Source organism: Podarcis gaigeae (assembly GCF_964106915.1).
Source record: "Podarcis gaigeae genome assembly, chromosome: 9".
Classification (NCBI taxonomy): Eukaryota; Metazoa; Chordata; class Lepidosauria; order Squamata; family Lacertidae; genus Podarcis; species Podarcis gaigeae.
Genome location: NC_139685.1, coordinates 45,811,532 through 45,883,620, shown reverse-complemented (window position 1 = coordinate 45,883,620; position 72,089 = coordinate 45,811,532). Strand labels below are relative to the sequence as shown.

The window sequence follows — 72,089 nt, the reverse complement described above, 5'->3', positions numbered from 1 at the left end:
ACAGAAAGAAGGAAAGACAGACAAGTTCTGGGAACCTTCTTATAAATGTTACGATCAGAGTCACTTTGGGGTTTAAGATAAAACAGGCTGGCAGATAGAACTTCATGGGTGCTTATTTCTCCTTTGCAGTCTTTTTGCATCCGTCCTACTACAGTCTTTCTGCTTTTATTTTTGGCATTTGACCTACTTTGTACCAGTTGCCTTAAACATAAGAAATGCAAACAAACAAATGCACTTCTCTTCACTCCCAACAAGCCCTTAGAAACCTCTTGGAAGACAACAATAACACTCCCTTCAGAGACAGCTTGCACCAAACCCTCCTCATAGCTGATTTGCATATTTCTATGTAAAGGGATTTCTCAGTGTAACAACAGTTCTACTCAGTCAGAACAGTACACTGAGAAGAGTCTGCACTGTGGAGTGCCCTCATTTCAGAAAAAAACCTTAAAACTACCAGTATCCTTATAAAATATGAGCCTATAATATGAAGAGACTGAGCTTATTTTAACTCTTTCAAATCCATTTACTAAAGTAGTGTTCTGCAATGTATCTGAATCCCAGCAGATTCTTTTCAGTTTCCAGATTATTGCATTACCAGTGGCTGGTATATAATCATCACATAAGGAGTGAAGGTGAATGCTGCTACAAGGAGACAGTGTCCCAGCAGGTGTTATCACAGAATCATAGCCTCAGAAAACCATGCTATTATGAAATAAAATGTATACCTTATGAGAAATCCTAATCTTCTCATAACTGGATGGATCCTCACTTAAGTGTCAAGATTTGCTTTGGCCTATTAATATATCAGTGGAATACCAGATAGATATTATGGTGACATATTCAAGTATTGACTCTGACACATGCAACCTCCAAAATTGCAGAAGCAATTTCAACATCAATAATCCTAGAGGGGTAACCTTCTGAGATCTAAAGCACTGAAATAATGATGACAGAATCACCCATGCATCCTAAGAGAGTAAACAGCATGGAGTTTTATCACGATCACCATTCATGTGTATTGAAAGTTTTTACTTTTAATAAGATAGTCATAGAAAAGAGTGCTCATGCTGTTGTGCATAGACCTGATAGTGTGTTAATAGGCTTCTGTGTAAGCTTGTGTGTGTCATCAGGCCTATTTTAGAGATTATTCTTGTACAACCTTCCCATGTCTAGCATCAGAGCTGGGGGGATGGTAGCAGCCAAGCAACATGTCATGTGGGCAAGCAGGTGAGTCTCAGTCTGAGATGGAACAGCTTAGACTCTTGCCTGAGCAACAACTGCTCAGGCTGAGAAGTAAGACTAGGATCAGCAGCTTTATAGGGTCATATGCAACTGCCTTGTCCCCAGTGTCTCCTTGTCCCTGATGAGCTAGTAGTTCCAATTCTGCTCTTTGGATATCTGAAATGATGCTGTTGCAGCACTTCCTTCATTGGCAAGTTCCAATAGAAGTACAGTGAAGCATCACTCCTGGAGCTCCTACTTCAACCCCCTGACAACTTTCTTCATGTAGTATCTGCATGCTGACGAGTGCCAATCGCAACCTCCATAGGGGATCTTAGTCTATCTTAGTGCAGTAGTGCATAGTATAGTGTGCAGTAGTGCATAGTACAGCTAGAAAGCTTCACAAGCAAAGGGAATTGGCTGAGCTCAGAACTGAATTTGCACCAACAGCAGAATTACAAAGTGTAACTCTTGCTAGTACTCTGTATTTTAGACTGCTGCTGGAGAGGGTAGCGAAGCTGAATTCAAGCCATGTTAAGTCCCGAAAAGCCAAAACGAAAAGCCTGACATTTTGGAAAGGAGGGCTAAGCCATCTGCCTGGAATGGTATGTTCAGATAGATATTGATACTGACTCCATGGTATAATGTCCCACTATAATTCAAAGTCCAGCAAGCATTTCATAACATTATACCACACTACATGACTAGTTGCAGACCCAAGCACAGCATGCTCCCCACAGTTGGAAGGTTAATGTATTGACAAGATAACAAATTGACACAACAACTTCATGGGATTGAAAATTGGCCACAACTTTATTGAATACAGACGTAGGTAGGCTTTGGCTCAGGCATTGGGTGTGTATCCTAAATTAGCCTTCTGACTGAAGGTATAATTTTAGCCAAGAGAGTGAATACAGTGGTACCTCAGTTTACGTACTTAATCCGTTCCGGAAGTCCGTTCTTAAACCAAAACCGTTCTTAAACTGAGGTGTGCTTTCCCTAATGCGGCCTCCTGCCACCAGTGTCCTTCCACCATTCGGTTTCCATTTGTAGACCGAGGTAAAGTTCGCCAACCGGGACACTACTTCCGGTTTTGCGGAGTTCGTAAACCAAATTGTTCTTAAACTGGACTGTTCTTAAACCAAGATACCACTGTATAAGAATTTACCCTTTGACTGTTTCAGGGCTGATTATGATAGAGGGTATCTGTAATTCTCAGCCTTTTGGCTAAGGCTATGTACATATCAGCATCTTAGAACCCAGCAATGTCATTTCCCCCCACCCCCACTGTGTTCCAAGCTGCATTTGTACATTGTTGTACACACCAGAGGGGACAGGGAAGTATTTACACGATGTTAAGCCTGAAAACTCCTATTCATGAAGCTGTCATATGAGCTGTCATTTGGTTTTGTGCAAAAGCTGTCTCAAATGTACACACCTCAGTTTAACTGCAAAATGAATGTGGTTTATGTTTTCAAATCAGATGGAATATGGTTTAAGGGGAAGTGCATCAAGCAGCATCTCAAGAAAGTGTAGGATAGATATGGGTTGTGGGTAATGCCATGTGTACATGGCTTCAAACACCAGTGGTGGGAACACACTGGAACCAGAGTAAATGGCAATGTGTGCATGGCTTAAGATCAAGTATAATAGAAAGGAATGTCTTCATGTATGCTTCTTCCTACTGTTTCCTGCTAAAAGCTCTTCTGCATGTGCTTGAATTCCCCAAGAACATTGTAAGTTGCTTTACTGCCTGTACTTTGGAATCAAACATTTTGTAATAAAAAGATTGATCTATAATTTTATTTGTGAAAGAGTGAGTAGATGGGACATGGACACAAAAGTGATAATGGATAGGAACCAAAGAAGGGTAGGATTCCTATCAAGAGAGATTGAGTGATAGAATAATGGATTTAAAAAATAATTCTGGATATGCTTGCCCCCCCCATTCCTGCTGGTCCATTGCCAACACATGCTATAACCATGCCCAAATTCAATTGGCATTTGCTCACCTGTCTTCTTCTCCACCTGGCTATAAATCCTGAGCCTTAGATGACAAGATATTATCTAGTTCACTAAAAGATGCCACACCCTTTCAGCATTTGCTGTAGTGTCCTCTGCATACTCTGCCAATGCAGTATACAAATATTTATTTAGCACCGCAGATCTTAAACATCTGGAAGGTAGTCTACTTTATCTATCATTCCATGATGCAGAGGCTACACTCTATTTTGGTACATTTCACATTTCTGTACACATGAGAGAGGTTTGCAGAATCTGTTCTGTATCTGTTTTCCCAAGTTGGAACCTCTCTGGCTCCAAGTTGCCTCAACAATGCCTATCATTTCTTATTTAATGCAATCTAATCCATGCACAGCAAGCATCTCTGGAAAAAAAAGCCCACACCACATATTGCATACACATTCTCTAGAGAGAAATGATAGTGGAACAATATTCTCATAAGCAGTTCACCAGGGTGACATTCCTCTTCCATTGCAGATTTGAACCCAATGTGACCTATCAAACAGATCCTCCTACACTCAGATTTGTTTGTGTTTGCCTCCCACTGGTACTTGTTTGTACTGCTTCTGAGAACCATGTCAGGCTGCATTTAGTTCTGGCACAGATGCTTGTGTTTGACCAGGTTTCACAGGGGAGATATACAATGCCACTGGAGCCTCCAGATTCAAAACTGACAGAATCTGCTTTCATTCCTAAGTCTGGCGGACTTTTACCTGTGGAGAGATAATAATAATGGTCTGTATTCAGTTGTGTGTTTAGCATTATGAGGACGATGTAGTCAGTGAAAATACATCTTAGAGCCCATTCTTTTTGGAGATGTGAGATGGGCTCTGTGCAGAAGCAGTTTGCCTTCTTTTCATCTGGTTTTGAGCTCCAAAGGGTTTGGGGTCAGGAATGCTAGCTTGGCCCCACGACTGTGGGTGCTTGGAGCTGTGGCCCTGGCACCAAAATTTGTGGATGCCTAGCCCCTTCATGGGGAATTTTGTGGGTGCTTGGGCACCCAGGACCCCAGGAAGTTGGCACCTATGTTTGATAAAAGAAATGGAATGTGATTACATGTTGAGGGAGGAGTGGGAAAAGAGAAAGAGTTCAGACATCATTCTTTCCTGAAATTCAACCACAGAAATGGACAAATGAGCTGGCTAGGTTAGCAATCATTCCCCCTCCTCCCGCCAGTCTGAGGAGTTCTCCCTACAAATTTTGGCTTCCAACCAAGCAGTCAACAGTCTTGAGGATGATACCCTGAATTCAAACAGATTCCTCTCTCAAGAGTTTACCGAAATGGTGTGTTCCCAGTTGTTTGCCAGCTTCTTTGAGATACAATTGTTGGTTTCTGCTTCCTTCACTGAGCAGCGAAGTGCTTGTCACAAGACAATGTTTACATTCCACAGTCAAGTGCTGTTGGGTTTTCTCACGGGAAAGGAGACTGGATGTGACGTACACTGGTTTCCTGTTTTTCACTGTTCTTTGCAGTTCAGTGTCTGATTCTCTCCGTGCTTTAGAGGAGAGAGGATGCCTTTCTCTGCTCCGGCAGAGGGAAAATGTTTTTCTGTAAATTACCAGCTTTGAAGTGTAAATAAAGTAATATAGAGCATGTTGGCACGTACTTTTCATCATTCCGCTGTGCACTGGACACTGCTTATCTCCAACATTTGGTTCCGGGCCCAGAAAAACGCAGTGTTTTGAGAATGGACTCCAGAAGTCGGGCTCCTGGCAAAGGAACAAAGGAGCAAAGAATTGGAGTGCCGGCAAAGGATCGGAATGCAGAGGGCCGGATCGGACGATATCTCTGCGCGTCAAGATGATTTGATGAGGTATGTGCTACAGCTCCGGGCAGCCTGCCAGCTTCTAATTAATGGCTTTATGGCTGGACTTTAAACTTTTATAGCCGGTTTTGCCGTGGCACAGGCAAAAGGCTAGAAGGATAAATTTTTCCTATGCTGGGGGAAATCGAAAGTAAAGCAGCTGCAGCAGTGTCGCAGCATGAATTTAAGACAGCAGAGAGAACTTTCACTTTTGAACTTGCCTTTGGAATGCGGTTTGAAGCAGCTGCAGATAAGCAAAGCAGTTAAGCAGAAAGGCACAGGTTCACAAAGCAGAGGCTGGAAATCGAAAGTACTTTTGAACTTGCTTTTGGAATGAAGCAGCTGCAGCTGTACACAGACGCAGCTTGTATAAAGCAGCTTGATTTAAAGCAGCAGAGATGACGCAGAAGGCTAATGCCAAAGTCATGATGGCTAGCTGCAGAAGGCTGGATGAGGCAAGTGGGGAAATTGATGCCAATCAGCCAAATGCTCAACTCACAGTAGCCAGTGATACTGCCATGATTCAGAATGAAGCAGACCGCCAGGGTGATAGCTGCATGGGCAAGGGGGAGACTTCACAGACGTCATCCCATAGTGCAGTGGAACCACCAGATGGCGCCAAAGCTTTGAAGGCAGTGAAATGCTACACGTGTGGACGTCTAGGCCATATGAAGAGGGAATGCAGATATCCCAGGGCCAAGACAGAGCAGCGCAGCGAAAGCTCATCGCGTGGAAAAGGCCGAGGCAAAGGCAAAGGTCCGGTGTCCAGGACAACGCAGCACAAGGCAATGGTCTCACGCTTCACTCCAAAGGTTGCAGAGGTCCAGAAGACGTCTAGATCTTTCTTCGTTGTTGATTCGGCTGCAACGCACCACATGTGCAACGATAAGCGACTGTTCGTGTCTTTTACACCGCAGGAAGGTGCGATTCACCAGGCGGATGACCACACAATTCCCAGTAAAGGCTACGGAACTGTTGTTCTTCACAGTTTGGACTTATCGATACAGGATGTGCTTTATGTGCCAGATGCCAAGCATAATCTGCTCAGCGTTGGACAGCTGAATGAGCGGAAAATTGACGTTTCCTTTAAGAACAAAAGGTGCATCATCACAAAGAAAAATGATTATGTATTGCATGCTGAATATGTTGATCGTTTGTATGTTTTGTATTTTGATGATGTTGTGCAGGATGACACTTGTTGCATTGCAGGTTCTAACAAAAGTTTGCATGCAGAATGTATTCACGATTTTCATCGAAAATTTGGTCATTTGCATTTTGAGGCAGTATCTAAAATGCCTGCCTTGGTTGAAGGTATGACTATTAAACCCTGCAGGTACCACATGAAGTGCAAGGCATGCGCAGCAAACAAGGTAAAAATGGCTGCGAAAGGTAAGGTGTCTAGTAGGCAAGCTACAGAACCATACCAGGTTGTTCATGCTGATTTGGTTGGACCACTAGCGCCCTCTTTGGGTGGAAACAGGTACTTCATGGTTCTCATTGATGCATTTTCCAGGTATATTTATGTGTACAATCTCAAGCAGAAATCAGAGGCTTTTCCAAGGTTCAAGGAATTCTGTGCTTGGTTGGGAAATGTGCATGGTAAGAAGGTAAAGACTCTTTTCACTGATCGCGGGGGAGAATTCACTTCTCAGCAGTTTGAAGCTTTTCTGACTGAGAAAGGAATTCAACACGATTTGTCTAGTCCTCGCTCGCCATGGCAGAATGGACTTGCGGAACGAGCAAATCAGACATTGCTTCAAGGGTTAAAAACCTTGCTGCATGATGCCAATCTTCCAGAGAGTTATTGGGCCGAAGCTCTCTCATGTTTCACTTACAGTTATAATCGCAGGTTATCTTCAGCGATTGGTTGTACCCCCTATGAGAAGATGTTTGGCAAGAAGCCATACATCAAACACATGAAAATTTTTGGTTCTGACATGTGGGTTCACTCACCACAAAGCTCCAAGTTAGACAAGCGTGGATTGCATGGTATCTTTCTAGGTTATCAGAAAGGGTCTTACAGAATAATGATGACTGACTCTAAGGAAATTAAGCTCACAAGAAGTGTTGAGTACAATGCCAAGTGGGGGGAGAATGTGGGAATTTTCCAATGTTATCCTGATGACAGTGATGAAACTGAGGATAGTCAAAAGCAACCGCAACAACCCACACCCACTGATGAAGGTTCTGATTCTGAGTCTGAAACTGAATCGGGTGATTCAGAGGATTTCAAGAGTGCGAAAGCCTCTATGCGACCCTCTGAAAGCTCTGATCAAGAATTGGAGGAACCATTGTTCACAATAGGTCACTTTTCTCCTAAGAAGGAAGAGGAGAGTGTTGAAGACTTAAGGCTAATTCGCAGGTCACAGAGAGCAACAAAAGGCAGACCTCCAAAGAGATTTGCTGATGAGTTTGCTAAGATAGCAGTAACAGCTGTTAAAAGCTCCAAGAAGGTGTTTGAACCTTCAAGTTTCCAAGAAATCCAGGATTTGGATTCAAAGGAAGCTGAGCCATGGTTAAATGCCATGAAGGCTGAGCTTGATTCCTTGGAAAGGAACAAAACATGGGACCTTGTTCCAGTAGTTCCAGGAATGAAACTGCTTGGAAGCAAATGGGTCTTCAAAGCGAAGACTGATCAAAATGGCAAGATAGTCAGACACAAAGCCAGATTGGTAGCCAGAGGTTTTGCACAGGTACCAGGTGAAGACTATCACGAGACCTACTCACCCACCGTGAGGTATGAGAGCATTAGGCTTATGCTCAAGCTAGCTGCAGAAGAGAATCTACACATTAGTCACCATGATGTGAATACAGCTTTTCTGTACGGATCTCTAGATGAATCACTTTATATGCTTCCACCTGATGGCGTACAGGTAAAACAGGGATTTGTTTGTGCTCTGAAGAAGTCCCTTTATGGTCTCAAACAAAGTGCACGGTGTTGGCACACAAAACTCACTGAAGTATTGTTTTCTCTAGGTTTTAAACAAGGGAAAGCTGATCCATGTGTATTTGTCAAAGAGGAGGGGCAAAAGAAACTGTATTGTTTGTTTTATGTTGATGATCTTTTATTCTTTTGGGAAGATGTCACAATGTACAATAATGCCCTAGCTCAATTGAAAGAGCACTTTGACATGAAAGATCTTGGTGAGGTAAACAACTTCCTATCTCTGGAAATAGAGAGAGATCAAGATGGTAACATTCTAGTACACCAGTCACGTAAAATTGCTGATGTGTTAAGCAAACTAAACCTGATGGATGCTAACCCTGTAGACACACCGATGACAACAGGTTATCAGGTAGATGACACTGGAGAAGCATTTTCTGATACTACACTGTACAGAAGTGTGCTAGGCAAGCTAAACTTCATTGCCAGATGTTCAAGACCTGACATTGCTGTTAGCTGTAATTTGCTAAGCAGACAAGTCAACAATCCTACTGTTAAGGATTGGAAAGCTCTGAAACGCATAGCGCGGTATTTGAAAGGCACTATGCATTACAGACTGAGATTTAACAATCAGAAGTCTGGTGGTCTTGAGATATTTGCAGATGCAAGTTTTGGAAGTGACACTACAGACAGGAAAAGTACGTCTGGAGTTTGCTATAAGTACAATCAGGGTCTATTTGATTGGTCATGCAAGAAGCAAACAACAGTTAGCTTAAGTACTTGTGAAGCTGAACTGAATGCACTGTCTTATTCACTTAAGGATTGTGAATGGTTGTTACAATTGTGCAAAGACATAAAAATTCCTGTCAAATGTCCAATCCAGGTTTACCAGGACAACAAAGCATGTTTGGCTTTGCTGAATTCTGAAGGTTGTAAGCAAAGCACAAAGCACTTGCAATTGAAGTTGCAACATGCTAGGGAACGTATTCAAAAGGGACTCGTAACGGTGTCCTATATGCCAGGTAATGAAATTCCTGCTGATGTATTGTCCAAGATTGTATCAAGGGATCAACACTGTACCTATGTGCAGAAGTTGGGTTTGTACTAATATTGTACGAACACGCTGCCCAGTGATGTTCACAGAAAGGGGGAGGATGTTGGTTTCTGCTTCCTTCACTGAGCAGCGAAGTGCTTGTCACAAGACAATGTTTACATTCCACAGTCAAGTGCTGTTGGGTTTTCTCACGGGAAAGGAGACTGGATGTGACGTACACTGGTTTCCTGTTTTTCACTGTTCTTTGCAGTTCAGTGTCTGATTCTCTCCGTGCTTTAGAGGAGAGAGGATGCCTTTCTCTGCTCCGGCAGAGGGAAAATGTTTTTCTGTAAATTACCAGCTTTGAAGTGTAAATAAAGTAATATAGAGCATGTTGGCACGTACTTTTCATCATTCCGCTGTGCACTGGACACTGCTTATCTCCAACAACAATGGTGGTCATGTTTGGTACAGTCTGTGCTTGCCAGAATAGGCACATGCATAATAAAGAAGCAATTAACACTGAATGATTTACTAATAAAATGAGTGGAACACACTGATGAGTGGACTGAAAGAATGCTGCTGTTTATCTTCAGGTTGCTGTAAATGCCAACGCCTAAAGGGGCTGTCCTCTAACCCCATTCATTTGCCATACATTTTCAGAGCTAGTTTCATGTCAGTATTTTGCCCAGCCCACTCACCCACTTAGGGCCATGCCCTGAGGGATTACAGCTCCCTAACAGAACACTTAATTATCTTCATGAAGACCCAGATTCTGTCCCCAATTAAACTGGACATCAGGTGGTAGAGTTTGCATTTTAGAGAGCTGTTGGGCACAGCACAGCATCAATTAGTGAATAAAGAAATTACATTCAAAAATTACCAAAAGAGAGAGAAAATTTCAGTGAAATTCCCTTAGCTGGGATGCAGTTTTTGTCATGCTCACATTTGTGGTGAGTGAACAAGGGTTGTTTGTGAGTGTCCTTTCTATCATTATACAAATTTTCTCAACACTGGTCTATACTTGGTAGCCTCCTCAGGTGCCCAGTCAAGAAGCATGGGCAGCCGAGGAGGCTGCAGACGGCAGCAGAAATGTGTATTGGGAGGAAAATTATATCACCTGTGGGCACATTACAATGATAAAGTAAGCTCAAAAGTCCACACACTGAAATTCTAAATAAATTCTAAAATGCCTTGAGAACAAGGCAGAAAAATGGAAGCCTCTTTCAGAATGAAATAAAACTTTAGAAAAATTGAAGGACAGGTTTTTGCACAACACTACTATCCATAGTGGTCCCCTTATTATATGCAGATCTTGCATTCTACCTTTCTAATGTTGTCCTTGCTGAGTTGATCCCAGGCACAAAGAGAGCTCAGGATCATATTCATAATGAAATGAAGAGTTATCTCTTTTTATTTTCTTTTGAAAGATACACGCTGTGGAAATAATAAGTGTGCCTGCAGGGAACTTCAATTTCTATAGTATAAGCACACCATTTTAAATCAAAGGATATTAATTAGAATTTACTGATTTCTAATATCTTTTCATCCTTTTTTGTGTATAAAGACAGTTAAAGCTTGGCTTTCAAATATTGCATTTTATCACAAAGGTCAGGGAAGAAATATTCCAGAGTAGAGAGGTAGATAGAACAAATAAAGTTATAGCAACTGTACGTGATTATCTCTGTCTTTTTGGGTTTCATCCGAATACTGTTTTTATACAGCCCCTCAAGCAACACACGACTAGATTTATGCATGAATTCCTTCCCTGTCTATCTGTCTCTCTGTTTATACCCAAAAGTACTAACGTTGCTCATGATTTGTTCGTTCCGTGCCATGGAAGCAGTGAAATGTGAAATTATGGGTCACTTCACACACAAAGGTTTTCTTATATGGACATAAGAATGTAGGGAGAAAGTCCACCATATGTACATCATCATGTGTGATGAACTAATACATATATGCATATGATTATGTGCATGTCATACATTATTTAAGGCTGCCATATTTCAAAACGTGAAAACCAGGACACCCCAAAATTGTTCACCTTTTTTTAGGGAAACCCAGAAATGGCTGAGGTTTTTTTAGACAGACCCAAAGTTGGGGTCCCATCAGACATAAATTCCACCTTTGAAATTCCAGGAAAATCTCCATGTATGTGTTTTTCAGACTTTTAACAGGGTCAACTTCTCATCCCACAGATGCAAAGCCTAACCTGTACTTCAGTCTCAGCTCTATAGCCATGTTAGCTGTTATACCATCAGGGGTCAGCAAACTTTTTTAGCAGGGGGCCTGTCCACTGTCCCTCAGACCTTGTGGGGGGCTGGGTTATATTTTTTTTGGGGGGGGATGAACAAATTCCTATGCCCCACAAATAACCCAGAGATGCATTTTAAATAAAAGCACACATTCTACTCATGTAAAAACACCAGGCAGGCCCCACAAATAACCCAGAGATGCATTTTAAATAAAAAAACACATTCTACTCATGTAAAAACATGCTGATTCCCCGACCGTCCATGGGCTGGATTTAGAAGGCGATTGGGCCGGATCCAGCCCCTGGGCCTTAGCTTGCCTACCCATGCAACTGATACCACTTATGTGGTCACAAAGAGATCTGTGAAATGCTCTTATGTGTGAGTTGCCAGAACATCAATACCAAATCGTGACTTTTAAATGTTTGTGTGTGTGTGTAACACAGTTATGCATTCCTATTCAATCTTTTCTGCAAAGTACTCAAAGTGTCATATGTTTTATCCTCACAACAAGCTTGTGACATAGATTAGACTGAGAGGCAGTGACTGGCTCAAGGTCACTCAGTGAATTTCATTATGATGGGTTGCCATATGTCCTCTTTTTCCAGTACACGTCCTCTGTTTCATGGATTGAGTCGTCATAGCAATCCATACATAAAAGTAGAAGTTGACAAATGTGTGCTGTTTTTTGCTGTTCAAAATATGGCAACCCTAGAACTTTCATGGCTGGGTGAGGATTTGAACCCTGCTCTCTGAGGTCCTAGTCCAACACCAACCACTGTACAATGCTGCCTCTCTTAAGGCTGCTTTCTTACACAGTTCTCTTGCTTTTAAATAATCTGCTTTTCTGTTTTAGTATAAATTCCATGGTTGGCTTGGTTTGGCTTTTAAAAGTCTGTGGAAACTTTACTAGAAAAGTGTAATAGACAGATGGATGGATAAATAAAAGCAGCAATTTCCTATTGTTGCCAACAGAAAGAGAAATTATTGGATTAGAAAAAATAGTGATAATTACTTAATTATTTAATAGTATTTTTATCCATGCTCTTAGTCCAAAAGCAATATGTTCTTTTCAGCTAACAGCAAAAACATTTAAAAATATTACAGTGCTCAAAATTCCACAAGAAGGAGCAGCACATAAAACAGTTTATAGAAACCAAGAGGGAAATAAATATCCCATAATTAGTCATGCCATAGGCACACAAATATAAAACTTTTTAAGTTGGTAATTTACATTGAAAAAAGTGTCTGCTGCAGTTCCTGGGATAAGGCATTCCACAGTCTGAGCAACTTGACAAAGGTGTGTATCTCCTGGGTACTCACCAGCTACATCCCTGGCAGTGGTGGGATGTGTAGCAAGACCTTTACCAACAAATGAGTGTGGAAGAACTCTCCTCTACAACACAATCTTGCCCACCTGCTCAGGCTGTCAGTAGAAGATACTGATAGATCCTGGACCCAAAGCATTTAGCCCTTTAAAATTCATAGCCATCAGTCTGAGCTGCACTGGAAATGGGCCAGAAACCACTACAATTTGTATAATAAAGGTGTCACAGGATATGAGAAATTGGCTCAGACCTCTGCATTTCCTGGAATACATTTCAAAGGAAGACCCACAAAAAGTGTTACAGTAATCCAATGTTAATGTAGCTAAGCCTTTGGTATTATGACCAGGTCCACTTTCTCAAGGTATAGCCAGATCTGATGCACCAGCCAAAGCTGTGCAAAAGCCTTCCTACCCAACACCCTCACCTTTGTGTTCGTCCAGGACAAGAATTATACCAGCACAGAGGTATAACTCTGTGATTTTAAAACACTATTTAGGGGATATTGGACCAACCATGTTAATAAGTTATGATAGGATGCTTGCCAGCATAGCTCACCCAATAAACATTGGAATCTGAACCATTGCATGTCTGTAACTACAGTAGATGGGGGAATCACTCTTACAACCACTTGTTTTCATTGGTTCATCCACATCCCATGTCAGCTCATGAGCAGCCACCCAATAAATCCATTCTTTTCCTGGAGATTATATTTCATACCTGGCAGAGAAAGGTTTAATTTTAGCAATACCACATCCTCTGCAATTCCCAGAAAAGTCTAGGATATGGTGTGTGTGCGTGTGCATGTGATATTCCTGTCATAACTGCTTCAAGTCAGTGCAGTTTTACACTTAAAGATACCTCTCTGTTTCTGTGGCAAACATTATGCAAACTGAATAGCTAGCCACATTATCTGGCAGGATGATAGGAAATAGGTAGGGTAAAGGGACCCCTGACCATTAGGTCCAGTTGTGACCGACTCTGGGGTTGTGGCACTCATATCACTTTATTGGCCGAGGGAGCCGACGTACAGCTTCCGGGGCATATGGCCAGCATGACTAAGCAGCTTCTGGCGAAGCAGAGCAGCGCACAGAAACACTGTTTTTCTTCCCACCAGAGCAGTACCTATTTATCTACTTGCACTTTGACGTGCTTTCGAACTGCTAGGTTGGCAGGAGCAGGGACTGAGCAATTGGAGCTCACCCCGTCACGGGGATTTGAACCGCCGACCTTCTGATCAGCAAGTCCTAGGCTCTGTGGTTTAACCCAAAGTGCTACCCACATCCCTATGATAGGAAATAGTCAAACTAATTCAGACCACTGGTCTGTCTAACTCCATATTGTCTATTCCTGGTTTCCTCAACCTCGGCCCTCCAGATGTTTTGAGACTACAATTCCCATCATCCCTGACCACTGGTCCTGCTAACTAGGTATCATGGGAGTTGTAGGCCAAAAACATCTGGAGGGCCGAGGCTGAGGAAGCCTGGTCTATCCTACTGAGAGGGGTTTGCCAGGGTTCAGGCAGGGGTTTTTCCCAACCTTACTTAAAGCCTCTCTGCTACTTAATTATGGCCCTTCTTCCTCCTAATACCCCCAAGAGTGCCACATGCCACAATTGCTGCTAGCGGCAGAATATTTATTGTGGTCACCTGTGTACCTGACAGTTCTGGGGGATTTTGCCTTTTTTCCCCCACCACAGAGTTTCTTTTCATAACAATGACTTTTAACTAGTTTAGACTATCCATACAAAATGGCCAGCAGGCACAAGCTGATTTAAGGATTTAAAATTTCAAGCAGGTTGTTAAATCCCCTGTGGACTGTGAAAAGTGTATTTATCTAATACAGTTTTTAAGGTTTGAAGGCATTTGTAGTATTTTCTCTTCTGGGGAAAGCAAGGTTTATTGGGGAAGGGGGAGCATCCATCGCAGGCTTCACAAATTAAGTTTAGACTTCACTTCAGTGACACTACTTGAGGGCAGTTGGTCAGGATGCTAAGTAATTCATCACTTCTACCAGTGCATAGTATTTAAGCCTCCTTGAATTTTTGGGTATGGGTGCATTGTTATACTCAAGGCATAGCCTAGAGAATTCTGCTTTTCTCAGTAAAGCAATGACAATTCCCACATTGCTTGCTTGGAGAAGGCTCTCTGTGAGAGAATGGGACCACATGTGTTTGAACCTCAGAAACTTCCAAATCCCCAATCAGCCTACTGGTTTCATGTGCACATTGAGTAACTTCTTAAAGAACAAAATGGGATTAAAGACCAATGTCAAAGGCAGCGTTGTGTGGTTTTTCCAGAAGTAGATGGGTTTATAACTACGAGACTTGTTGTGGTGTATAACAAAGTTAATGGCCACAAGGAATGCTTTTGTGGCTTCCTTTTTCCTAGAGGAAGATCGGAAAAGAGGAACCACTAAAGAAACAGTGAGGAAAATAAGGGTCAAGCTACATGTGAACGTAAGAGGAGCCCTGCTGAGTCAGGCCAAAGATCTACTTGGTCCAGCATCCTGTTCTCAAAGTGGCTATCGAGATGTCAAATATGTAATGCATTTGCTTTTAACATGTATTTGTTTTCGTTTTTAATGGAAAAAACAGCCCAAGCAGGGGGACTGATACTCATCAGGTTTGCAAAAGACAGGGCTTAACATGCACACCCATACACCCCAATGCACACACACGCGCACCCACCCACCCACCCACACACAAAACTACTATTTGCATGGGGGCAAGGTACATATCAAATGCAAAGATAAATTTAGGAATGATATCTCCTTCGGCCCTGAAGGGTAACATTTTCTGAAATTACTACCCCCCACCGAAACTGCTTCAGATATACAACAACAACAACATTCTGGAGTTTGAAGGCTGTAAAACAATCCTTTGGGCCTCCAGATAACACAAGCTTCAAGGGTTAGTCTGATATTGCCTCAAGGCAGTCCCCATATATTTTGCTGCCTGAGCAAAATATGGCAACCCCTCCTTATTTCATGTACAGAAGCCAACTGAATCGGTAGTTGCTGTGAACTGCTCTGGGATCTACAGATGAAAGGTGGTATACAAATTTAATAAGTAATAATAAAAAAACCTAGTAAAAATAATCTTACTTTGGTACTGGGGATATGACACTGTCCTTCAGCAGAGAGGAATTGCCCCAGGGATTAGGAGGAGAAGCCATGGGCCTGATGTCAGTGGCAATTACCTCACTTTGATAGTTCCAGCCTTGCGTCATCTGAGCATACTTAAGTTGCTGTCATTGATATTTTCCTGCTTGAACCTCCAGATGTTTTCTTTACCTACCTACCTACCTACCTACATGTAGTGTGCAGAGAGATTATTGCTCCTATACTGTGTTTAAATACAGGGAAGTATGTATATGAAAAATGCTGCCGTTTCCTCATTCACTGGATTATTCCTTGCCTACCTCACAAGAGCTGTTTAAAAGTTACTTAAATATATATTGAAAATCATTCACATGTAATTTGCTCTGTCACAACCACAGCTCCTGAATCTCATATTGAGCCTCCTGCAACCTATATAATTTGCAGAAATGTTTTTCACATCCCCTTTTGGTGGCTGGATAACTCTTCCAATCCCATTTAGCTCCCAATAAGGGTTTGGTTATCCTTTGCCTCCTACAACTCAGCAGCATTCATGTGCTTATCTCTACACTGATACTGGGTTTAGAAAATTGCTTTAAAGCCCCAAATGAAAAACCTTTTTTTGGTCTTGATATTTTTCCCCTATCGTCTCTTTGCAGAGGATGAATTCTTACATACCTGGTTCTGCTGAGAAGCACATCATTGGTTTCACTGAGTCTGGTATTGAGTCAGGCCGTATTGCACAAGGATAAGAATATCAAAGTCTGGCACCCTGAATTCCACTGTATAACTCAGCACCACACAGCAGATTGCAGACTGGGGGAAAAAACAAAAACAGCATGCTTCCTAAGAATTGGAAAATAATTTCTTTTGTTGGCGATTCCCTGTTTTACTCTCAGTTGTATTACTGACTTTCCATTTGGACTTACATTCTGTTCAATTTAACCAGCTTAGTTAGACACTTTGGCAACAGTCAGCTTTAGACGATGCAGCCAAATGGTTCTTAAGTGGGAAAGGAGACCGCTTGTGTTCCTGTATATAACTCTAGCTGAATTATAATTGTCCCAAGAATCCCTTAAGGTTCATAACACCAAGACTGACAAGTAAAACATAAACCATGTTCAGGGTCCAGAATTAGGCAGAAATCTTACTCATACCAACAACTGACAGGCTAGGCCAAACATTTGTGTGTGTGTGAGAGAGAATAAACTATCCATATTCAAAAGGCACTCTCAGAGAGTTAGGTGATTAAAATAGTCCCCCTTATTCACTCAGGAATATACCATTAATGGTGATACATACATCTTTGAAAAAGTGAAGATGAAAAGAAAGGTGTATATTTGCATGAAATTCTCATATGCTAATGTAAATTTACAGATGCAAATGTAGAAATAGTTATAGTAATCTAAATAGAAATGCAATGCATCTCACAATAGCAGGGAAGACTGACCAGGTGCCCCTTCTCAGCCTGCTGTTCAGGTGCTAACTCCTGATGGGCAACTTCAGGGCTCCTTACCCCTTGTGTTATTTGGACCAGACAGCATTTTAAATAGAGCACATCTGCAAACAGAGCACTATACTATGCAAAACAGGACACATGGCTGCCCTATACATATGTGTGGAATATCATTAGCAGGTTGAAATTGGCTTTTTGTCCTAGGCTTCCATTTCTGCCTCAGTGTTATCTGCATCTATAAAACATCATCACCTGTAATGTACAGCATATCTTTAAAAGACTGAGCAAACAATAACATGGCTTTTATTTTAAAAATGGGTGACATGACATGGGTTGTGTGAAAAGGAGAAATAGGCTCAATACGTGAAAAGGTATTTCTACAATTTTCCAACAGAGTTCAGCTGACCTATTACAATCTGAATCCTCTGCAAAGGGTCTTCAAGAGATATTTTGAAAGTTGTGCTCCACATGAATATGAATATATATATATATATATATATATATATATATATATATATATATGCAATGTGTTCTTGGGGTTCAAGGTTGCTCTTTGTATCACCCCCCACCCCTTAACTTTGTGGGAGAATGGATTTGTCCCAGCCTGAAAATAAAAGAACTTCTAGCCTTCAAGGGAGTTGATAACTCTTTATTATAAGAATGAAACATTGTAACAAGATGTTAGATCAGTTATTGAAACTAACATTTGGATAAGGTTTCACTTGATTTGATTTTTGTACCATAACAGTTGATTGTGGGGGTGGGGGGCAAAACCCATGGAAAATGGCATCCCTTAGTTTTTATACACTCTTGTGGTTAGAATAATGAATGTCAGACACAAACAGTGCCAGGTGCATATATGTAGGAAAACATGCTTGCCATGGGAGTACAAAAATAAAATTTATTTGTTAAATTACACATAAATATAAGGTACAAATGTATTTTTAAAATACAGTTAAAGATAATCACACTTGCATTGTGTACATATGAAAATACAGTATTTTAATATTCAACATACACAGACACATTTATGATAAATGTAACTAATTGGCAATGCCAGTTCTTTTCATTCTGGGTTCCCATATCTGTTTTCCATAAATATGGAAAATTAATATGCTATGAAACAAAACTCTCTAGTTCTGTCGGACATCTTGTAGCAGCTTGTTAATTTCTGCCACCAGCTCGCTAGCATCCATTAGTTCATGTTTACCGTCACTGAGGTGGTTAAGCACATTGTCAAAGTCATCTTCTTCATAATTCTCTGGGATTTCCTCCATGGCTGGCAGCCATTTAGAAGATGGCTGGGCCCCTGAGTGAGTCCCCAAAGGAAGCCCAGTGTTGTTTGCAGGGTTTTGGAAGTGTGTGCTGGCTGCCCAAGCTGCCACCCCTTGTGGATAGCTTACAGTCTTGGCAGGCAAATGTCCTTTCCTGCGCTCTAGTGAGCTGGAGGGATCCATTTCGTTGCATTCCGTGTAGGCATCTAATGAAGGAGGCAAAAGGCGCTGGAAAACACTGTTCATTTCTGACAGCAGGGATGAGGTGCACATGTCACCTGCTTCGTCCTCGCTCTGACTTTCTTTGCCAAAAGTTGAAAAGCTCTTTTTCTTTTCAGTCGTCTCAACGGCTTGAGCATCCTCTTCCAGTACCTGCTGTTGTGGTGGTTGAGTTTGCTGTGGCTGAAATTCCTCCCCAGGAATAAACATATTACTTCTGTAATCAGAAGATGGAGAAGGCAGAGGTGGCATCCAGCACTGGTCAGAATGTCCCAGGACTCTGCATTCCTCTGTGCATAGTCTCATTGCTGTCAGTAAAATGAAAACAAGAAGTTAATATTCATTAAGTTTCCAGGCACTAGTCACAGTTTCACTTTTAACTTTGAAACTTTCTAGGACATGCTAATTCATAGTGTAGTGGTAGTGGTTTGAAAAGAAGACATTTAGGCTATGACTTTAGGGATGAGGAACCTGCATGGCCAGAGATGAGCAATAACTGAATGACCAGAAGTTCTCCATTCCTCCTATAAATATTTATATGGAAAGAATTCCTATTAAACTAAGGAGGGCTTACATCTAGAGTAAAAGCATGTACAGGATTACCCCATCAGTGAATGTGTGTTCAATCCTCTTCCACAACACTTTAACATAACCATCCAGGTATTTAAAGCCTCATGTAAGTGATTGTAATGATGATATGCTACTGGCCCTCTGTCCTCCATTGTGCCCCCCTTGCCTGGTCCAATTCCTCCAAACACTGGAGGATATTTTACCCTGTAGATTCCCACCCCATTTTTGTTGTAAATTGCTTTGGATGTTATGCTATGAAACAGCATATGGATTTGCAAAAAAAAGGGGGGGGAGAAAGCAGAATTAGAAGACTTGACAAAATGATTAATATGTGAATGAGCGTTGTAACATCAACTTTCTGAGTCACTATATTTTAGTGACAGTAAATTTCACAGACTGACTTAAGTTTCTTCCCATTTTAATCAACTTAATAAAGATGGCTAAATAAATGTAGCCTATATACCTTCAAACCCATCCCATGTTCCATGTATGTGATTAAATTTTACACTTGCAATTGTATTCTTTGCACTTAAATATATTTCTAATCATTTAGCTTTGTGCTTCCTTATATCGGTTCTTGGAAGAAGTTGAGATGGCTATGGTCAAGTTACTATTGGTGTATTGGTAAGCTGCAAAAATCCTGTATGTTTAGAGAACTGAAATGCTCAAAACATAGACAGGTTTGGTAACTGAGTAAAGGTTTACAGCCTAAGATTACACAGATTCCATCCAATTGTTGAAAATTGTTCTCATTTACATTAGTTTGTATTGAAGGACAACAACAACAAAAAGATTTTGGCATTCTTGTAGTTACTGGGAAATACTTTTGCTCTGAGGTATGTTTGTGGACATTTTGTTTGGCAGAAAGCCCAATCCAATTTGTTCAACTCCTCCTGCCTCTACATAGTATCAACAATTACATACATGGCTATCCTAACAGTCATCAAAGGACTAACTTAAAGTCCTTAATTTAAATGGGCATTCTCTTAGCATGACTGTAGTTGGATATAACCTAATGTTTGGTGCATTCATAATTGGTGGACATTCATCTGCAAAAAATAATAATCTGCTGCTATATCAGCATAATGCACATGTCTATAGAAGGTTGGGAAACTCCTATGAGTCTGATGGCCTAAATTTGTGTTAGTTATTTTAGAATGACCTAATAGCAAATGTTTAATGTTTAGAAAATTATTTCTGACAATTAATACTTTCCATTGCTTAATATCTGAAGAACCCAATGAATAATGAGTATATGTTGGCTCTCATTTACCACTACAGAATCAAATAGCTCAAGAAACGTTGTTCTGTGACGTTGTATTTAGAAGGGCAAAGATGTATTGGCCCATGGAGATAGGTTGATCTGTTAGGAGACAACTTCTTATGAACTACCCATTCATCTAGCACAGTACTGTCTACACTGACCAGGAATAGCTCCCCATGGTCTCAGGCAGTGGTCTTCCCCCATACCTGATCCCATTTTCAAGCTGAAAATACATAGAATTATTGTTCCTCCCATATGAATGCAGACTAAGGATACCCAAACTTGTGTCATTATGTTGCATCCCTATACACATTGACTTAAGGTCTTACTTCCCATACAGCAAAAGGCTATGCATGATTACTCAGAAAATAGGTAAGTATGTATAGGATTCCAGCCTTGGCAATGGGACCTGCTTCTATGTACACATGCATACCTCTACCAAAGGCATTATGGATTTTGAAGAAGCACAAACTCAGGACAAAATGGAAAAATGAGCTAAGAGGAGGGGATGTTTGGCAAATCCTCACTGTGATCTCCCACCCAGAAACCTATGTTCCCAGTGTGGAAGGATGTGTGGATCCATAATTGGCCTCCACTTATGGACACACCATTAAAACCATATTCATGGAAGACAATCTTACTCGGCTATGAGTGATAGCCAAATAAGAGAGAAGACACATGCATAGAATTTCCCTATAAGACTACAACTCCCATCAGCCTTAGCTAGTGTGGCCAATCATCAGGAATGATGGTGGTTGCAGTCAAACATCTGGAAGGCTACAGATTCCCCATCCCTGCTATAAGAGAAACTATTCATTAGGTTGCAACATGGTAGACTATTTGGAATTAATGTTGGGAGTACAAGGATAGAAGGGTCCCCTAGTAAAGTTTAAGGATTTTAGATCACTGCACATAGTCAGTTGTGGATGGCATGGTAGGGCAGGGCAGCTGTTACTTAATGGGAAATAGAGGGGTAAGTTAGTGATGAGGTTGGTGTGGTGCAAATGCCAGTTATGAGAGTACCAGTTTGTCTCCATTGGTGTGTTTGCATCATTCTGACTTTGATGTAATTGACCAGAGGTCAAGTGGGCTATGCCACCCCACTATGCCATCCACTATGGCACATAACAATAGAAATTCAGTAACAGACACCCAGTGTGAGTTTACAAATGGCAGGCTGGAACACCAATCGCCATTCTAACAACTGTGGTAACTGCATACATATGTGCTTTCCTACTTTTTTCAGAGAACTGAGTCTCATATAGCCTTTAATTGTGAATATATTTCTCTAAAGGCATTTTGAACACAAAATCTGTAGCACCCATGCATTGAATATCGCCATCCTCAAAACTAGATATCAAATTGTCATCCATTTTGTTTTTTAATGCAACCATGAAATTGGCTCCACCCATTATAAAGGGCAAGAGCAACCCACTTTGAGCCAACTCATCGGACTGCAAGTGATACCAGTTGTGGTGTTTTTGGCCATTGAACTTGGACAAGTGTGCAGCACTTTGGGTATACGAGGTGCCATGCTGCACTTGAGCATAAATTGGGCTATAGGTGCTGCTATGTGAAGAAGGAAACGGTTTTTTTTTCAAAGCATGAAAGTTAAAGAGATTGTTTTTCATCATTGTGAAGTTGTCTCAGTGTGACTGGCAGGGAGCACTGTAAATAAACTGTTCAACTTTCATTGCATACTTACCTGCAGGAATTCTCCCATCTGTAAGGAAAAGGTCACTGAATCCTTCTCCAAGAAGTCTGTCAATTGGAGAATCTCTCCCCAAATCATAATCGCTGTCTCCTGCTTCACTGTCACCACGGCCGCTGTCTTTCAAGCTGAACTTATCCATATCTTGAAGGGCGTACCTGCGATAAAACAGAAGTGACATGTGGATTGAGTTATGCTCTATTGGCTCATGTGCTGGGCACTCTCCTCAGGTAAAACTGCTTTCAACATTGATCTGAGTAAAACCCTCACCTGTAGCTCCTGGAATATTTGTTTCCTCTAAAACTTGGCCTTGGCTGATACTGGCCTTGATGAAGCATTGAGAGAAGTTGAGAGACCTGTAAAGAAAAACACAAAAGACTGATTCCTGAAAAATAATGCCCAAATATCTCCCTAAGAGAAAACATATGTTAAAAAAATTATTATTATTATTATTACTACCACTATTATTAAAACTTCAGCTGTTTAAAAATAATCATTTAGAACCTCTTCATGTTGCAAAGACATAAGACAATACAGCCAAAGTAGAAGAGAACTGGTAATATCTAATGACACTTTACCAATACAATTTAGTCCTGCTTTTATTAGCCTGAGGATGCCAAATAATTAAAGACCTGATCTTCAGTCTAGTCAAGCTAAAGTATTTGGATGTGAATGGATTTAGCTCCATTGAAGTTAGTGGGCCTAGAAGATCAGCTTACATTCAAGTGTTTTGAGCTATGGCTCAGGGCCTTAAAACATATTCATTAACAGATTTGCATGCACAGTTGACATAAGCTGTTAAAGCAGCTGCAGTTAGAATTGCGGCACCATTGGTAATATATGCCCTCATTGTTTTTTATCATCTGTATATGTAAATACACTATGGAATGTGTTCGAATAGAGAGGCAAAGAACATGCAAGTTTAGCATACTTTATTAGAAGCATTTGCGGGAAATGTTCCAAATAAAGCTTGAAACCTTGATTAACAACAATAATAATGCCATTAAGAGTAACTCTTTTTTAATGTTTAATTGGCATGGCAGTGTAGCAAGGGGCTGTGTAGCCTTTCACGATTCACATAAAAGTCACACACAGAGAGAGAGAAACAAACTCAAACACACACAGGGCCATTTTACACATTACATATTTCCAACACAGAAACAAATACAGTGTAACAATCAGTTTCAAAATCATGCACTGTGTGCAAAGATGTACTGTTACTGGGAAGCTGCTGCCAATCGTGGCTTCCCAGTCCATACGGAGAGAGATTGAGAATACAAGTGTGTGCAATTATCATACATCACAGTTGGCACACTGGTTGCAACTGCATTCTGAAATAATGAATCTGTGAAATGGCCATGGGGTGCCTGCTTGCATTTGTGAGTGAGTACTAGTCCATGTAGCACAGTAAGTGAGCTTACCTCAACAGCAGGTGTAGCATGAGTGAGCTCAAGGGAGAAATTCTCAGGTACGTGATTTGATGAGATGGTCACCAGACTGTTTAGAGACTGGTGACTGTGGTGGCTTTGGCGACTGCTCATCTGCCCTCTTTCTAGTGTTGGAGATGATGAAGGTGAAGCTTTATGGTGTGACCTGATTGGCAAAGTACCATTAACAGTAGGCACTAGTGTAATGTCCCCTTTGTGGATCTGTCTTGATGGCCTTTTGGGATGATGCTGGTATGTGGACTCTGCTACACGACAGTTATAGGATCTGGTGTCCTTTTTCTCACGATTGCACCTTGTAGCAAAGACAACCATGATAACTAGCAAAACAGCACATATTGCCCCTAAGGATATAATTGTGATCATGGAAACATCTAGAGAAGGTTGGCTAATGTACGTAGCTTCTGTAGCTGAAGGCAGATAAACATATTTAACAACACTGCATTTCAGAAGTGCTTTGGTACTGAGCTGAGGACTTCCTTTGTCCTGAACCACCACTGAAAGTTCCCATTCTGTTGATTTGGCAGATTCAATGCTAGCATTGAGATAGATGTCACATGTCTGTGGGTCCATTATGAAGAGGTGGTCCTCACTACTACTTGCTAATGAACAGCTGAGTTCTGAGTTCATCCCTGAGTCTTTGTCTATGGCTCTTATCCTAGTGACAGGGTAGTTGATTTCAGCTTCTTTGGGGATTGAAATCTTTGCTGTATTGTTGTGCAGTACTGGCTCTATAATCCAAGGGGCATTGTCATTTTCATCAATGATAGTGAGCACAACTGTTGTATTGCTGGCAAGTTGCTGACTCCCTCCATCTCTAGCCTGAACCACAAAGGCAATTTGGTTTACTTCTTCATGATCAAAAGTTCTAAGTGCATAGATGGCTCCATTGGAAGGATCAATGGTCACATAGGTAGTTATGGAGCTTCCCAAAATAAAGCTCTCCAAGATAGTGTATGTCACCTGCCCATTATCTCCTAGATCTGGATCTGTGGCTGTAACAGAGGTGATATATGCACCTGGAGAGTTATTTTCCAGAATTACAATTTCATATCTATTGGTCTGGAACTGAGGTGGGTTGTCATTTTCATCAATGATCTGGACAGTAAAGTGTTTCACTGTGGAGAGACTTGGGGTCCCCCTGTCTTCTGCTATGACAGTCAAGCTGTATTCAGATCGCTTTTCTCGATCCAGAGTAGTATTTGTTAAGATGAAATAGTTGTTTTCATAGGTCTTTTGGAGTTTAAAGTGACCATGCCCATGGAGCTTGCACACCACCTCTCCATTCAACCCAGAATCTTTGTCTTGCACTCTCACCAGGGCCACAAATGTCTCTACTGAAGCTTTCTCAGAAATGTAAGCAATTTCCTCCTTCCCAGGAGACATCAGGTTTAAATTGATATCTGGCTTGTTGTCGTTCACGTCCACAACCTTGATGATAATCTTGCAGTGAGCTGGGATAGAATTGGGACCCAGATCTTGAGCCTGGGCATCAATTTCATAGGATTTGGTGGTTTCATAGTCCACTGGCTTGAGAAGGGTCAGCTGCCCCCTCTCAGAGTCCATCTTAAAAGTCTCGATGATCTTGGAAGACACGTGGCTACTGAAAGAATAGACAACTTTCCCATTCGCCCCCTCATCCGGATCAGTCGCGTTGAGGTCGATGAGCAAAGTCCCAACTCGGGAGTTCTCCAACAGCTGGATGATATAGGTCTGCTGCTCGAAAACGGGACTGTTGTCATTGGAATCGGAAATGCTGATCTTCAGGATGGAAGACCCACTGCGCTGAGGCACCCCGTTGTCCGAGGCGGTCAGCTGGAGCTCGTAGCTCGATTTCAGCTCCCGGTCCAGCTCACTCACTACGATCAGCTCGGCATACTTGGCCCCGTCGGTCCTCGTGCGCACTTCGATGGTGAAGAAGTCGTTGGCCGACAGCGAGTACGTGTACAGGGAATTGTCCCCGACGTCCGGGTCGAAAGCGCTGTCCAGAGGGATCCGGGTGCCCACAGCGGCGCTCTCGGAGATCTCGAGGGGGATGAGCGCTCGGGAGAACTGCGGCGAGTTGTCGTTAATATCCAGCACCTCCACCTCGATGTGGAAAAGCTGGAGGTGCTCGGTGGGCAGCGTGATCACGTCGAACTCGATGGAGCAGTTCAAGTTCTTCTGGCACAGTTGCTCGCGGTCGATCTTGGCGCCGATGCTGATCTCGCCGTTATCCTCGCGGACCTTCAGCAAGGGAGAGTTGCCCCTCTGCATGGCTCGGAAGCGTACGGAGGAAGGGTTGGGCAGCCGGTACAAAACGTCTGCCACGTCTTCCGAAAGCCGCGCGATGACCGAGCCCACCCTCTGCTCCTCGTAGATCCGGTATTTCAAAGTCTTGCCCGCGGCGCCTCCCCAGCAAGCCGCCACCGTCGCCAGGGCGAGCAGGGCGGCCAAGTGCGTCTTGCCGGCGCTCAGCCTCGGCATCACGAAAGCCTTTCCTTCCCCACAAGTTCGCAAAGCGCTTCTCTCAACTTCTGCTCGATGTCTCCGCATGCATTTGCCTTCCCCACCCCACGCCCCACGCCCCCAAAAACTGTACCAAAAAGAGAGAGCAAGAGTCCTTCTGCAACCCGGCACAGTTCCGATATCCTCTCCGAGCTCAGAAAAGTTGCTTACATGCATGCAGATGGTGGTGGGACTCCCTTATACATCCTGGAGGCGAGCCGGCTGGATTGTGCTGCTGCGCTCTAGTCCAGGAAGGTTGGCACATCAGGGCTTTTATTCCTCTTCCTTCTCCTCCTCCTCCTGCCTCTGCAGTTTACTCTCCGCCGAGTGCGTGTGGAGGAAGGAACTGACGCTGGCTGGGCGCTGGGCTCTTTCCCCCGAAGAGATCCTCTTTCCTTTCCCTGCTCGGCTGCCGACTAAGCAGCCTCGATTGCTGACTCCCGTCTAAAAATCTGGGGAACTTCACTCCAACTCAGACAAAGCTTTTTGCCCGGCTGCATGTGTTGAATTGCTTCCAGCCAATCAGCGGGCTTCCAAATCAAAGGACAGTGAAGTCACACACATGCAAAAAAAAAAGAAAAAAAAGAGGGGTGGAGGAAGGAGCTGGAGGAAGGAGGGGGGCAGCTCCTTCTCCCTCTCTCCCTCCCCCACCCTACGTTCACTTTCTGTGAGCGTGCCGTTACACCCACCCCCCACTCCCAAAAGTAGGCGACTGGCTAAAGAGCTACTTTAAATCAACTTTTTTGTTCTCCTCTTTATGATGGTTTCGACGGGGGTGGGCTTGGTTTTGTTTTCGTTTGGGGTCTTGTTTGTAATTTTAATGAGCGCTTTCAAGAATCCCCTCATGCATGGACTTCAAAGTTGCTGTAACCAAAGCGAGTCTTTTTTCGAGTAAGTTTTGCGGAGTGAAGAAGTTTGCCCTCCCTCAGCCTTGGTCCCCGCCTCTCTTTTGAGGAATATTAAGATGCTGCTTCTGATTTCTAAGCAATCTTTTCCCCTTTTGTCTTCTCTCTCTCTCCCCCCCCCCCACCTTATAATAGCCTTTTTACTTTTAAGCATTTGCTTCCCTTCATCTTAAAGTCAAGAAAATGCTTGCATAGCCTTGTCCTTTCGCTGGCTTCTGATGAAAGTATATATAGCATTTGGCACTGATGTGTGTGTTTGCCTTCCCTGTACTTCCCCAGCCCCACTTACTGTAGCCCTTGTAGTTCTTCAGAAGCTCCCTTTCATCTTCCTTTTAAAAGCACCCTTTCCTTTTAGCATGATGGAGCATGCTAAAGCATTGTGTCCACATGTAAAACACTTTTATCATAAGAAGCTGTGGGGCACACCATAGGGCAAATATGGTGCCCAAATTTTTTTCAAAGAGGGCCAGATTTGAAGAAGTGAACATGCATGAGGGCCATGTTGAGCTTTTTTTGCAATTTTACCCCTAAGTTTTTGAGCTTTTACCCCAAGACATATACTGCCATGGGGGCCAGATTAAATCGACCAGTGGGCTTTGGCCATGCCTGCTCTAAAGGGTGATGGTTGTGATCTACCAATGGCAGTGCTCTCATTAAGTTTAATAGAACACAATTTCACACATTGCTGTGCTCTGTCATTTATGGTCAAAGCAGTTGGTTGGTTGTTGTTGTTGTTAACATTTCTATTTTGCCCGCCATTCAAGGATCACAAAGTGATTGACAATATAAAAACACAAAAATATATAGCATAGTAACAAACTATGATACTTTCTCCTGCAATGAAACTCCCCCCACACCAGCATTTTCCAATCTGTTCCAGAAGATCAGAGGAGCCCCCAAAACAGCTTTAAGGGGTGTTGGAACACACAGCAGGGGTGGGTGGGGCAAAAGAGGGAGGGGAAGGTCCATTGCATGAATAGAAGCCGTTCCACGAATGTGATGACTTCACTAAAGGCAAACCCATGTGTTTGGCAGAAACCTCCTGATAAGGAGGACTTTAAACTGAGTCCTGTATGGGCGGTTAATGAAATACTAGAAGATAGCATGACATCATCTGCTGGAGATTGGAATATGAGTGAAACTAGGATGCCAATGCGAGTAAATTCTAACGTGTAATTAAACAATAGAAAGTTGGTGATACAGCCCAAGGTTTCTGATGTCTCTACACCAGTGTATGGAAGATAAATACAATGGGCTTCACATTTTAGCAGGAAAGCAAATATGGTTTGATTGTCATTACTGAAAGCTTGTTGACTGCAACTTATAGCTGGATGTAGGGCTTAGCATGAGATATTAATAATAATAAAAATGGTTTGCAGGCCATGCTCCGAGAAAGGGGAAGAACAAAGAAATGGTAGGTCCACTGCAAAGAGAAGATGGAGAATGAAAGTGGGTGACAAAGAGAAGGTGGAGCTGTTCAACTTTCACTTTGCCTTAAGGCTCATCCATAGTTCCTTTTCTGCCATATTTCTAAGCACAGATCCACGATTTCCAGGACTGTGTTCAAGTGTTTTGTTTTATTCTGCCACTTTGTCTGGGAAAACCCACTTTTTTTTGCTAATTGGAGCCAACAGCAATTGGGTTTTCTGCAGATTGCCTTGTTCTCTGATTCAGTGGTAAAATGCAGGTTTTCCAAGGGAAAGCGGTGGGGGAAGAAAAACACAACTGTTGAGATATGGACCTGGTAATCCTGGACCTGTGCCTAGAAAGTGTGGCACAAAAGGAAGTGTGGGTGAACCCTTAGTTGCAGTCAAGGAAGATGTGCTTGACCTGGCAATAATAGATCAAATGATAAATGAATTGAGTTGTAAGAAAAGAGCAGTATCCTAGGAAGCAGTGAAGCCCTGCATCCTAGGATGCAAAATAATCTTTCAGACGTAATATCAAATAGCATCTGTCAATATTGTTTTTTAAAAAATATTGGAGAATAAGGTAAGTGCTGCAAAACTGAAAGTAGGCAAATGTCCCCATATTTTAAAAAGGGGAACAGAGGAGGCAGGCAACAACTGATTAGTCAGCTTGACATCAATAGCTAGAAAGGTTCCATAGCAGATTAGTAAGTCATCATTCTGTGAGCATTTAGGGGAGGGAAAGCTGTGATCACAAAGAGTTTCTCAAGAACAAGTCATTCCAGACTAATCTCTTTTTTTGACAGTTACTAGATTGATAGATAGAGGAAAAGTTGTGGACAGTGTATATCTTGATTTTAGCAAGGTCCCCCATGATATTAATGATTTGTTAAATGTGGGCTAGACAATACCACATGGGTAGGATTTAAGCCTGTTGAGGGGCTACATCCAACCTGGAGAGAGGAGACAAGTGGTGTGCCACAAAGTCATATTTGAGGACAGACAATGTTCATCAAATTTCAGGTGGCACCAAACTGGCTGGAATAGAAAATACTGTAGAAAACTGGAATTCACAATGAACTTGACAGTATGGAGAACTGGATCAAAACTAAGTCAGTATTAGCTAAGAGATAAATGTCAGATTTTGCATTTAGGGAGACAGAATCAGATGCAGAAAAACAGGACAGGTAACAGGCAACTGATTTGACAGCAGTACCTGCAAAAAAATATTGGGTTCCTTTTGGAGAGTACATGCTAAACATGAGTCACAAGTACAATGTGTCAACTAAAAACGCTAATGCAATTCTAGCCAGCATCAACAGAAAGTATAGGGTTCAGATCACACAAAAAATCAGCAGCAGCAACAACAACCACCCCAACAACAAAGCTTCCCAAACACCATTCTAGCAAAAAAAAAAAAAAGTCTGTTCAGACAACAGTTTTCTATTCTGAGCACCACAGATTTTAGAAGGATGTTGACAAACTGGAACATTTGCAGAGGAGAGCAACTTAGATGGGTGGAGGGCCTGGAGACCAATTCTATGAGGAAATGTTGAAAGAATTGGCATGTTTACATAGATATGAGACAATTAAGAAGTGATATGATAGCTATAATCAAATATTTGAAGGGCTACCACAAAGATGATGGAGCAATTCTGTGCCCCCTGTTGCTCCAGAGAGTAGATCTACAGGGTTCAGATTACAAGAAAAAGGATTTAGCCTAAACAATGGAAATAGCTTTCTGGTGGTATGAACTGTTTGACAGGGGAAGAGTGGAAAGTCATGGATTCTTCTTCATTAGAAGTTTGTAGATGGTATTCAAGGCAAGTCCTACCTAGAGGAGACACACTGAAGTTATTGGCTGTTCATGCATCATTCAAGAGTTTCTTGAATGATCTGTTTTGTTTGAGTTCTATGTTCTCTGTCATGGATTCTGGGATTGTTCTGTCGCTAGGCAAACATATTGGGATTGGGACTACATTCAATTTAAATTCTCTCTGTGGATTCACCTGATCCAAAGCCTTTGCCTTGTCTTGCTTCCTGTGCATAGGAGTTTTGTTCTCTGGCGTGTCTTCCCTGAATGATCTGCTATGCATGGATTTTGTGTTTTTTCCCATGGATTCATTAAATTTGAAGTTCACCATTGTCTGGTCTGCATTATCTGTCCCTTACTTAAAGGTAGTCATGTAGTACCCTTCAGATATCATTGAACTGCAACTCCCATCAGCCCCAACTGGCATGGCCAATGGCATTTGTAGTCCAACAGCAAGTATAGAGCAATGCATTGGCTATCACTTAAATGAACAGCATCTTTTCTTTGAGTTTCTACACTTTACCACTGGATTATGGATATATGAGCTCTCCCCCTTTCATACTGGGCTCAGGGACAGATACCCTGCTAGAGTCTGTCCCTGAGCACAACAGCCTGTTGTTTTACTTCAGTGTTCCACCCTGGTGCAGGGTTATTCCAATTTCTGACCTGTTGGATAGCAATCTTTTCAGAAATTAGCAATATACATATATAGCCAGTATGGTGTAAGAGTTAAAATGTTGGACTAAGTCCTGAGAGATCATGGTACAAACCCCCATTCAATCATGAAGCTCATTGGGTGACCTTGGGCCAATCAATAGCTTTCAGCCTAAACAACCTTTTGGAGAATAAGGTGGGGAGAGCAAAACCATGTACACCATCTTGAATTCCATGACTATTGCATTATTATTCATGTAATAAATGACATGTGAGTGTGTACATACCTATACATATTCCCAGCACAAATGCATATATACATCTGTGGTGCATGATATAGCCATGGTATACTATGATCCAAAGTATTATTACATCTCTACAATTATCATATTGGGGGAAATGTTGGATATAAAATTTGCTCTGGATTATTATGCGAGCTTCATCCTGCTTCCAGGGTGAAGAAACTTGATAGATTTCCTTTCATTTCAAGGATAATAATTTATGGCGTGCTTTTCCTTCGCCTTCTCTGCATTTTTGTTCAAGTTCATCATTATCTTGCCGCACTTTCATTTTCTTTACATTATTTCTTTGATGTCTTTATCCACTGCTTTATTTGCAATGCTCATAATCTTTCCATCATTTCCCTCCCTCTCTCCTGGGTTCCGTTCTCTCATTACCTGTAACCATGCACCAGATGTAATAAGTAAAACTCTGAATTTCCAATCCCCACCCCCACAAAAAAAATAGAATTCAACCAAAGTCACTAAGAAGCTTCTTGTGGCAAAAGAAGAAGACAGAAGAGTCGCAGTGTGAGCTCGCCTTCTTTTTAAGCATTCGAAAGCATTTTATATGCTATTGTCTCTTCCTCTCTTTTTTTTCAGAAACCAGTGCCGTGTAGCAAATTGTGTAGAATAGAAATGCCTATAATGAATGTATTTAGTAGTGGGTCACGCCGATGAACATTCTGCCCCCATGAATAATGCTGTTTTACAAGTTTGCAACCTTTTCAGAGTTCTGATCCCCAAACCCTATAGGCAAACTCAAAAATCTAAGACAAGCAACTGGGACTTTAGAAACCTATAGCCATCTGGCCTAAATCTCTAACAATCCAAGCCAATAATTATATCAATGCAGGCTTTAGTGAGCCCCTTTGCAAACACCAAAAGAGCAAAGAAAGGAATTAGTGTCCATTCTAAGTTGGGGTGAAGAGAATTCAAAGATAACCTAATTCCATTAGCTGCCAAACAGATTTTCTTGCAGCTCTAGTAAACCTTTCTAATTTATTTATTTTTTTAAACTCCAAGTACATTTACCCCCTCTGGCCATAATTGGAAAATTGTTTTATTAAAGGACCTTTTCAATTTCCATTAATATTATTGTGTTGTTGGAAATGAAGCTGTTGCCCTTTTTAAGAGCATTTAAATAATTAATAAGGGAAAATAATTTCAGAGCTGAGCACTGAAATATTGAAAATGGGAATGTAAATTAATATAGATACCAAACGAACATGTTATTATGCACAGCAGTTCAGCAAATGCAGGGATGACTCTTAGTATTACAGCACTTATTAGCTTGTCTTCACACAGTCATTCTTTATTACACGATTCCCCTTGGATTTAGAGGTTGGGACATATTGTGTTACCTCTAGACAGAAAATATATACCTGCAGACATCTCCTAGAACATGGCTTTAGTCTTCCAAAGGTTATCAATCAATCAATCAGTTATGAAACTGACAGCTCTGCCATGTCTAGAATTAGGCTCATGGCCACTGCTGATATCTCAGTGTGGTCAAATATTTATAGAACAGCTAGATAATTTTGATGTTTAAGAATGGGGTAGGGAAAAATCAACTTTAAAGAGCAGCGCATTCCTCACAACCGAGGAGCTAGGCAGAAATTCATTTAAAAACTGAGTGGCTGTGAAACTGTGGCAGAAAATTTAGACATTCTAGGTTATCATCAAGTAAACTGCTTACAAGCAGTTGGGGCTTTCGCTTGGCTTCCTTTGTATGAAAGAGTTTTGTTTGAATTTCCCTTAAACCCCAGTCCACCTTTGACATGGTAGGCTTTAGTCACAAAGGAAGGAAAAAACACCCATGTGCAGTCAGCAGACATTTCTTACACAGTGTGCCATTGTGAGGTGTTGTTAGGCACGTGAGTGGAGTGCTGTTAACCTCCTGGTGGGTAATCTTGGTTACTTCTGCCATATCACACTTCCATTCTACCTCAGAACTCTTATCCTCAGAAATCAATTTCCATCCAACCACAAGTATCCTACCTGGACTGAACAAACAAGCTGAATCTAAGAAGTACTGCCTGAGGCAGACATAGCTCTTTCTGAATCTACCATTATCTAGAAGCTTAATTAACTTTGCTCTTAGCCAAATATTACTTTATATTTGCACAATGTGCACATTACAATTTCTATTACCACCCCCTCCACTTTCAAAGCAGAGATTTTGAGCATATTCAAAATCTGTTATTTTTAAAACTTCCTAAGCTTTAGGCAACTAACTAGAGGCCTACGGGAAAATGGTCCTTTACTTTTGAACCATGGACAAGAAAGAAAGAAAGAAAGCCACCTGACCCAGACCAGGATTTAAAAACTTCCAAGGCAATACTTTAAAGTAATGAAATTAACTCTGCTTTATTTTTAAAAGATGAATTCATATTTGGTTTCCACCTGGTGTATTGCCTTGTCACATCATGTTATATCATGTCATTCCATGCTCTAGGAAACAAGATGTACTCAGATGAGATGTGATTTGACACCTTTATAATGAATGTGAAAGACATGACTTGCCAAGTCCAAATTGCATTTTAAGATAATATTTCCATCATAATGGAAGAGGCAAGAGCTCCACTTTGTGAATAACCCAGAATCTTCGTCCTGTGTAGAAAAGTTGAAAAGGAGCTTTTCACAGGTAGAGTGTACTGTAGCATAAGCCCTTCACGCCAACTAGCAATAGCAGAAAGAGAAGACCCAGAGGACTTTCTTGGTTGGAGGAAGAATCCACCCTCATTAGTTAAAATTCTTCTTGATCCAGTGTAGGATAAAGAGCTAGTATGGTACAATGTCTACAGAAGTAGCTTGGATGCTGGAAGTGGAAGCTCAGATCTAAGCTTATTGCCCATGAAGGTCACCAGACAGTTTGTCAAGCTCCCTTTCTGTAGCCCAGGATTACACAAAAGATCAAATGAGTGGAAATACCACAGGGGACTTGAATGAATAGAAACAAAAACCTAAATTTCAGAAGGTAAGCATCAATAGAACCTGCTCAGAGAATTGGGGTATTCTATTTGCATTCCTAGTACACATTTATAATAGGCTTAAAATCTACTTTATAAAACTGACTGGTAGAAAAATATGAATTGCATTGGGTGAGACTACATGTGGCTCACTAGATCAGCTCTCCCCAACCTGATGTCATCCAGATGTTTTGAACTCCTATCAGACCCAGCCAGCATGAGCAACAGTCAGAGAACATGGGAGTAGTAGTTCAAAGCATCTAGAGGGCACCAGGTTGTAGATGTTTGCCCTAGATAATCCTTCCCTTCCCTGACTGGTGTCTTTCCAACACTACACAACAGGCAATATTTTTTTAAAAAACTTGTTTTGAATGAAAGCTTCCTAAGCTTTCCTAAGCCTGGGGGGGGGGTTGCTCCCCACCCACCTCCTTGGAGTTATAAATAAATGCAAGAGATGAAGATTATATCAAGCTAGAAATGGAGTAAGTATCTCAGTACAGCCCTTAGCATGTGTGAATAGTTTAACTTGATATTTCCATATATATACTGCAGCATTGCAGAAATACCATGAAAATTTACACACACAGCAGAAAATCTGTTCGCCCACCCTTTCTTCTGATGATTGATGATAATGAAAAAGTAATATTTAACTCGCTTGTCAAAAAAATTTCTCACCTACTGGCAGGTAGGGAGGAAGATTCAGCAAGCCTTGTAAAGTTTAATATATTACCTGATTTCCCACCTCTTCCTTTTTAAATGAATAAAAATATTGAGGCCAATGGAAGCTATATATTCACAACAAGATATTTTGATCTGCTTTGTTATTAACAGGGGCAGACATTGGTCTTTCAAATTTCAGCAGTCAAAATTTGGCACACACCCCACCTCTCTCCTTCTTTTCTGCTCAATTCACTACATCATAGTTGTGACGCCCTGAAGCACCCCCTAGGCTCAGCGCCCGGTATGGTGGAACTGGTCATGCTGTCCTAAACTTGACTCTGCTATTACATAAATATTTGTTTTTTTATAATATTTTTTTTATTAGTTTTATGAAATACAGAAAAAAGAATAAAGAACATATTATGAAAGTAGAAAAAGAAAGTTACAAATTTTTCTTACTCTTTTTTCCAAATCTGTTGGACTTCCCCACATCCTCCCAACCCTGCATTCTCTGTAATGCATAACGTCTGCAATTTGTTAACTTATTTCAATACTTATTGTATCTTCCTTTTTATCATGTTACCCAATTTCAAATAAATTATGACCCAAATCATGTACGTTTTCATTTTAACACAATAAAGTTATTTCATTATTCTATCTCTGACTCCTTGTACCTTAATTTGCATTTCTTTAATTTAACATTACTGAAGCTAGAATTTCCTAGAAGGTGCGTTTTTTAACATTCATACAACTTATAATGTTTTTCCAAATAGTCTTTAAATTTTCTCCAATCGTCCTCGAACGTTTCTTCTCCCAAGTCTCGGATTCTGCCAGTCATTTCGGCCAGTTCCATATAGTCCATCAACTGCGTGTGCCATTCCTCCAGTGTGGGTAAATCTTGTGTCTTCCAATATTTTGCAATCAGGATCCTTGCTGCTGTAGTAGCATACATAAAAAAGGTTCTGTCCTTCTTAAGCACTCTCTGGTCCACCATGCCCAGGAGGAAGGCCTCTGGTTTCTTAGGTAAGGTATATCTAAATACCTTTTTTAGTTCATTATGAATCATTTCCCAAAAGGCCTTCACTTTCGGGCAGGTCCACCAGAGGTGAAAGAATGTCCCTTCCGCCTCTTTACATTTCCAGCATTTATTATCAGACAGGTGATATATCTTAGCAAGCTTGACTGGGGTCATGTACCACCGGTATATCATTTTCATAATATTTTCCTTCAAGGCACTACATGCCGTAAATTTCATTCCGGTGTTCCATAACCTTTCCCAGTCTTCAAACATAATGTTATGCCCCAAATCCTGCGCCCACTTTATCATGGCGGATTTGACTGTCTCATCCTGAGTATTCCATTTAAGCAGCAGGTTATACATTCTCGAAAGTAGTTTACTTTTTGGTTCTAACAATTCTGTCTCTAGTTTCAATTTTTCCACCTGGAATCCAACCTTCTTGTCTACTTTAAAAACCTCTTGAATTTGTGCATAATGCAACCAATCTCGCACCTTGTTTTTTAGTTTTTCCAAGCTCTGCAACCTCCAATTGTCTCCAATCTTTTCAATAATTTCCTCATATTTAGGCCAATTGGCTTCCATATTAGGTCTCTTACGTGCCTTGGCCTCCACCGGTGAGAGCCACCTCGGAGTCTTACTCTCCATGATATTACATAAATATTTGGACCCATACACACAGTGCTCCTCATCATTCCTTGAAGAGGATACACAGTGTTGTGTTCTTTTTGGTTTATAAGCTCTGCGTTCTGTCTGCTGAAACAGAAATTGTTTTAGCTCAGAAATTGATGGTGAGGAAGTTTTAGTGTTATAATGCAATCACACAAATGCTCCTCAAGTGTTCTGCTTTTTGAAAGTAAATCCCATATTGATTATCTGTTCTCTAACATTTTGTCTACCTTTGAAAAATCTGGTGCACTGTTACATGGCAACCGTCTCAATCTCTCAACCCTTCAAGATCAAAAAAGGGACTTTGTATGACTCGTGAAGGCAATGAGAATGCAGAATGGTTCAGAGGTGTAATCACATGATCTTGACTAAAAGAGGTTTAACAGGTATTGGATAGCTTGTCTTAGAGCTGGGAGTTGGACCACTGAGGTTTTCAACTTGTTTTAATACTTGTTTTTATAGGTCACTTTGAGTCCACCTCACTGAAAAAAGTCACTAATAATGATCATGAAATATACTCAGAGTCGCGAAGTGATTTCATGCTCTTTATTCAGCTCATAGTGGTGAGGAGGAATGAATGAAAGTCCCCTCAAGGTATCTGCTTTATATACATTATTTACCCAATGGGCTGCACATGATTGGCTAATTCCGGAATTCTACTGTAAGCCAATCAGGTTGTGGATTCACTTAAATCTGGAGCATGATTGGGTGGTTCCTGCCAACCAATCATACTGCTGCATTGTTCTAGGACCAATCCGACTGCTGCATTCTGAATCCTATTGTTCTAGGACCAATCAGACTGCTGCCTTTTGGATCCTATTGTTCTAGGACCAATCAGACTGCTGCAGTTTGGATCCTATTCGACTCAGTACATAACACCCCTCCCCTCTAAGTTCCAGTCCTGCCCGGGAGGTCGCATTCATAGTCCTCAAGGTACGCTGGCGGCCTACGTGTCCGTTGCGGCCTGTGGTGTTCCCTGGTCCGGTGTTCAGGTTCTGGCTCGTGTTCCAAGGATGCTGGCTGTGATGGGGCTGTTTGGTCTGGCGCAACCGGCTCGCTCAGTCGTGGTTCTGGTTCCGGTGTCCTTTCGGCCTCACGGGTCCTCTCTGTATTTACTGATTCTGCCTCTCCTGCTGGCCCCTGCTGCTCTATGGGCCTCACTGCCCCACTGTTCCCTTGGGACTCCTCTGCCCTTTCCTCCTCCTGGGTTTCTCCCGGGAATCGTCGCCGTATCTGGTCGCAGTGGCGGCGCCAGCATTGCCCTCCATCCGTTAGCACCTCGTACGACACAGGGCCAGTGACCCTGGTGACTGTGGCGGGTACCCATGCTGGGCCTGCCCCAAAATTCTTTGCGTACACTGGGTCCTGGGCCTCGAAGGTCCGGGGGTTCCTGCCTTCCCCCACCACTACCTCATCCTGAGCTCTATCGGGGTGAAGGCGGTCCAATCTGATTGCAAGGCGCCGACCCATTAGTAGTTCAGCGGGGCTCCGGCCAGTCGTTGAGCTGGGGGTGCTGTGCTGTGCTAGGAGGAATGTGGCAAGGCGGTACTCCCAATCCCCTTGCGTCATGCGGCGAAGGGTGTCCTTGGTGGTCCGCACCATGCGTTCTGCTTGGCCATTGGTGGCAGGGTGGAATGGCGCCGAACGGATGTGGCGGATGGCGTTCTGCGCTGTGAAGGTTTGGAATTCTCCTGACGTAAATGCAGTCCCGTTGTCTGAGACGAGAGTGTCAGGGAGCCCGTGGGTTGCAAACAGCCTGCGTAGTACCCGGATGGCTGCGGACGTAGAAGTGGACGGTACCAGTGCGACTTCCAGCCATTTGGTGTAGGAGTCCACCACTATGAAGAATGTTTTCCCCTGAAAGGGGCCAGCGAAGTCCACATGCAGGCGTGACCATGGTGCTCGGGCGGACTCCCAGGACTGGACTGGGGCCCTTGGGGGATCTGGGCGGGATTCTTGGCAGGCCTGGCAGTGTTTGACCCAGGCCTCTATCTCTCCGTCGATCCCCGGCCACCACACATAACTCCTGGCAAGGGCCTTCATTCTTACTACCCCTGGGTGTGTCTCATGTAGGGCTGTGAGGACCCTTTTGCGGAGGGGCTGGGGAACAACGACCCTGCTTCCCCATAAAAGGCACCCCTTGTGGGCCGACAGTTCATGTTTGCGGGTTGTGTAGCCAGCGAATTCTGGCCCAGGCCTGCTGCTGGGCCATCCCCTCCACACCCAGTCCAGGACCCGGGAGATGACCCTATCTTTCTTGGAGTGGTGTGCAACTTCTTGTGCCTGAATGGGGCGGTCGGGAAGCAGCTCCAGGCTCATAACCTCTTGTGCAGGTGCTGGGTCGGGGCCTGTTTCCGGTAGTGGTAGCCTGCTGAGGGCGTCCGCATGGCCCATCGCCTTCCCCGGGCGGTGAATCAGCGCATACTGGTAGCTGGCAAGGAAAATTGACCACCTGAGGACACGAGGAGACAGCACTTGGGGGGTCTGCTTTTCGGGGGCAAACAAGCCAAGCAACGGTTTGTGGTCAGTCACCACGGTGAAGGGCCGCCCGTACAAGAAATCATGGAATTTTTTTACTCCCTTCACAATTGCCAGACCCTCCTTGTCGATTTGTGAGTAGTTCCGCTCGGTTGCGTTGAGTGTCTGGGAAAAGTATGCCACCGGTACCTCTCTCCCATCCGGGAGTTGGTGTCCCAGGACAGCGCCAATGCCATAGGGCGAGGCGTCGCATGCTAGCACCACCGGCAGCCTCTCATCAAAGTGTGCCAAGACCGAGTTTGAGACAAGCAAGTCCTTGACTGCCTGGAATGCGGCCTCCTGGCGCTGGCCCCACACCCAAGGGGCCCGCTTGTCCAGGAGTCTGTGTAGGGGCTCCGCTACCGCCGCCTTGTGGGGAAGGAAGGAATGGTAAAAGTTCAATAGTCCCAAGAAGGCCTGAAGTTCAGTCTTGCTCTTGGGCGCTGGGGCATCACAAATGGCCCGTACCTTGTCCCCAGTCGGGTGGACCCCTTCTGCGTCCACCATAAATCCCAGAAAGTCCACCTGAGGCACTCCTAGTAGACATTTTTCCCGCTTCACCTTGAGACCCGCTGTCTGGAAACGGTGCAGAACGGTGCGGAGGCGGTCCTCAAACTCCTCTGGTGTGGGCCCGGCAATCAACACATCATCGAAGAAGGGGGTGACGCCAGGAATCCCTTTAAGGACCGAGTCCATTAGATTCTGGAATATGCCTGGTGCCACGCTGACACCGAATTGCAGCCGCTTTACCCTGAACGCTCCTCTGTGCGTCACAATCGTCTGTGCCTCTGCTGTGGCCTCATCTACTGGCAGCTGTTGATATGCTTGGGCCAAGTCCAGCTTGCCAAAAATTTTCGACCCAGCCAGGGTAGCAAGGACATGGCTGACCACTGGCACTGGGTATGCATGGGCCGTGAGGGCCTTGTTTATAGTACATTTGTAGTCTGCGCAGATGCGGACCGAACCATTAGGCTTGACGGGTGTGACGATTGGGGTTTCCCAGGGGGCATTAGGCACCGGCTCCAGCACTCCTTGCTCCACTAGCCGGTCCAATTCCTCGTCTATACGTGGTTTCAGGGCGAACGGGACCCGGCGGGCCTTGAGCCTGACTGGTCGTACTGCGGGGTCAAGCTGTAGAGCAATGGGGGGGCCCGTATACTGTCCCAATTTCCCATCGAAAACCCCTGGAAATTCCTTGCATATAGCGTCCACATCCACTTGTAAGGTAGTGTGGTTCACTCCGGTGATGGCTAGTCCCAGTGGTCCAAACCATGCCAATCCCAGTAAGCTAATGTAGGGGCCCTTGACCACAAGCAAGTCCAGTTGCCGCGTCCGCCCTCGGTATTGCACCCTGAAGGTCCCCACCCCCATTGTGGGGACCTTACGTTTCTGGAAGTCCCGGAGGGTGAATGGGGCCGGCCTGAGTTTGGGACCCCCAGTAGGACACAGTTTCCTTAAGGTCCTTGCCGAGATTATGGATAGATTTGAACCCGTGTCAAGCTCCATGCGGCATGGGGCTCCCTCTATCCGTACCTCTACATAAATTTTCTCTATGTTGGGGTAGGGCAACTGGTATACCTGGAAGTCCGTGAGCTCCGTCGAGTTGCCTTGGTGCGTTGGGCCCCGGGACCTGGGGCTCTTGGATTGGTCATCTGATGCCTGGCGTCGGGTGGGCCGAGCCCGACACACCCGGGCGATGTGTCCCAATTTTCTGCACTGCCTGCACTCTGCATTGCGGAAACGGCAGGTCCTCCTCTCGTGAGTTTCCCCGCAGCTTGCGCAGTTCCCTCCTTCTCGTCGAGGCAGCTGTGGTATGTGGGCTGCTTGAGTGCGCTGCTGTACTCGGTGCACCTCCTCCCTGTCAGATCCTGAGTCGTCAGTGAGGTCTTCGTGGTGGACCCTCGGTTGGGATGGCAGGCTCGGCCGTGCCTCTTGCGTCGACCTCTTGGCAGCTTCCGTTGCCAGGGCCTCCTCCAGAGCGACCTGGAACGTTAGGTCCTTCTTAGCGTAGAGTCGTTGTTGCAGTTTCTCCTCCCTCAGGCCACCGACGAGGCGGTCACGAAGCATGTTCTCCAGCTCTGAGAAGTTGCAGAACCGGGCGGCTTGGCGGAGAGAGGTCACAAACCCAGTTATGGTTTCCCCAGGGCCTTGCCGCTTTGCATAGAAGGCATTTCGACGAGCCACCACTGAGGGTTGCGGCGAAAAGTGCCCCTTCAGCTGTTCCATTATTGTTTTGTATGGAACAGTAGCGACGTCTTCAGGCGCAAGGAGAGCCCGGGCGATTTCAAACGTCTCCTCTCCGCAGACGCTGAAGAATATCGCCCTCTTCTTGGCGTCTTCTTCATCGGTGACCCCTTTGGCTTCTAGGAGGAAGGTGAAACGGGAGGCGTACGCTTCCCAGTCTCCCGTTGCTGGGTTGAACGGCGAGAAGCTGCTGTCGGTTGCCATTCTGAGTTCCTTGTGTCCCGGAGCTGAAGCCTGGATACACGGTGCGAGGCAGCGGTGCGGCAGGTGGCGGTGCTGCGGTGCTGTGTGTGGCAGTCAGCTCAGCGGGATCCCATCCTCGTCGCCAGTGAAATATACTCAGAGTCGCGAAGTGATTTCATGCTCTTTATTCAGCTCATAGTGGTGAGGAGGAATGAATGAAAGTCCCCTCAAGGTATCTGCTTTATATACATTATTTACACAATGGGCTGCACATGATTGGCTAATTCCGGAATTCTACTGTAAGCCAATCAGGTTGTGGATTCACTTAAATCTGGAGCATGATTGGGTGGTTCTTGCCAACCAATCATACTGCTGCATTGTTCTAGGACCAATCCGACTGCTGCATTCTGAATCCTATTGTTCTAGGACCAATCAGACTGCTGCCTTTTGGATCCTATTGTTCTAGGACCAATCAGACTGCTGCAGTTTGGATCCTATTCGACTCAGTACATAACAGATCATAACTCTCACCCAGAACTAATGATGACATCGACCTTTGAAATCGCTTGGTTCAGGTTTTTGTAATTCAAAACTACATTTATTTTAAACTGATTTATATTTTCTGTGCCTGCACAGCTTGCAAAACTAAGCACACAAATGGCATCATTCCTGTGTCTGCTCACTGAGATGTTGGTTGCCGTAACCCTTTGCTTTCCCAAGAAAATGAAAAAATCCTGTTTGTGATACACATGGTTTTAGTCTAATATTTTGATTGTTCCTTTAGCAAAGAGTAAGTGATCTAAAATAACATGTTGTGACACATGACACTGTGATGTAGAATGATTTTTTTTTTTTTGGCGGTGAAGGGACGGCAGCAAATACTATACTGTCAGTGCCATATTTGGAGATGCACTTTCGTGACATACATGCACAAAAAATCATAAACTTAGAAAACTTCGAATAACAGAGAACATTTGACAGTATGTTTGTGACATTGGGATTGCAACTTGGTGAGTTAATTACTATTTATGATGAGGTAAGGTCACTCAGAACACAGAACAGAGCTTAGCAATTTAAGATGCTTTTATAAAATGTTTATTGCTTTTTCAGAAATAACAATCAGTTACTGCACTACAACCCCAAATTAATACTCCTGTCCCCTGAGGAACTATTTCATGGTTTTCTTTACAATATAAGATACATAATAAAAGTTCATTTGTGAATTTCTCATTCTATCATCAAAAATCTTAGGTACTTTCAGTCTTGGCTGGATTTCATCAACCCGTGTATTTATTCCCACATTATATTTTCTATAGCTCTACAGCGTGTCAACCTTGAGCTTTAGGGAAAATTTCTCCTGATCTATTAGGTACCTTCTTTATTTATATGTTCTTTTTATAGATGGCTTCATTCACCCTATTCTGAAGTTTGCTCCTTTCAATGTTAATCATGTGGAGGAGGAAGAGAGGGTGTTTTGGACTTTAGAGGTCTAAAATTTGCAGCTGCATGAGTAGAGGAGGCTCCTGACAACAGATGGTTGCCCTCCAAATGGTGGAAGATGACAAGGAATGTGAGAATGGGGCAAATGTGCTCATTTCTGCTTCCTCCTCCACATCATTCACATTGCATGGAGGAACAAACAGAGCCATTGTTTAGTCTCAGTGAAGGTGCTTCAAATGTGATAATCTTTTGTGGCTTTTCCTTGAGATGTGGCAGAGAGAATACTACTCCCTGCTTTATTTTAGGACTATTTGTGGTATTAACAAACACAGGCAGAGGCCAAATGGATCTTGTCTACTTGTAACAGATGGCTGCATATCACCATCCAGGAGCATGAATAGGGAGCCCTATAGATGGCTAGGTCACCTTAGGAAAAGGATTGTTTCCCTGCTGTGATAAAGCAAATAGACTCAAGACTTATCAGTGACTTGTGTTGTATTGATGAGATACAAAACAATGCATCCATGCCAGAGCAGTATGTGCGCCTCTTTATTTATTGCATTACCCAATATCTAAACTGGGCTTTAGGATCAACAAACTTGTTGTTTAGTCGTTTAGTCGTGTCCGACTCTTCGTGACCCCATGGACCAGAGAACGCCAGGCACCTCTGTCCTCCACTGCCTCCCGCAGTTTGGTCAAACTCATGCTGGTAACCTCGAAAACACTATCCAACCATCTCGTCCTCTGTCGCCCCCTTCTCCTTGTGCCCTCCATCTTTCCCAACATCAGGGTCTTCTCCAGGGAGTCTTCTCTTCTCATGAGGTGGCCAAAGTACTGGAGCCTCAGCTTCACAATCTGTCCTTCCAGTGAGCACTCAGGATTGATTTCCTTCAGTATGGAGAGGTTTGATCTTCTTGGAGTCCATGGGACTCTCAAGAGTCTCCCAAGAGTCTCCTCCAGCACCAAACTTACGAGTTTCTTTTTGTGAGGCATAGCTGTAAGAACCACGTTACACAAAGACACTTTATGGGAAGATGGGAGTGCAGTGGCATTCCGGGCTGCCGTGTTTGTATGACATTAAATTCAGTGATGAAACACTCTGGTTTATCCTTTGACCTTGGGGCAGGCTGTAGGTGGGGGCAGTCTGATCTGCCAGCTCCTAAGACTGATGATTGGGAAGTAAGATCTGTCCTACTGTATGAAAGCTGCTCCAGAACCAGAATGGGAACTTGACCCTATAGAAGAATCAGCTATTTTCTTGTGAGTCCAGATCCCATGATTTTATAAGGTGACTTTTACTTGAAAGGGGATGGACCACCAGGTTATCCTGGGCTGGTTGAAGGTATTTTGCTGCTTGAGGCAAAAGACAAGTTGCCATCACAACTACAGATGCTGAATGGGCTTATCAATGCTGGTGATATGACCAGTGATATGGCAGCACTCTCCACTGCCTCAAGGTTGCAGGCTAGCATCGAGCGTGCAGGACAGACTATACACAGCTGAGTCCTTGAACATCTCATGGTTGCTACACATGACACTTACTTTTTGCCTGCTCAAACAAATGCTGTGCAATGCCTGCTGTAGGGTGAGGCCTGGGACACATGTCATTCTGCTTGCTCACTAAGTGAGGTGCCTTTCTAACACAGCTGTGCAAGAAGGTGACTAGAGGATGGGAATAGCCAGGGTATTCAGGAGGAGTGGCTATGGGAGTCTCAGGAAAAACAAAGAAGAGGACTGCTGTCACAGCATCTGCTGCCTGCTCTTAGACCAACCCTGGCTTTAACAACATTTTCTTTTTACACACATTCATTTTAAGGTGCAGGGCTCCTATGAATACCCAGAGCACATATATGGGAAACCTTGGAACAGGAAAACAATTCACTGTGAAGTACTGGAGACATTATGCATGCAAATACCAGTTGCTGAGGAGCACAAGTAGAGAGAGGGCTGTTGTGTTCAAGTCCTGTTTGTAGGCTCATCATGGGCATCTTGTTGGCCCCTGGGAAAAAGAGGATGCTGAAGTAGATAGGTTTTCGGTCTCACCCTGCAGGGCTCTGTGTACATCCTTACAGCTGCACAGAATGCAAATGGAATAGCACTGTTTGATCTCCCTAGTTCAAACAGTAATTGTATTTGGTTATTTTCAGTCCCAGAATAGAGTGGAATATAATCTTTTCGACTCCTTTTTTCTCTGATTACTTTCAAAAGTAGGATTATGCTTTTAAGCATAGCAGTGCCTGTGTTTGGAAGCAATTATTTTAATAAAAATGACCAGAATATTTGAAGAGGCACTTGGAATAATAATAATAAAAAAATTGCTAGTTCCTACTCCAGAATGTTTAGTGAAGCAAGCCCTGTTAAGAAAACGTTACGGCCCTCCTTCCTTTCCCATGCTGCCTTATTTCATCAGTCTCAGAAATTCAGCGCAAAACATTGTTTTGTATGACTGCCATTTTCACCCATTTCCTAGCTTATTGGTTTTCCAGCTCTAAATATAAATTTGGTATCCTCACAAATGCACTCAATTAAAAGCACTATAATGTGTTCCTTTTCAATGGGAAACTTTGTCATTCAGTCAGATTGGATAATTAAAGTCAAAAGTCAAGAGAGGGGAGATTTAAAGCAGAGTTTAACCTAGGTTGCTGTAAATCCTAACAAAACCTAAACAAAACTTAAAGTCCAACAAGGTCAGTCAATTGTCTGGTGACCATTGGTCTTGGCTGTGAGTCCTGGAAGACCTGCTTCCTGGCTTGCAAGCCTTTTTCCACCTGACCCTGACTGACTCCAGCTACAAAGGCTGAGGCTTCTGAACAGTGGTTCCCAATAGGTGGCCTGCAGACCCTGGGGATGCATAACACCATTCACATTACAAAAACTACCATAGCAATATCAACTTTTTTGAAAGTAGGTGGTCCATGGCTTGGCTTTTAAAAACAGGGGGTCTGCAGAATTTACCTAATTGGACACCACTGGTTTAGCCAATGTAACTACAGCACAAATGACATAAAAATCACCACAAAGATGACCAGGCATGTGATGGTGAAGGCAGCAAAGAAATTCTACTAGATCCAACTGAGGCAGGGTTTATTAATATCTAACTTGTTTAAAGAGATGCTAGTACCCTCAGAAGCCTGCTCTGACCAGTTTGCAAGTTCTACCTTCTCACATATGTTGTTGTTTAGTCGTTTAGTCGTGTCTGACTCTTCGTGACCCCATGGACCAGAGAACGCCAGGCACCTCTGTCCTCCACTGCCTCCCGCAGTTTGGTCAAACTCATGCTGGTAACCTCGAAAACACTATCCAACCATCTCGTCCTCTGCCGTCCCCTTCTCCTTGTGCCCTCCATCTTTCCCAACATCGGGGTCTTTTCCAGGGAGTCTTCTCTTCTCATGAGGTGGCCAAAGTACTGGAGCCTCAGCTTCACAATCTGTCCTTCCAGTGAGCACTCAGGGTTGATTTCCTTCAGTATGGAGAGGTTTGATCTTCTTGCAGTCCATGGGACTCTCAAGAGTCTCCTCCAGCACCATAATTCAAAAGCATCAATTCTTCGGCGATCAGCCTTCTTTATGGTCCAGCTCTCACTTCCATACATCACTACTGGGAAAACCATAGCTTTAACTATACGAACCTTTGTTGGCAAGGTGATGTCTCTACTTCTCAAGATGCTGTCTAGGCCTGTCATTGCCCTTCTCCCAAGAAGCAGGCGTCTTTTAATTTCGTGGCTGCTGTCACCATCTGCAGTGATCATTGAGCCCAAGAAAGTAAAATCTCTCACTACCTCCATTTCTTCCCCTTCTATTTGCCAGGAGCTGATGGGACCAGTGGCCATGATCTTCGTTTTCTTGATGTTGAGCTTCAGACCATATTTTGCGCTCTCCTCTTTCACCCTCATTAAAAGGTTCTTTAATTCCTCCTCACTTTCTGCCATCAAGGTTGTGTCATCTGCATATCTGAGGTTGTTGATATTTCTTCCGGCAATCTTAATTCTGGCTAGGGATTCATCCAGCCCAGCCTTTCGCATGATGAATTCTGCATATAAGTTAAATAAGCAGGGAGACAAAATACAGCCTTGTCGTACTCCTTTCCCAATTTTGAACCAATCAGTTGTTCCATATCCAGTTCTAACTGTAGCTTCTTGTCCCACATAGAGATTTCTCAGGAGACAGATGAGGTGATCTGGCACTCCCATTTCTTTAAGAACTTGCCATAGTTTGCCGTGGTCGACACAGTCAAAGGCTTTTGCATAGTCAATGAAGCAGAAGTAGATGTCTTTCTGGAACTCTCTAGCTTTCTCCATAATCCAGCGCATGTTTGCAATTTGGTCTCTGGTTCCTCTGCCTCTTCTAAATCCAGCTTGCACTTCTGGGAGTTCTCGGTCCACATACTGCTTGAGCCTTCCTTGTAGAATTTTAAGCATAACCTTGCTAGCGTGTGAAATGAGTGCAATTGTGCGGTAGTTGGAGCATTCTTTGGCACTGCCCTTCTTTGGGATTGGGATGTAGACTGATCTTCTCCAATCTTCTGGCCACTGCTGAGTTTTCCAAACTTGCTGGCATATTGAGTGTAGCACCTTAACAGCATCATCTTTTAAAATTTTAAATAGTTCAGCTGGAATACCATCACTTCCACTGGCCTTGTTATTTGCAGTGCTTTCTAAGGCCCATTTGACTTCACTTTCCAGGATGTCTGGCTCAAGGTCAGCAACCACACTACCTGGGGTATACGAGACATCCATTTCTTTCTGGTATAATTCCTCTGTGTATTCTTGCCACCCTTCTTGATGTCTTCTGCTTCTGTTAGGTCCTTTCCACTTTTGTCCTTTATTATGGAAATCTTTGTACGAAATGTTCCTTTCTCACATATAGAGCTGACCAAAAGTTGAAACCTGCAGATGAGGCCTGCCTGGTTGCACCACAGGCTGCTGAGATTCATCCTGCAACAATCAAGGGGTAGACCTTTTCTGTCAAGATGCCCAGTCTATGGAATCATCTCTCCTTCAAGCACCAGCTTTTTGATGCATGTAAAACAGCTTTTTATTCATGCTGGTTATTCATGTGGTTATGTGATTTTTTTAATTGTGTTGTTCTTTAGAATGTTGTTTATTATGTATTTGGATAGTTGCTAGGCACCCCAGTATTGCAAATGAAGGGGGATGTAGAAATGTTTAAAATAAATATACACTAATACAGAGAACCTGGGCTGTGTCCAGAAAGTGGTGTTGGGGGTTGAGTGTTCAGACCCCTGGGCTCTCACTTGTGGGGTGCCCCAGGGTTCCGTCCTCTCCCCCATGCTTTTTAACATCTATATGAAGCTGCTGGGAGAGATCATCATGGGGTTTGGGCTGGGTGTTCATCAGTACATGGGTGACACCCAGCTCTACCTCTCCTTCAGATCAGAACCAGTGAAGGCAAGTAAATGTCTGTGAGTGCCTGGAGGCAGTTGGAGGATGGATGGTAGCTAACAGATTGAGGTTGAATCCTGACTAGACAGAAGTACTGTTTTGGGGACAGGAGGCGGGCAGGTGTGGAGGACTCCCTGGTCCTGAATGGGGTAACTGTGCCTGGGAGTCATTTTGGACTCACAGCTGTCCATGGAGGTGCAGGTCAATTCTGTGTCCAGGGCAGCTGTCTACCAGCTCCATCTGGTACGCAAGCTGAGACCCTACCTGCCCGTGGACTGTCTCGCCAGAGTGGTGCATGCACTAGTTATCTACTGCTTGGACTACTGCAATGCGCTCTATGTGAGGCTACCTTTTAAGATGACCCGGAAACCACAACTAATCCAGAATGCAGCAGCTAGGCTGGTGTCTGGACCTTCAGTATATGGTGTGAAAGTGCTGGCTAGAGACAACAAATTTTATTCACTTGAGTTAAACCTGCAAAAGAATAAACATTAAGCAGACACTGAAATAAATGCTTGTATTTATGCACCCTGGAAAAGTGATATTTAAGAGATGAATCATGTCATTCCTATTTGGACAAAGTTTGTGTCTTCATGCAGACTTTTTGCCTTCAAACAGAACTGACATTTCAGACCAATATACATAGAGAAAATGGATGTCACAATATTGCTTACAGTGTTCTCCCCACAAGATCAATGTTAGATCTTTTGTTTGTTTCTTCTGTGTTAAAGTACAGCCACCTCGGACTAGGAACCAGCGAGAGATAGAGTCAAAACAGAACTTACAAGTGCAGGATTCATATGCATCACAAGGGTTTGAAGATAGAATGAATGTTTCATAAGAAACACCAGTTTTCTTTCTGTGTTCCTATCCCAGTTGTATTGGATGTCCTCACAGTTTTCAGTTTTCTGAGGTTTTATTCTAGAAGAACAATGTAAATAACTATGGGGATTTCCATGGTTCTTACAATGCAAAAAATCATCTGCTGAATTTTCCATTAATCATATATAGATCAGTGGTTCCCAACCATTTTAAATTGTTGAGGATCTTGGTAGATACTTAATGATTTTTCTGGCTGTTTTACCAATTGCAATTCCATATAATTTAGCCTGTAATACAATACTGTCAAATATAGTAAATAAAAGAAGCAATAAAATTACAATTAATAATAAATATGAATATTTGATGCAATAGTCTCCCCTGTCTCCCATCTTCAGCCACAAATCCATAGACCACCTCAATGAAGCTCAGGGACCACTCACCACAGTTTGGCTTAGGTTAAACCGATGAAGGCTACCATTCATTTCACATTCTTTCCCTTTACAAACAGTTCAAATGCTATCAGGTTTGAAGAGTCCCATAGAAACAAAGTGGTGGAATTTGACTCAGATAGCAAATGAGTGCTATTTCCCAACTTAGGTTTGGAAGGTTTGTGGATACCTGACTCCATGGCAAAAGTCATGCATGCCTATTTGGCCACATATTAAAACAACACCCATAACTGAAATTGTGGCTGTGGGGGAGAATAACTGCTGTGAGAATCAGTTCTGACAGGATGTAAAACCAGAAGAAACAGCACAAACAAAGGAGTGGTATAGGAGGAATATTGCTGCTCTGTTTAGTTGGGGTCAAAGCAGGATTCTGGAACACCAAAATTATTGCATATGTGGGCAAAATATGTGACACAAGAGATTTTGATTCCAACAAATACTAATAAATTTCTTTTCTTTCCCTGACTATCTTTTCTGTTGCAGAGACATCTACTATAGAAACAAAAGATATAATAACTTCAATCTATGTCGTTAACAAGCTGTTGATTTATTTATTTATTTAGTAATAGATATTTATATCTATTTCCCTCCACCCTTTTTTTTCTTTGCAGCTGCACAAGGGAATATACGTGGAAAACATGAACCCTGATAGGCTTGCTGGGAGCTGTGAAGGGGGAAAAGCATGATGGTTTCTCAGTAAAAAGTGTTATACCCGGTATTTCAAAACAGTTGTTAGTGCTGAGTACAAATGTTCCTCCTTAAGAATCAGATGTTTCAATAGCTCCAGTATGGCAAACCTGGTGCCATAAAGTCATTGTAGAAGACAGCAAACAACTTTGTTATCGTAACAGGGTGTTTTGTTTTTTAATAAAAAAAAAATAAACAATGGATCTAGCAGGTGGCAAGTGGCTGAGACTGGGCCTATCACCATCTCCAGGGTGCCAAGATATCCCTTAAAGTTTCTGTGGGAGGAATTTGTTGGTGGGATTTGGATTGTAAAGGCACGCGAGCATCTGCTGCCTGCTCAGTCTCATTACCATTCACACAATTAACTCCTGCAGCTCTCAGCCCAGCAGCAAAGGCCGGGGATTCAATTTTACTGCCTCTTTGACAGTTCTCATTATCATTCATCTGAACAGAGTGCTCCTCTACTTCAAATCACTAAAACAAAAATTTTCTGTGGAAGGGGAAAAAAGGGGGGGAGCAACTGGGAGAGAAACAGCTCCTGTAACCAAGGCAGAACTGACAATGAAAGTTACTTACAGCACTTTAAAAACAACGTCTGAGATCTATGCCAAAAGTCAATGCTAATAGAAATAATGGCTTTTATAACTACCCTGCCATACAAGTCACTTTGAGGTATTCTGCTTTTTCAGGCAATTATATGTGACCCTTTGTAAGCATCTGCTAGTACTTTTCCATGGAGGTTCAATGGAGGGAGATCCAGTGGCATCATGTGCCTTTTCGTAGGAGCACTCATTTTCCCTCACTTTCATTCTCTTAAACATTTTGACTACAAATGCTGCAATGTCAAACTCAATTACAGGGGAAAACAGGTACCGTTAAAATCAACAATAAACAGAATGCACATTCACATATACGTTCTGACACTCAGATGTCAATTTCTTTCTTTGCTTTTTCAACAGCTTTCTGAGGTAGTGTGCAAAGTACTGGATATATATATACACATACACTTTTTTTAATAGGATACAGAATTAAAAGATGTTCTTTGACAGTCCCTGCTCAGCAGGTTTGATTAATCCATGATAAATTACATAACTGTCTAAAACAATCTCTGGAAAGAACAGCTGTGCTTTCCTTTAAGTTTCAGGTCTCTTGACTGATATTCATAAAATTACAGTTAACATCACTGCATGCTGAATTAAAATGGTGAGGTAATAAATTTTCATTTCTGAGCAAATGGAATGTGATCAGTCCAAGAAAAATGGCAGTTAGACACTCTGTTCTCATTGATTTCAGTTTAAGATTTAGATCTTCTACAGACGATAACTTGAATTTTATTGATTGGCTTAAAAATATTTATAAACCACTCTTCACCGATATAGATACCAGAGCATATAGCACACAACACAAAATAAAAGCAACCAAAGCGTAAAGTAGCAATGCATACTGAAATGCACCACTGAACAAATAACACAGCTAAAAGCAGCAGAGAAGATTAAACACTAACAAAACTTAAAATGCCAGGAGAAATAAATAAGTTGTAACCTGGCACCAAAATGCTAAGAACATCTACACCAGTTGTACCATTAAGGGGAAGGAACCAGCATTGAAAGGGGAGACTAAACAAGTGCATTTGTCACTGGTTTTTTAGAACACGCTTCTATTGGTTGGAATTACGTTGCCCCCACCTCCAGGTCAAGGCATAAGACAAGGTTCTGGGCGCAAAGAGCTGTATTTATTAAACCAGTGATCTACAACACCAACAGAACTTCAGTAAATGCAGGAATTGAATCTGAAGGAGGCAAGGAAAAGAGCCCCTGTGCCTTCTGATTGGGCAGTACCATCCTGACTTGAAGCAACTGGATAAGTCACAACCCATTAGCCCGCCTAGCTTATGTAGCACTTTGCATAGCTGGTCACTGAGTTCCACAATCCTATTTATGGAACTGTTCCAGACAGTGGCTCCAGGGATCCCAGAGGCCTAGGTACCCACAATTTTTTTGTTGTGGGTGCCCAGTCTCCACCCCCACCCCGCTGCTGAGCGCTGACTGCCACCACCATTGCTGCACACCACTGGCCGCCACCTTAACTCTGGCACTAACACAGCAACTGGGCCAGGGCCTGCATCTCTGCCACAGGACCTCTGTTGAGGCCCACTGTAGCCATGGATGTGCTTCCAGGGTGCATCTATGGGCAGAGTGGGCCCCAACAGAGGCCCTGCAGAGAAGGTACAGGCTCTGGCCCAATGGCTGCTGTGGCACTGAACGTGCGCATGCCCCATGCTGCACTGTCATGACATCACATGATGTCACCACATCACGTCACCATTGATGGTATTTCAGCATGCCGTGGCGCCGGGCTGGCCACTCACAGTCTGGGTCCCAAGTCAGTACTGCTGACTCCAGCTATTTTCTTTCCTGGAATGTGAATCATTCAACGACCCTTTTTTATATGTTAAAAATTGCACATCGCATTATGGGTTTTTAAAAGAAATCGCTTACTTATTTGAAGAAAATGTTTCCAAAGGACTTACAAGAAATCAATAGCAAATGAGGCAACATTAGCCTGCAGGCTTGCAATCTAAAAGATAGGCCACAAAAGGAAAGAGGGATGGGGAGGGATAAGAAAAACAAGCAAAGCCACAAGGGCTGCATCTGCACTGCTGTTTACTCAGCATCTAATACGTACCCACTGGTGGGTGGGAAGTGATGCACACATGAGATTGGCCACAATCCAGATCAATCCTGTATCTTGTCATTTCTTGTGAAATAATGCATTTTGATGTGCATATCCCCAAACAAGCTCCAAACAAAATTGAGAAACAGAATGACCTAGTTGTGCTTTGAGCTGGTAATGTGCTCACACACGAGTTCTTAAAGTTAGAAAAAAAGTTTGCTTTTTTGTATATGGAAAACATCAGGGCACTCCAGATTCTTCAAACTCAACAATTATTTATTATGATGTACAAAGCAGCAATCTTTGCCTTGTAAGAGAAACGTAAACATCTTAACTGAACAATGCCCTGATTCTTGCCCAGGCCTTTTTACAGTTTAGCAGACCTCAGGCTTTGCATCCAAAAATGAAAGCCTTCTCTTTTATACGTCTCACCTGGCCTGCTATCCTAAGGCCTTCTAAGTGTGTCTCTCAAAAAAGCAGTGTGCAGCAGTTCTTATAACAGTCAGCTTGAGTGGAAACAGTTGATGGAGAACCAAAAAGAAGTGGCCTCTCAGAGGATGGAGTGGACTTTAGTTTCCATCTCTCACACTGCTGTGGCCTTGGGCTGCATTCAGAGGATTACTGAATTAGTTTTCCTGGTTATAATGCTAGCATTTCTGTACCACGTTATAATCTTCCTTTTACACTGCATTGCCTGTTGCATTATGGAATGAACGCTTTTTGAATGCCATACTGCCATGCAGCACTCAATTTCATTGGACATGGTGCCATCCCCACCCTTTATGTCCATGAGTGCTTCAGTTCCTCCATGATTCACCCATGAAAATGGCAGCAAATAACAGTATGACAGCACAGAGCCCCAAATGGCACCCTGCAATTTTCAGGGTGACAAACAGATCCCCCCCCCCCGGAAGCCATTAACATAGAAATGAGCATTAAACTTCCACTAGATTCTGCAAGTGGTTTTTTACGTTGTGCGAAATATCACATAAAATGCAAATAAATATCAGGTAAGGGAATGTCAGGGAAATGGAATGAAGTGCCACCTGAAGGCAGCTCTGGAATGGCAGCTGTTCAGTGACATAGTGTCCGGGGGGGGGGCAATGGGGCCATAGCCCTAGGTGAAAATATATGAGAGGGTGCAACCCGGCAACCCCGCAACAAGCTCACTCATTGAGGCTGAAGTCATGGGAAAGCAAGCTGTGCCCAGGCCAGACCTTTGGGATGGGGTTAACAGTAGAGCCCTCTTCTCCTTGTGGCCAGCAAAGGGATGCCCAGGCATGCCTCACCCTTAGGCCGGCCAAGAGGAAGGGAGAGGGAGGGCGATGGTGCTGCCCACCAAGGAAGAAGGGAGGAAAAGGAAGGTGAGGAAGCACCACCAGAGCTTTGTGCATTGCCCAGAGCATCTCACTGCAAGGACAGGAGGACAAGATGACACAGAGACACTCTTGACTTCGAACCTCTCTGCCCAACTCACAGGTTGGGGATAGTTTGCAAGGATGGACTCCCTTGCTTAGATGCTGGCTGACAAAGAGACTGACCGTTGCCCAGTCCACCAGGGGGGCACAACACTTGCCCCATCCCAGGCACTGACAACCCACACTATACCCTGCAGCTGTTAGATCAGAGTTGAGAAGAAGTGCCTGATAGAGCTGGTCTCTCCGTAGAGCTGTTTCTATTTCTATGCAAACATATGCATGCTATGTATCCAAAGTTCCTTTGGCAACATTTCAAAGCTAAAAGAACCAGGTATAGATCACTCCTGAAACAGTCACTGTGGTGCTCCTTGTCACATCTTTAATTAGAGGGAATGAAACTTCCAAGCAGCAATAACCCAAATTCATTTGTCTAGCCCCTATCAGAGGTAGGGCATTGCATCTACACTTTATGAAAGATGTTGACTGTATGTATTCACACTGTAGCTTTATTAAAGACCCATTAGTTAAAATGAAAGACTTGGACTGTTTCCCCCTCTATGCAACTGGACATTTTTGTGATTTAGTGAAAAGAGAAACAAGGTCATAAACAATACACTGAGACTCTTTGTGGCCCTACTTTTCAATGTCAATTCAGTACAAATTTAGCGACCTTGGGGATTTTGAGGCTGATTGATATCAAGCCATAGTTAAAAGAGAAGAAGAAAAACCCAATCAACTCTGTGATGCCATTGAAGGGAGGGAACATATTCCCACCCAATCTACAAGAGTAAAAAACACTCCTTCTTCCAAAATATTCTATTCCACAACTGAAGGACAAATATTGTACTGGGTTCAATGTATAAAAGTTTTTATACTATTACTTTTAAAAGAATATTTGTATGATCTTAGGTGTACTATACATTTGCTCACTCTCCAGTCTACATCTGCTTGGTTATGTGAATGTACTGACCTTTCACGTACTGAGCTGGAAATTCTTTTTAAAAATTCTTAACACAAGGTAATTGAATTTGACATAAATAAATTCTAGGCTGAATCACTCTAAGCCCACTTGGTATGACTTCATAATTTTAAAATATTTAACATTTTTTGTTACTGAGTGCTTTTTTTCCTTGAGCACAAACCCACCCAGACCCACACTTTTTTATTAGAATGTTCAGCTGCTTTGCCCCTACCCGCCCCCCTTTTCTGCAATAAAGCCATTAAGCAAATGCAGAATAAGTCAAGCACACATAGCATGGCATATGGGTAATTTCCATTAAAGAAGTTCAGTGTGTGGTTAAAAGTAAAAGTTGACACAAAGAAATGTCAGTCTCAATTACATTTGGCATATGGTTATAGTGATTTAAGTATAGTGATTTAAGTATTGCACAGGTTCTAAGAAGACGTTTCATTGTATTGGGACAGGCTCTTTCTATACGGTGTATTCTGTTGCAAAAGTTAAATTTGCAACAACACATTAGATACAGCAGTACATAGTTTATATGCACATGTGAATTAGAATGCCCGGTCCAAACTACACACAAGGTTTTCCTATTTCATTCATTCCTGGATTTAATGTATTGGTCACACTGTCTCTAAGACTGAGGATAAGAACTGAAAAAGAGCGAAGCTAGCTTAGACCAAAGGCCTATCCTGTTTCCTTGCAATCACACAGTTTTCCCCACAACTCTGAAGAAGACTTGAGAGCAAGCATCTTGGTAGAATTGCTATATTTATTGAAGTATAAGGTCTGCAAACAAAGTCTCAATTAATAAGTATGGGCAAGTGAGTTTATTCTTTGTATAGAGGAGACCACCCCTTTTATAATTTTGTGGGCATGTCAGCCACTGGACTCACTGACTTCCTGTTCAAGGATTGGGTATACTCCCCCCCCCACACCTTGTTAGGTGAGCATTGGGGTGTGATGGCTGAGCATGTACATCATGACCACACAGCCAAGTATCCCTGTCTATTCCTGTGGACACTCTGAAGGCCCACTCCGACACTGAAGCTATAGGTGATGACTCTCACATGCCCACAACCCTATAATGCCTAAGGGGGAAATAGAATTATATCTTGATTTGCTCATCTGCCTACACTAAGCACCGATGAGACCAAAGTGACCACATTCAGAAGCAAACAAATGCCAGCCAGACCAATACTTTAAATAAGCAGCCCATCGCCAATTAGATAAGGCAACAGATCTCACACCCATCATATCTCAATTCTCCAGTTATGCAAGGAAATGCCAGTTATACCAGATTCACCAAATCAGACAATGGAAACATTGCCAGTCTGATGAGACTCATGAGAGGAACAGGCACACTAAACTGAGCGGTGTGAGGTAGGTGAAAAAAGGGTGAGTTCTGGATAAGAAGATTCTCCCCCTGAAAAAACAAGAATCCTAATTGGCCCCAAGAAAAGGCAGCAGGCAGAAACCCACAATGTAAAAGGAGGGCACTGCAGAACAGAAAGAGGGCAAGGAGGGGAAAAGGGTCCCTAAATTGGCCAGGGCTGCTCCCCTGTGATTGGTCACTTCGCCTCAGGTTGCCATGTGGCCTCTTTCCTTGGGGTAATTCAGAGTGTCTTTCAGGTAAGTAGATGGGTGAAGCAAATCCATTCCTACTAAAGGCAGGAATGCCTACAGTGACCAGTTAGATTACCACAACAGGACATGAGAGCCTGCTTCTTCATATCACATATAGCAACTATAGGCAACAACAGCTTGGATCCATACTTAGAAAAGGCCCAGTAAAATCAATGGGACATTATTTAGCCACGTTTAACTCAAGTCCCATTGACCTACCCTGAGTATGGATCCAACCTAATATGTTCATCAAACCTCCAGCTGCAATTGCTCCCTTCATATACCCCATCTTGTACATTCCATGTTCACAAAAGGCCAGACTGAACCAAAAGCATTTGCACCACATATAGAAAATGCCTGCACCTGGGTTTTGGCAAGTTCCTAGAGGGAAGGAATTGAGCAGGTGAGGAGCAGCTAACGAAGAAGAATGCCTGTTTTACGTTCTTGTGATTTTGACTAGGTTCACTTACTGCAGTATTTCTGGTCACTTTTCCAAGTTGTGATAAGATATAAGGATAGAGGCATCTTTTTAAGATATGCTAGGCCAAGGTTGTTGAAAATTGCCTGTCAGAAGGCAGGACAAACATTCTGCACCAACCAAAGCTTCTCAGCAAGGGTAGCCCTTCGAAAAGCATCTTTGGGTGCTGTGCCTTTGGGTAGCTAACAAGACTATTTTGTGATCAACTCTGATTTCTTTTGAAAGACTTGAAATGTGGAGTGATAAAATGAGGAAATATTGTGTCAATTAAAACATGAATTAACATCTGCTTCTGAACAGATTTAGTGGTGCTGTCACTGCTGACTTCACAGCACTTTGAATAAAAACTGAGATTAACTTATAATTAAGTTGCCATTTATCCTCTTTATACTAAAATACTTTCCCACAATGTGATTTTACTAGACTTCTTGAGGATTGAGGGAAGCTTGGATTATTCTTTGAAAAGAGAAAGGCAAGAAGGCTTAAGTACAAACATACCATATAATATCATTAACATTGTCCATTACTGGTTTATTCTCAGGAGAGATTTTGTCATTTACCTAACGTTTACACAGGAACGTGCACTGTTTGCTGAGGTGATGTCTATATTGCAATTACTCCTGGTATAAAATTCCATCTTAACTATTGTTAACAATAGATAATTGGATAGCTCAGAAGTCAATAGTCCTAATTCTGTGAGCACAGAAAGAAGCTACATATTCATTGCTGGCCTCACTGTTCTGAAGAAGCTTTTCGAAAGTAGAAGCTTCTCTTAGTTGTACTAAGTTTTCAGATGGTGGTGAGGTCGGGGAGGTAGCAGTGGGAAGAATGTACTAATATTAAGCTCTGGATGCCCCCCCCCCCCGCTCTTAATAGGGGTGGGGTGTTGTTATTTCACATGACAAAAGTTGGGGCAGTATCCTGGCATATAGTACTTTCCTGCTGGTTAAATATTAGCACAGCCTAGTGGTATGTTAACAAAAAAGGCCATAACTCCATAATGCAACTGGTCCTGCAGTGTAAAAGGAATGTTAGAAATTGGAAGAGAAGTGCTAGCATTATAACCAGTACAGTGGTACCTCCGGTTACGAACGCTTCAGGTTACGAGCTCTGCTAACCCAGAAGTAGCTGCTCCTGGTTGCGAACTTTGCCCCAGGATGCAGTGAAAGTGCGCCTCAGGATAAGAACAGTTTCAGCGTAAGAATGGACCTCTGGAATGAATAAAGTTCGTAAACAGAGATACCACTCTAAAGCTAACACAAGAAACCCCATATTTGAATACGGCACAGGACAAACACTGTTACATCACTCCTATGCTATATGAGTGAAATGTGTTTCCTCTTATTTTACCTCAACTGGTCATGGAAGTTTCCAGGAGCAAGCACAAAGGAACTGGTAGACAATTAATATGGTTTATTTGCATAAGGAGTAAGCAATTTGCATATAAAGCAAATTAGGTTGTCTGTATTTAGAGAAACTGGAGTATGGCAACTCTACATAAATGTATGTGTTTCAAAATCATCTTTTAATATCTCAGTACTTCAAATTATTTAAATGTTTGTTATCATCTCTTAAAAGTATGTGTTTAAGATACCTCACAACCTATAAATCATGGAAATCAGGAATAACTGATATTACTAGCTTTGCTCATTAGGATAATAAATGCATCTGCATGCACATACATAACTTTGGCATTTTAAAGAGCAACCAATTTGGTGTGAAACTTATTTGCCAAACTAAGTACTATTATCATTCACAAATAGTAATAAACCATACTGACTTTTTATCTGAACCTTGTAAAACCATAAAAAGCTGCCTAACTTTTAGTCAAATAGATGTGCTGCCTATTTAAAATAATGATTCTGTCTTTTTGATGCAGAACATAAAAGGAATGAAATGAGTGCCAGTCATCAGATAAAGGCCCACAAAATATTATATGAATTCTAATGGAGTACATTTTTGAAATGAAACATGCATACCCATGCACGTGTCAATGAAAAAGGCATATTTTATCTTCATGTAGAATAATTCAAATTTATTTTTTTATAAATGAAATCCAGTGAAGTAATAGGAAATAATAGCACTTAAGATCAAATTGTTATGCTACTGTATTTTTACTTTTTAATGGTAGCATGATCTTCATTCCTGTCTGTGAGAGATTGCTTATTTCCACACACTGCAAAATCACTCTCAAAGTAGTCATTTCTTTGCTAAACATGGAGCTGTTCTGAGGCATTTTTGTGGTGTATGAAAATACAGTGACTCAAGTGGAATTAGCAGTTGGTCTCTATTTTTTGTCAGGGCCACTTGACTAAGTATTCTATTTTAACCATGGGCCAACTGCTTTCACATACTATGAAAACAGGCTATGTTTAGATAGCTGACTTTGTAATGCCTCACATTGGCCTTTCTGGAGACTTCTTTTTCATACGTAAACCATTTGAAATGGCCATCACCCTGCACCACTGTCTTCTTCATACTGCCATTTGCTGTGACTTGCATTGAATATGTATTTCACTCATGTTCTTGAAGAGTCTTGGAATGAGTTACCATTTAACTTGCTCCAACTGTGGATTGGTATCCAGCTAACTTTTTCCATCAGTGCAAAGATTTCTGCTTGTGCAATGGAACCTTCCTGCCTCTCCTTTCCCTGTGTGTGTTCTTCTCCCTCCCCAAATTTGCTCCAGAAGGCTCGGGTAGAACCCAGAAGAGACCTGGGGACTTTGGGGCAGGGAGAAGAATGGAGAACATTTGACTGTGCAAGCAAAAATTTGAGTGCTGCTAAAATGAGTTAGTTGGGTATCACCCACAATTTTCTTTTACTATTTATCTCCCCTCCTTTCCTCCCTCCCTCCCTTCCTTCCTTCCCTAAAACCTGCCCAGAACAAGAAGTGGCTTTGGATATAAGAAATGGGAACAGCAAAGGCCAGCATCCAATTTCTCATTGAGATCTGAAATCAAACTTTTCCATCTTCTCCCATGATAAAATAAGTAGGGCAGGAAACGGAATATGAAAAATTTATTCATACATGATGGAAAAGCACAGAAACAGGAATTGCAGGTGCTTCTACTTTTTTGGTCAACCATACTTCTGACTATCCAAAGGCACTCAACAAAAATGAGGCATTCATCCTCCCACCCCAAAAAGGATTTATCATTTGCACCCTGGATAGTCAGGAGATGAATATGTGGTGTGTTACGGAGATGCTCTCTTGGTTTCTACCATGCTATCTTTTAAGCACCAGGCAAATATTTTATATTCTGGAAAACTTTAAAATTTTTGAGTCCTGGCCTTTTAATCTGCTTCTTTGAATCTGTCAATTATTTTGTTTGTGGTGTAATCATTTCTTTCGATTTCACTACATTATTTTATTAAATCACTCTTTGGACTAGATAGGTCTTTGGTCTAGTTGAACAGCACTCTTCTTATGTTCCTACAGATGTCCTTTAGGGGGATTAGATGGGTACCCCAAAACTTTTTGGACCCAGAGGTACAATGAGAAACCTAAGTAACTGTTTCGGATACCACAAAATACCCTTTCATAAAATAAAAACTAGTGATTCTCAAACACACCCTCCAAATGGATAAAACACAGACCAAAAACAGCAGGCAATGTTCTCAAGGAAGCTAAGCCCTCCCACCAAACAAAAAAGAATCTTGTTTAAAAATAATAATGGAAGAACAATAAACGATGGTGGGCACTAAGGAGAGAGGTCAGAAGGTGCCATGGTGGCAGTGGGCTCCACACTGGAGATCCGAGGTTAAGGCTATCAATAGCTAATCATCATGATGACTATATTCAGTCTGCAGGTTCAGAGGCAGTATAATCTGAATCACCAGATCCTGGAGAACAATAGTGGCAGAGGGCCATTGGGTTCAATTTGTGGGTTTTCCATAATTATATGGTTGACCATTGTGAGAAAGACATTGGACCAAATAGTTATTTGATCTCATCCAGCAGGATCTTCTTTTGGAAACTCTGGTTGAATGGTCTTTCATACACATCTTTTAAGTAAATGAGTAGATTCAAGGAGCAATGAAAGAGCTTCGATGGTAAACACTTTTGAAGCAGTTTAAGCATACTGAAGACAAAGAGAGGGCATCTCAGGAAAGGCTTTGTTGAAGAAGTTTATCCTGAGAAGAGCTTCAAAGAGGAAGTGTGTGTTGCATGAACAGACTTCAGAAGTAGCTTTACAGCACATGCCCTACTGAGAAATTGTAAATGCTAGAAAAGGTTCAGAAAAGGGCAGCCAAAATGATCAAGGGATGGAGTAACTCCCCTATGAAGAAAGGCTACTGTGTTTGGAACTTTTTAGTTTAGAGAAAAGGCAAGTAAGAGATGACACAAAAGAAGTTTATGACATTGTGTGTGGCATGGAGCAAGTGGATAGAGGAATTTTTTTGCCCTCTCTAACAACTTTAGAACTCATGAACACCCAATGAAGCTGAATGTTGAAAGTTTCTGGAGAGTTAAAAGAAAGTACTTCTTCGCATGGTGCATAGTTAAAACATGGAACTTGCTTCCACAGAAGGCAGTGGTTGCTACCATTCTATATGGCTTTAAAAGAGGATTAGACAAATTCATGGAGGAAAGGCTACTAGCTGTGATGGCTATGCTCTGCCTCCACAGATGGAGTCAGCAATGTTTCTGAATACCAGCTGCTGGAACCACTGGAGGAGAGGGTCTCTTGTGCTCGCAACCTGCTTGCAGGTTTCTCACAGGTATCTGGTTGGCCACTGTGAGAACAGGATGTTGGATTAGGTGGGCCATTGACTTGATCCAGCAGGCTCTTCCTATGTTCTTAAACAGAAATCAAGGACTGAATCTGCCCATCTTTTCAGACCTGGTGATGATTTGCCAAGATGTTCTAATGCTTTAAGCAGGCAACAGTGGAGACTGCCATATATGCACACATGGGACACCTCAGTTTGCCTTCATCCTGGCCCAAAATGCTTGCCTTCTTACCTTCAGCTTGTTTAACGGATGGCTATACATGTCACCTTCCTCCTCAGTCTCAGCACTACCCCGTGGTAGAAATCAACAGGGGAAAGGATGGGGACAAAACAAGTTTACTTGGCTCTGTCTGTCATTGGTTCTGGCTCCAACAACTATTGGTCTGCCTGACTTCTGCTGCATCAGTCCCAATGGGTCCCTGCCATGGGCAATGTACAAAAGAACTCTTAGGTCGCCATACTATACTTCGATAGGATACACACACACACACACACACACACACACACACACACACACACTGCTAGACACCTAAAAGGTGTCGGATCATAAGAAGAACTCAGGTGAACTGTTGTCATGTCTTAGAACTATAGGAGGGAAGCAGCAATAAAAAGATGACTAAATCAATGGGGCTTCCTGAAAATGCTGTAGGATAGGTCAATATGTTTTCTAAAATGCCAGGCTCTGAATTGCTTCTTTCTCCATCAGTCACTATTCAGCGTGTCCTTTTCATTTCTTTGAGTTTAGCTGTTCTCCCTCTCTGGGTTTGATTTCTCAGCCAATATGCTGATGCCCAGCTCTATGTACATTGACACTTCTCATGCTCTCTTCCCCGACCCCTCCAGTTTCCCAATATTTTATTTAAGTACTGAATGTATTCTTCTGCTGTCTTGGTTTACTATCATTATGGGAATTAGCAGTTTCAAGCGCTGTTAAAATGTTGGTTACTGTCAGGGGTTCAGAAGGAGAGACACAGGAGGGGGAGCAAATGGAGAGTGAGGAGGAGGAGTACGAGGGGGGCGCAGGCAGTGACAGTGGCCAGAGTTATTCCACAAGCCTCTCTAGCGAATCGGAGGACTCACAGAAGGGAGCGCCGGTGGCCAGAGCAAGGGAGATTCCAAGGGAGAAACCTCAAGAGGGAGGGGCCAGTGGGGAGTCTCTGAACAGCAGCTGGAGATCAGGGCCAGCGTCTCCACCAGAGCGCAGTGGGGAGGGGGAGTCCCAGGAGTCGGGACCAGTGTCCTCACCACCAGAGGGAGGAGAGGAGTCAGGTTTGGCAACACCCACATCAGGAAGCGGGGAAACGGTCAGAAGGAAAGTCACCGGCTGGGCGCGCGCGCCAAGTTCAAATGTACAGGAGCGCGGCACAGCGGGGAGCCCGGGAAGGGAGCCAGGTCCTAAAGCCCGCCGGAGGGAGGGGCAAGACTCAGGAGGCTCCGCGTCAGAGGAGTCCAGGAAGGAGGGAACCCCAGAGGGCAGAAGGACCCAACGCAGGAAAGAGCAGCGCAAGAGGTGGAGCCGGGTTAGAATCTTAAACTGGTGTGGGTGGAGCAGTGAGTCAGAGGGGACTTAGCCGGTCTAGCGTTAAGACGTGGGCCTGCGCGCCCAGAGCTTGGAAATGGAAACTAAACTTCAATAAAGACTTTTGTATATAATATCCACTGGGCGTTGGTCCTCTGTGAGCTGGGACCTAGCGGCAGTCTTGACAGTAAGTCCCCTCTCCATTTTCACCAATTTTGCAACCTCGTGGAGTGCGGGAAAGCAGCGAGGGGTGAAGATTGGTGCTTCGCGAGCTCACGAAAAACAGGGAAATGACTACCGAAGAGAGGATAGCGAGTTTGCAAAACGCAGTGACGCAGTTGACTGCAGAAATTGCGGCTTCCAGAAAGAAAGAACAGGAAGCAGCTGCTGCCTGCCAGGATCTGCGAACCAGGTTAGAAGTGCTAAGTACACAGAGGCTACCAGCCACCAGACCAGAAGGGATTGGGCTGGGAAACAGAGGAGGGAGCCTGGTATCTCACTTCAATGGGGACCTGCAGGAGTATCCTAACTTCAGAGCAGATGTGATTTATACATTGCAGCTGCTTGACAAAGACTTTAAAAATGAGGGAGAGAAAGTGGGATTTATTATTTCGCATTTGCGGGGGGAGGCAAAATCGTGGCTGCGCAATCTATGGAGAGACAAGGATCCAGCCCTCCAAAATGCGGCTGCCTTCATTAAAGTGATGGATGCGTGTTTTTTATCTGAGATTGATGTGGATATCACTAGGAGGGAGATTCACGGACTAAGACAAGGTAAAGCCACTGTGAGGCAATATCATTCACGTTTTTTCGGATTGGTGAATGTACTAGCCTGGGAGAAAGAATCGCCTGCCGTCAGAGACCTGTTCTGGGAGGGGTTGAGCGGAGCTGTGAAAGATGAGATCGCAAGGGGGGGAAGACCCCAAACCACCAAGGAAGTGGTGGAACGGGCACTCTCCATTGGGGTTCGGTTGGAAGGACGCCCTTGGGACAGGGAGGAAGGGCATTTGGGACGCACGCCAGCGAGAGGACTGCCTCCCTTCCCCAAGGAGGTGGCGCGCGCTCGATCCATGCCTCCGCTGGGAGGGGGAGAGGAGCCGATGGAGATAGGTGGTGCTAAGGCTCACTCCACAGTCGGAGCCCTAACTCCGGGAGCAGTCAAGATGAAGCCTCCTAGAGGAACCAGGAAGTGCTACATCTGCGACAGTGCTCAGCATATGGCAAAAGAGTGTCCCCAGCGGTTTCACAAGCATACTGCAGCCGCAGCGACAGTAACAGACGCAATTCAGCAGAGGGAGTCGCAGCAGGAAAACTCCACTGTCTGGCTGGAGATGGCGTCTCTGGGGACCAGCCAGACAAGTCAGTGAAGCAATCCCCAGGGATCTTACAGCCCACCGACCCCCTCCCACCCAAACCAGTAGTGCAGCTCACCGCATCCCTTCAGCTCCCCAATGGGCTACTTGTGGAAATTCCCATCACCGTCGACTCGGGGAGCAATGCAGATTTTATAGACATGCAGTTCCTCCAGCAACATGGCATAGCCCTTCTGCCAGCGGCGGTACCTCTGAAAGTCGTCACAGTGGACGGCAGGGAGCTACTGGGAGGGCAAGTGCTACAGCAGACGCCGCCAATGGTGATGCGCATTGGAAACCACCGTGAGGTCATCAGCTTCAACGTCACCCGCCTGTCAGACACGCCCATAGTGTTGGGAATGAGTTGGCTGGATAGGCACAGCCCGGCATTAGCTTGGTACCAGCGGCAACTGACCTTCGGCTCCTCTTACTGCGCAGAACACTGCATCCTGGCGGACTTGGAAGATGAGGGGCACGAGGATGGACCTCAACTGAACTTGGGCATGTTGCAAGCGGTGCCTAACAAATACAAGGAGTTTTTGGAGGTCTTCTGCGAGAAAGAGGCGGATAAGCTGCCACCCCACAGACCCTACGACTGCAAGATCGACCTCCTGCCCGGGGCGACGCTCCCGACGGGGAAACTGTACTCCATGTCTGAGGATGAATTGCAAGAGCTCAGGGAGTTCATAGATCACAACCTGAAGCGGGGATTCATCCGGGAGTCCAAGGCGGCAGGAGGCAGTCCCGTGTTCTTTGTAAAGAAGCGGGACACGCCCCAAAAGAGGCTGGTCGTTGATTTCCGCTTCTTGAACCTCAAGACCAAGCCCTCAGCCTTCCCTATGCCCAAGATCGATGACCTGCTGGCGACGGTGAGGAAGGGTCGCATCTTTACCAAGTTGGATCTGCGCGGAGCGTACAATCTCATTCGCGTACGGGAAGGCGACGAGTGGAAAACAACCATGTTTACGCCGCTGGGCACTTATGAATACAGAGTTATGCCTTTTGGATTAAAAAATGGTTCCCACTGCTTTCAAGCCTTCATGCATCATGTCTTGGCGGGTCTCCTCTACAAGAAGTGCGTCTGCTTCCTGGATGACATCCTAATCTTCTCGGAATCGCCGGAGGCTCACGAGAGAGATGTTAGGGAAGTTCTGCAGAGGCTGCGGGAGCACAGGCTGTACGCCAAGCTGGAGAAGTGCCAGTTCGACAAGACGGAGGTGGATTTCTTGGGCTACAAACTGTCCGACAAGGGACTGGCTATGGACGGTGCCAAGGTACGTGCAGTACTGGATTGGAAGAGCCCACGCAATAGGAAGGAAGTACAGAGGTTTGTCGGTTTTGCCAACTTTTATCGCAAGTTCATCAAGGGTTTCGCCATGCAGACAGCGGCCATCACCGACACCCTCAGTTCCAAGAAGAAGAGGTTCATCTGGACGGAGCAGGCAGAGCAGTCCTTTCAGAAGCTCAAGCAGCTCTTCGCTTCCGAAGAGAACCTACTGCACGTAAATCCCAGCAGGCCCATGAGAGTGGAGACGGACGCCTCAGACAGGGCCGTGGGAGCCGTTCTGTTGCAGCAAGACCACCAGGGGGACTGGAGGCCGTGCGCTTTCTACTCCAGAAAACTCAGCAAAGCGGAGCAGAACTACACCATTTGGGACAGGGAGTTGCTGGCCATACATGCAGCCTTCAAGGCGTGGCGGCACTTCCTCGTCGGAGCCAAGCACACGGTGCAGGTCCGCACAGACCATAAGAACTTGGAGTACTGGCGCACGGCGAGGTTCCTGAACCAGCGACACATCCGCTGGGCGGAGTTCTTTGCAGATTTCGACTTCAGAATTGAGTACATCCCAGGAAACAGCAACGTCTTGGCGGACGCGCTGTCCAGAAAACCGCAGTATCTGGAGGCAGAGGCACCGGCGGCGGCCAAGCACATTTTCACACCACAGGCGTGGGCATGCGCGTCAGCCACGGTGGACCTGGACGCGGTGCGCCGCGCGCTGCAAACGGACTCGTTCGCCCGAGCCAAGATGGAGGAGGTGTGCAGTGGCAAGGCGAGGGGCGACGAATTCCAAGTGCGAGACGGCCTGCTCCTACGCAAGGGAGTCCTCTACGTACCAGGAGACAGCCTCCGCGCGAAGGTCCTGCAACAGCTGCACGACGCGCCCAGCGCGGGGCACTTCGGCAAGGAGAAGACGGTGGACTTAGTAGCCAGAGACTTTTGGTGGCCTAAGATGCGGGGGGATGTCGCGGACTATGTCAATAGGTGCGACACCTGCCAAAGGGCTAAGCCTGTGCACCAGCCGCCGGCGGGCCTGTTGGAACCGCTACAGACACCGTTCGTACCGTGGGAGAGGGTAGCCCTGGACTTTGTCACAGATCTACCCAGCTCAAGGGGCAAGACGGCAGTGCTCGTGGTAGTGGACCTGTTCACCAAGATGGCCCACTTCATTCCGTGTGCTAAGGTGGCCACGGCCGAGCAGACCGCTAAGATGTTCATAGACCACGTGTTCAAGGTGCACGGCCTACCACGGTCTATTTTGTCCGACCGGGGGCGCCAGTTCATCTCCAACTTCTGGCAAAAGCTGATGGGATTCCTGAACGTCAAGGTCAGCCTGGCGTCGGCGAGACACCCGCAAACTAACGGGCAGGCGGAAAGGGTCAACGCCATCATGCAGCAGTACCTGAGATGCTACGCGAACCAGCAGCCATCGACCTGGGTGGACTATCTACCGTTGGCCGAGTTTGCCTACAACAACACGAAGCACGGGTCCACGGGGGTGACCCCATTTTTTGCCAACTACGGGAGGCATCCCAGAACCTTCCCGGGTCTGGACACAGTGCAGGAGGGGGAGCCACAGGGAGCAGAGGAAGTGGCAGCGGAGTTGCAGGAGATCCACGAGCAGCTCAGGAGGCAGTTGGAGTTGGCAAAACAGGCTTACAAAGTGCAGGCAGATCGACACAGGAGGGTTGGGGAGGACATCCAGGTGGGAGACTGGGTCTGGTTGGCAGCACAAGCAGTTCCAGCCAGATCGTTAGCCAAGAAGAAACTAGGGCACAAGCAGCTAGGGCCTTACCAAGTAGAGGCGCAGATCAACCCAGTGGCCTTCCGGTTGACACTCCCGGAGGGTTCCAGAATGCACCCGGTCTTTCATAGATCAGTGCTCACGCCCTACAGAGAGCCCCACAGGTTTCAAGCACCGGGGAAGGCACCAGACCCGCTCAGAGAAGCGCCCAAGAAAGGGGGGTCGCCGAAAGGGGAGCCACTTAATGAAGCCACTGAGATTTTAGACTCAAGGTGGGGGGAGGACGGGATTGAATATCTTCTCGCCACGGAGGACACCCCGGCCAGCGCCAACAGGTGGGTGCCGGATTACGCAGTGGAAGAGCAGTTGCTCAAGGAAGAATTCCACACACTTTTCCCGCACAAGCCTATGCCGGCGGGCTTTTTCGAGGATTGTTTGTTCACACCCACACTCTCGGCCAGCACTTTCCGGGGTTTCTCGTCAGCTGAGGACTCGGCTCCGGGAGGCAGCTCTCCGGAGGGATCACTTTCAGGTTTTGGCACGGGGGGATCTTATTGGTGGGAGGACCAACCCGAAGTGGGCTGGCCCAGAGACATGCCGAAGGGGCCCTGGGAGGTGGACCCCCATCACACAACAGGGGGAGGAGGGCTCTTGGGTGATTTGGGGTCGAGCGCAGATTTCGAGCACACCGCGCAGGAGATGGAAGCGGAGGAGGTCGTCGTCGACGAGCCCATGGGGGACTTCCCGGACTTATCTCGATGGTTGCAAGCCTCAGGGGACGAGCTGTATCCTGGACTCACCCCTACAACAATGGAGCACCCGGAACCCGCACCGGAAGAGGGGGAGGGGGGAAGGGGGGGCTTCGAGGGGGGGATGGATGTCAGGGGTTCAGAAGGAGAGACACAGGAGGGGGAGCAAATGGAGAGTGAGGAGGAGGAGTACGAGGGGGGCGCAGGCAGTGACAGTGGCCAGAGTTATTCCACAAGCCTCTCTAGCGAATCGGAGGACTCACAGAAGGGAGCGCCGGTGGCCAGAGCAAGGGAGATTCCAAGGGAGAAACCTCAAGAGGGAGGGGCCAGCGGGGAGTCTCTGAACAGCAGCTGGAGATCAGGGCCAGCGTCTCCACCAGAGCGCAGTGGGGAGGGGGAGTCCCAGGAGTCGGGACCAGTGTCCTCACCACCAGAGGGAGGAGAGGAGTCAGGTTTGGCAACACCCACATCAGGAAGTGGGGAAACGGTCAGAAGGAAAGTCACCGGCTGGGCGCGCGCGCCAAGTTCAAATGTACAGGAGCGCGGCACAGCGGGGAGCCCGGGAAGGGAGCCAGGTCCTAAAGCCCGCCGGAGGGAGGGGCAAGACTCAGGAGGCTCCGCGTCAGAGGAGTCCAGGAAGGAGGGAACCCCAGAGGGCAGAAGGACCCAACGCAGGAAAGAGCAGCGCAAGAGGTGGAGCCGGGTTAGAATCTTAAACTGGTGTGGGTGGAGCAGTGAGTCAGAGGGGACTTAGCCGGTCTAGCGTTAAGACGTGGGCCTGCGCGCCCAGAGCTTGGAAATGGAAACTAAACTTCAATAAAGACTTTTGTATATAATATCCACTGGGCGTTGGTCCTCTGTGAGCTGGGACCTAGCGGCAGTCTTGACAGTTACGTTTTTCTTTTACAGTATAATGACCATTAACCATGGAGATCAAGATTAAATAAATGAAAACTGAGGCCTGGAGCAAACATATTTCAGAGGTTCCTACTCCATTATAGTCCTAATGAAAGCAAAACTCTTATCACTTTCAAAAAGTCAGATAAGTTACTGGATAAACATAAAAGGAATTTGGAATGCAACGTAAAGTATTTTTGGGGACAGTCCAGAGGTTACTGACTCCCACTGTGAGTGAGGGAATTCTGGAGCATTCAATGAACTGTGATCAACTGGCTACACATTTTGATGAGAATGTTGCTTGACTCTGCTGTGCCCTTGACTCTGCAACTGTTGAGTTCCAGATGAAGTGCACAATGCCAGAGTCAGTGGTGTGGTGTGGGATTGGTTCCAGCTTATTCAGTCTGTTGATGTTTCAGCTAATTCAGCCTGTTCCTTTTGGCTTATTAAATCTTTGACTAGTTGGCTCTGGATTGTAGTTACTGCTTCATGGTGTGAGGAGGTGCCTTGAAATATGCAGTGGTACAGCCACTCCTAAAGAAACCATCCCTGGACTTTCTGGATTGGAATAACTATCAATCAGTCACAAATACCCTCATTCCATCTTTCCACCAAGGCTGGGCTTCAAGTAAACTTAGAATCCATGTTCAACAGTACAGAAAAAAATGCACTGCTTAAATTCCAAAAGATACAGAAGTAGTAACAGCATTTGAAAAAACAAGCTAATGAATATTATTTGCTTTCAAAGGCTAAAGAGAACAATTCAATGCCATCCTGTTACTGAAAGAATAACAAGATACACATGTTACCCTTTACTCCAGGATACTCCAGCACACTCCCACAATTGGTGTTTGAAGCCAAGTACACATCATGCTAGGCACAAGTCATCTGTATTCACAGAATAGTCCCTGAATCTGGTAACCACTCACCTAACTTCTGAAAATGGTAGTTCCTGGAGCAGGGACCCAGATGGTTATGTTGGCAGATGGGAACGTTCATATGGAAGGTGTACCTTTGCATACAATGGCCCCACCATTTAGGGATTTATAGGTTGAAAACTGCCCTTGGAATTGTGCCCAGAAACAATCTGGGAGCCAAGGCCTTTAGGAACTTGTGGAAAGTAGAACAAAAGGCCTGTGTTCAAGTGTTAGTAAAGAAGAAGGAGAGAAAGACTCTGTATTTTTTGGCACCACAGCTAGAATCGGGTGGAGTTCATTATAAAACTGCAGAACTGTTGAAAATGTAAACTCAAATGTGGAAGTTCCTTGAATTTTAATTTAATTTCAGCACTAAATGATAGCTTCTGAGAAATCCAAAAATAGGAACAAAGAGCATGAACGAAGCATTTTATTGTAGCCATAAGTGATCTACTTTCAGCAAGTAATTTTCTACCAGTAACTGGAGAGGTTTGCATGTGCTGCTGGATACTGAAATGTAAAGGTATGTGCTATCTCATCTAGCATAATTAATATTATGAAAGACTTCATTATGGAAAATCAAAATAAAACAATATCCCCTTTCTAATGACTGATAAATATCAGTTTAAGTCCATAGCATTTATGTCTTGCCACATGAGAAAAAGTATGATTCTGGAGTATATAGACTAGAAGAAGAGCCTTCAGGATAAGATGCACTGCTTCCCACAGTGGCCAACTAGGTGCCTATGGGAAGCTCACAAGCAGGACATAAGGACCATAGGCCCCTTTGCTGCTGTTACCCAACATATGGTTATACAGGTGCATATTGCCACTGAAGTAAGAGATATAGCTCTCATGATTTGCATGACTTGCACCTATTGACAGTTGCGTCCTTCTTGAACTCTCCAGTTTTATCTTTTAAGATCAATCCATGTTGGTGACCATCACCACATCTTATAATAGCATTATATAGTAGCTGTATGAAGAAGTTGTGTTTGTTTGCTGTGCCTTTGGACATCTGCTAAGATAAAACCAAGTTTTGCATGATGGTCTCTGAGATCGAGGAGCAAGTTTTTGTCCATGTTTGGATGCAATTGAACTCCGTTTTGAATCCAGATGGCAGACAGAGCCTACACTGCAGATTGAACTGCACTGATTTTAAGCACTGGTTTCAAAACTGCACAGATTTTAAGATTTCTTAGAATTCCTCAGCAATGCTGGGTAAGAGGTTGCTAGATTTATATGCCATGGACAGTAGTCTACTAAGTCCAAACCCATTGAAATCAATGCCTCATTACTTAAATCCATCTATTTTAATGAATCTATTATGAGTTTGACTTACATTGAATATCGCCCAGTTAGTTTAATGTTAATTAATGAATCCCAGATTTTCCTTCATGCATGTTATATTGCTTCTTCACTTTCTTCTTTGTCTTGCAAAGATCAACCTTGCTGCAGTTGTTGTTGGCATCTGTTTGTCTCAAGAGACAATGGAGTACACATCCAGGGGTGAAGTCCAACTGCTGCATTAGCAGCTCCAAAGTGACTTCCCT

The 72,089-nt window shown here is 43.9% G+C and overlaps 1 protein-coding gene across 2 annotated transcripts; it reads right to left on the bottom strand.

Annotated features, from left to right (window-relative positions):
- Positions 1–17,728: 17,728 nt before the first annotated feature.
- Positions 17,729–26,649, bottom strand: PCDH18 (protocadherin 18). Of its 2 annotated transcripts, none has more exons than XM_083754741.1 (4): positions 23,560–26,649; positions 22,409–22,494; positions 22,133–22,296; positions 17,729–18,901 (listed from the first exon to the last, which is right to left on the bottom strand). In XM_083754741.1, the coding sequence occupies exons 1-4, from the start codon at positions 26,245–26,247 to the stop codon at positions 18,234–18,236; spliced, it is 3,606 nt and encodes a 1,201-aa protein (XP_083610867.1). In that variant the 5' UTR covers positions 26,248–26,649; the 3' UTR covers positions 17,729–18,233. The 2 variants fall into 2 exon arrangements, 1 of the variants encoding a protein (XP_083610867.1); XR_014567956.1 differs by having other exon boundaries at positions 17,982–20,693; positions 20,823–22,296.
- Positions 26,650–72,089: the final 45,440 nt, after the last annotated feature.

Bases quoted from the DNA above. Each gene is read 5' to 3' on its own strand.
- PCDH18 (XM_083754741.1), bottom strand. From the start codon at position 26,247: ATGCATGTAAGCAACTTTTCTGAGCTCGGAGAGGATATCGGAACTGTG. The intron at 22,495-23,559 runs GTAAGCTCACTT...TTTTCTTTACAG, and splicing joins ATGCTACACCTGCTGTTGAG to GTCTCTCAACTTCTCTCAAT. The intron at 18,902-22,132 runs GTAAGTATGCAA...TTTTACTGACAG, and splicing joins AGATGGGAGAATTCCTGCAG to CAATGAGACTATGCACAGAG.